At 36.0% G+C, this 72,089-nt stretch overlaps 1 non-coding gene across 1 annotated transcript; it reads left to right on the forward strand.

Moving 5' to 3' along the window:
• Positions 1–8,613: 8,613 nt before the first annotated feature.
• On the forward strand, positions 8,614–8,720 carry LOC141676002 (small nucleolar RNA R71). Its single transcript, XR_012556617.1, has one exon. It is a non-coding gene; the product is annotated as a small nucleolar RNA R71 (small nucleolar RNA).
• The last annotated feature ends 63,369 nt before the right edge of the window (positions 8,721–72,089 follow it).

A 72,089-nucleotide genomic window follows, 5' to 3' on the forward strand; every position in this document is an offset into this window, starting at 1 on the left:
TGCAGCTTCAATAAGTGATCTGTTATTCCTTTCTACTACTCCATTTTGTTGTGGAGTTCTTGCTGCTGAAAACTCATGCAAAATCTCATTTTCTTCACAAAATGCTCTCATGACAGAATTCTTGAACTCAGTTCCATTGTCACTCCTGATTCTTCTAACTTTGAAATCAGGATGATTATTGACTTGCCTTATGTGATTGATGATGATTTCACTAGCCTCATCTTTAGACTTTAGGAAATATGTCCAAGAGAACTTTGAGAAATCATCTACAATTACTAGGCAAAATATTTTCCTTGAGATGGACAACACATTGACTAGTCCAAACAAATCCATGTGTAGCAGTTGCAAAGGTTCTTCAATTATTGAATCAAGCTTCTTTCTGAATGATGCTTTGATCTGATTTTTCTTTTGGAAAGCATCACATAGTCCATCCTTAAAAAACTCCACTTGAGGAATACCTCTAACCAGTTCTTTCTTTACAAGCTCATTCATGGTTTTGAAGTTTAGATGGGATAGCTTCTTGTGCCATAGCCAACTTTCATCTTAACTTGCGTTACTGAGAAGACAAGTAACAGATTCTGTATTTGATGAGTTGAAGTCAGCTAGGTATATATTTCCTTTACTCCAGTGAGAACCACTTTGTTGCTCCTCTTGTTTGTCACAACACAGGCTTCTGTAGTGAAGGTTACTGAATTGCATTTATCACAAAGTTGGTTGATACTCAACAAATTGTGCTTGAGACCATCCACTAAGGCAACCTTCTCAATGATGACATTATCTTTTGAAATCAAGCCATATCTCACAGTATAACCCTTGCTGTCATCTCCAAAAGTAATACTTGGGCTAGCTCTTTCCTTAAACTCTGTGAGCAGGGTAGAATCTCCAGTCATGTGTCTTGAGCAACCACTATCCAAGTACCACAGATTCTTTCTGTTTCCCTGCACACATTAAAATCAAATCAAGCTTTCTTCTTTTGTTTCTTAGGTTTGATCTCATTTGACTTGGGGATATCAGATTCATCCTTAGTCATCTGAGTTATACCTTTGAAACCATTCATTAAAACAGTATTATCATGCACATTTTGATTAATAGGAAATGGCATGCTATTTGCAAACATGTTATTCCAGTAGGGCATGCTAAATGGCATTTGAAACATATTAAATGTAGCTTAATAAGGATTAGGTGCAAATGGCATATTAGCAAATTATGCATTCATATTCTGTGTAGACATAGCATTCAAAGGCATAGAAGGAATAGCACTCATGTTGGGAAAAGAAGGTGGTACAGTCATGGAAGTAGGCATGGCAAGTTTGCAATTAACAGACAGATGATTAACACTACCACACTTAACACAGATTTTTCTAGGAGCATACTTATCAGGTGTGTAGTTGTTATGTTTGTTAATCCCTACTTTCCCATTTCTATTGTTTTTCTTTTTAGCCTCTGTTTTAACCTCAATCTTTTCTAGTCTGTCATTCAATTGCTTGATGGACAGATGACCAACATTCACTTTCTTCTCCTTCTTCACTTGACTAGATTCTCCTAAAATAAAGATTTTGGAAACTGATCCATATTTTTCATTTAACTTGGCAAGTTTGGCTTTACTCACAGGTTTGCTTACAGCCGACGGATGAGGATTTATGTCACTCGACGGATAACCTTTTTGATTATCCGACGGATGACTCTCATCATCCGTCGAGTCTACATCTGTTAGCAATCCTTCAACCAAATTGGATTCTAACTTCTCTTTACTCTTTTTCCAGGCTGCATCACAGAAAGACTCAATACCTTGAAATTTGGTGATTTGAGCATGGACACCTCTAGATGATTTCCATGCCTTAATCACCTCATGTTCACGATCAAGCTTCTTCTTCAAAATTTCTTCTTTCTTCAAGGACTCGGTTAATTCCTCCTTAGCAATCTTACATTCTATTCTCAATTTTTCAAATTCAATAAACCGAGACTCTAGCACATTATTCTTCTCGCTTAAAAACAAATTGTTTTCTTTGATTTTAGCATTTTCCTTAGTGAGGGACTTAAGTGTAACACACAAATGATATAATTCTGTAGACATGTCATTTATTACATCATTACACTCAGCTTTAGATATATGTGCAAGGTTAGTGGTGATTACCTGATTACTTGAAGAACTTGTCTCTGTTTCATCAGACTTGGCCATTAGGGCTAGATTGACATAGCTGACATCTTCATCCTCATCCAGACCATCTGCTGCCCAGTCACTTTCTTGTGTAATAAAAGCCCTTTCCTTTTGTTTGAGCAACTCAAAATACTTCTATTATAATCCACAGGCTCAAACTTTTTCTTGCTGGAATTTGACTTTCTACACTCACTGGCAAAGTGCCCTGCCAAGCCACATTTGAAACATTTGAATTTTGATTTATCCACCATATTTCTATTTGGCTTAGCTGCTCCAAAGTTCTTCTTGAACTTGAGCTTGGCAAATCTTCTGGAAAGAAATGCAAGATGTTCATCAATATCATCCATATCATCTTGGCTCAAAGAATCTTCATTTTCTGCTACCATCCCCTTGTCCTTGTTTTCACAGACCTTTGAAGTAGACTCAACAGCTTCTATCTTCATCTCCTTCTCTTTCTCTAGCTCAGCAACCAGTGCAATGGACCCTCCTTTCTTTCTCCCTTTCTCCATTCTTTCATCTTGCTCTATTTCAAGCTCATAAGTCTTTAGAATGCCATACAATCTCTCAAGTGTAAACTCCTTGTATTCTTGTGAATTTCTCAAGGAGACTGTCATTGGTTTCCATTCTTTTGGAAGGGATCTCAGGAATTTGAAGTTACAGTCTTTGGTTTGGTAGACTCTTCCATGCAGCTTCAGAGCATTTAGTAGCTTTTGAAATCTACTAAAGACATCAGTGAGAGTTTCACCTTCTTCACAGTGGAAATGCTCATATTGCTGAATTAGTAACTGCATCTTGTTTTCTTTAACTTTTTCAGTGCCATCACAGATTATTTAAATGGTGTCCCAAACCTCCTTGGCTGTCTTGCAATTGATGATGTTGTCAAACATGTCACCATCAACTCCATTGAATAAAATATTCATGGCCTTCTTGTCTTTCCTGACTTGTTCAATATCAGGATCTGACCATTCATGCCTTAGCTTGGGAAATGATGGCTCATTTCCAGTTGCAGCTCTCATTGGTACGTGAGGACCTCTCTCTATGCAATCCACATAGGCCTCATCTTGAGAAATTAAATGAAGATGCATCTTTACCTTCCAGTGATGGTAATTATCTTTGTCCAGAAAAGGAATCTTGACTCCAACATCCTTCTTGTTCATCTTGCTGTTTGTTGTGATCTTTAAACTCTTTGTGCTTCAAGAGCTTGATCTGATACCAATTATTAGTCCCTAACAATACAACAAGAATTATAGAAGGGGGGGGGTTGAATGTAATTTTGGATACTTTTAAGATTAAAGTAAAATGGTTCTAACTTAATAATATATAAGTGTTTGATTTGCAAAATGCGGAATGAAGAGTTAGATAAATCAAAACACAAGTAATTAAAAACACAAGTCTTTAAAAACTTTCTGGTGGATTTGAATGTATCCACCAGATATATATATATATATATATATATATATATATATCAAGAGAACCATGTGAAGCTTGAATAGCTCACAGCTGCTTACAAATATGAATAACTAAACTTACAGAGAAATGCTACATGATACAGCTTACAATTCTTTCTCTGAGAATGTATTTGCTTAGTCTTGTTGTTGTTCTATTTTCTACTCTTGGTTTATATATCACCAAGATTACATAGTAATAAGACAAGATAATAAAACAAAACCTATCAAGTCTAATACTATGTTGCTTCACTACTCTATTCCAGCATCTTTGAATATCTTCATAATAGCATGGAATTGGTAATGCTTCTTTGTTCTTAAAAACCCAGTTGAATAGGCTGCCACATTCCTTTTACAAACACTCGACGCATGTGACTGTGTTGTCACTGTCAACAAATGTTTGAATTGATCATCCGTCGGGTACATGATTATTATCCGTCGGGTTGCCTTGTTGATCATCTGTCGGGAGCTTTGTTGATCATCCGTCGGTAGCTTTGTTGATCATCCGTCAGGTAGCTATTCGACACTTGACTTCATTTCACTTATGCAGAATTACAAGACATCTTATATTTATAATTAATCAACCTATTCTGCATATCTAATTAAAGTCAACAGGACTTATATGCTACTACAGAATCTATACAAAGGTGTTTGCAGAAATGTGCTACATGACTTATTGTTACATAAGCTACTCACTCGATGGATGTCAAATCATCATCCGTTGGGACTATATTGAGTCATCCGTCGGGACTATATTTGATTATCCATCGAGTGCTACATTTTTTACTAAGTTCAATCTACTAAGGTGTTTTATTAATGAAATCATCAAGTTCACAACATATTCCCAACATGTTCCAATGAAAGCATGGTATAAAACAAGGTCTTAATAAACTGAATAATAATCAAAGTACGAATAAAAAAAGGTCTACGTTCAACAAGAATGAAAACGAGCATCCAAAGTTACAACTATTTTCAAAGAATCACAAGTAGAAAACAAGATATTCTTTTTCGGAGTTGTTTTGTGCTTCTAGGTCTTCTCTTTGATCTCCCAATCTTCTCGGATGATGAAAACCCTTTTTTTTGAAGTATATATAAGCCCCTAGTGGACCTGTACCCTTAAAATTATCAAATTCCACTCAAAAAAGGCTTTTTCAGCGAAATCAGCGAAATCAGCCTTGCATCAGCATATGGTCACGTGTGGGTCTGACGCGGCCGCGTGTTGGCATGCGGTCACGTGCACTTCTGACGCGGCCGCGTGGGTGGCTTCTGGAAATTCTGATGAATCTTATTTTGGCCATAACTTGAGTTCTACTCGTCGGAATTAGGCGGTTCAACTGCCCACGCGAAGCTAACGAGATTCTCTACAACTTGAAAATGGCCTTGGCTTCCAAATCTGATAACTTTTCATCATATTTTCTTTAAAAGCTCCTTTCTTCATTTAACTGATACCTGAAATGCAATAACACAAAAACACATCAAAATACCAACAACTTGAGTCCAAAACACCAATTTAAGCTTGTAATAAAGCGTTCCAAGTGGATATAAAATCCACTTATCACACCCCCAAACTTGAATCGATGCTTTTCCTCAAGCATAAACAGACTCAAAACTACAAAACAAACCTAATGCATGAACGCAACTACATGAATGCAACTAAATGATAATGCAATCGATCCCCTTAGAATAACCACAACCAAATGAATAAGCCAATGCCTCTAAGAATACAATGACTTAAAACAGAGTTCGAATAAATCCCACAAACCAACTCACAAACCAGAAACGTGCGTGTGTGGAATGCTTAACAGATATCTCTCGATACTATATCAATAACCATAACTTATCTATCATCAAAACAATTAAAAGTTTATAAATAGAATACATAATAAACGCATTATGACTCACAACACCTCCTTTATACTAGAGTTATACAAGGATTCACACTATTATTGAACACATAACATAGATGCTTATTTGACCGTGCAATGAATGAGGTCCCAAAAGACTTATGCAATAATACCCATGTAGCGAGCGTTAGGTTAGCGGATCCCAGACTATAAAAGCCTTAGGTCACTAGGCACAAAGTCCCCTAGAACTTAATAACTCGAGTATTAAAGAGCTCACTCTTGATCAATTATGCATAAAAACATACTTTTTTTTCTTTTTTTTTCTCTTTTTTTTTCTTTTTTTTCAATAATTTCTGAATGAGTGTGTTTCGCTCCATCTCATTCAACCCTAGACTACTCATAAAAATATGAGCCGGCTACTAGTCATTTGACGCCTAGCCTTACAACAACTAGCAATGAAATCCAAGTTTTTCTCCAGATAAAAAAAATCAGTATTTTTACGTCATTACGAGAATATCACAAATTCTAAATATAACCAAGTGATTAAATCTCAACAACAAACAAGTATGATCATGATCTAGATCAAAAGCAACCCTATAAGACTATGTGAAAATATTTATTTCTGGCATTCAAATCAATTCATTAGGACTTAAATATCCCTCTATTCGTCATCACCAAACTCAAATCAACATCAACTTATCAAATATCATAGTTCATCTTAAGGGATCATGCTAAATATGCATGCAAATACAACTATATAAAATCACATAAAACAAACAAATATGTCCTAAATGAACAATCATGCAAAAAAATGAATGAACTACAACTAAACATGCAATATGAATCTATATGAATCTATATGGACACACACACCACTTATCCTTACATTACACCCCCAAACTTAAAATTTTCAATGTCCTCATTGAAAGTAATAATAAGGATTTCAGGCATACCTAGTCGTTGGAAAGATCACCCTCCTCGGGTGGAGGATCAGGTGGCCAATCAACCTCGACACCAGTGGCTCAGAAAATAATGCCCAAAGCCTGTGTCAAATCTGCAGCAAAATGACGGTGAATGTCGTGCATGGCCTCCATACGCCTAATTACTCGCCTGTACTGCTCATCACCAACACCAGTCCAATCAACTACCTACTGCACATGAGAAGAACCCTCTATAGGCATTGAAGGGTTCGTTCGGCTACCCTCTATATTATCAAAGATATATCCCAAGCCCTTATCATGTGGTGCACCTAAGAATGCATAACTCAAGTGATCTGGTAGTGGGTGAAGCTCAAGTATGGAAACATCTTCAATAGACGGCTCGAGACGCTCCTGAGAAATTTTCAGCTCTGCTAACCCAAAAGAATCGAATGGCATATCCAACTTCCTCTTCCACGAAAGTGCATTCAAAACCTGCAGTTGCTCTGCTCCTTCCTTGTCATCAATAACTGATTTCCCCATTAAGGATCTCTCTAAGGTCTCTGACTTTGGCAATTGCTCAAGTTCCGAATTCACAACAGAGTCTACCCACTCTACTTTAAAGCACTCCTCTTTAGCTGTGGGTAACTTTATTGCCTTGAACACATTAAAAGTGACCTTCTGATCATGAACCTTCATCATAAGCTCTCCTTTTTGTACATCAATCATAGTTCGGCCAGTAGCTAAGAATGGTCTCCCCAAGATAATGGGAATCTTCTTATCCTCCTCAAAGTCAATAATTACAAAGTTAGCAGGGAAGATGAGTTTATCCACCTTGACCAAGACATCCTCCACTATACCTCGTGGATAAGCGATGGAACGGTCATCTAGTTACAATAACATGTATGTTTGTTTCGGATCAGGCATACCAAGCTTCTTGAAGATAGATAAGGGCATCAGATTGATGCTAGCTCCTAAATCACAAAAACACTTGTCGAATGACAAGTTTTCGATGGAGCAAGGAATAGTGAAGCTTCCAGGATCTTTAAGCTTTGGAGGCAACTTCTGTTGCAGCACATCACTGCATTCCTCCGTTAGAGCACCGGTCTCTAAGTCATCGAGCTTCACTTTACGAGAGAGAATACCTTTCATAAACCTCGCATAACTTGGCATCTGTTCAAGAGCTTCAGCGAAAGGTATGTTGATATGAAGTTTCTTGAACACCTCCAAAAACTTCTCAAACTGCTTATCCAGCTTTTTCTTCTGCAGCCTCTTAGGAAAAGGAGGTGGAGGATAAATCTGTTTCTCCCCTGTATTACCCTCAAGAGGAGTGTGTTCCACAATAGTCTTCCTTGGTTCCACCTCTGCTTCCTTCTGCACTTCTTCTTCAGCCACAACTGCATTTTCTTAAACTTGAGATTTTTCAGGCTCTTCGTCTTGCTGAATTTGGGGGCTTGCGACCTTTCCAGAACTTAATGTGATGGAGTTCACCTATTCTTCAACTTCCCTCTTGCTTGGATTTGTTTCTGTATCACTAAGAAGCGTTCCTGGTGGTTGATTCAATAAGACATTAGCAATTTGCCCTATTTGTTCTCCAGAGTCTTGATAGAAATAGCCTGGCTTTGGCATATAAGAGCCTGGTTTTTGCACATAAGCCGCAACTCCTCCAATTCAGATTTTTCATTCGAAGATAGACATGCACCATGAGTTTGTTGTTTTGGTGTAATTTGTTGCTGAAAACCAGGAGGGTTTAATAGCTTATTTCCAAACTACTGGAACGACTGTTGCATCACATTCTTATTGCTACTCCAGCTGAAGTTAGGATATTCCAGTTGTCAGGATGATAAGTGTCTGGAACTGGTTGCTGTGATCTCTGAAAGTTGCTTACAAACTGAGCTGAGTCACTAGATATAATGCATTGCTCTGTCACATGCGGACCTGCACACATCTCACAAACACTGATTATCTGCTTAACACCATATTTAGCCAGAGAATCGATCTTCATAGACAACACCTTTAGTTGAGCAGTGATAGCCATAGCTGTATCCACTTCAAGAACTCCTGCTACCTTGCCCTGTGGACATCTTTGGGTTGGATACTGATATTCATTAGCGGCCATCAGTTCTATTAAATCATAAGCTTCCTCATAGCTCTTTGCCCATAATGCTCCGCCTGATGTTGCATCGAGCATGGGTCTAGACTGTGCTCCCAACCCATTGTAAAAACAATTGATGATCATCCAATCAGGCATTCCATGATGAGGACACTTCCTAAGCATCTCCTTGTAGCACTCCCAAGCTTCACATAGCGATTCTCCCGTTTGCTGCGCAAATTGAGTAATAGCATTCCTAAGTGCAACTATCCTCGCCATAGGGAAGAATTTAGTAAGAAACTATTGAGCAAGTTCTTCCCAAGTAGTAATCGAACCAGCTGTAGAGAGTGTAACCTGCTCTTAGCCTTGTCCCTCGGAGAGAATGGGAACAGTCTCAGCTTCACAGCATCTTCAAAAACACCGTTGAACTTGAAGGTGTCGCAGATCGCAAAGAAATCCCTAATGTACATATTGGGATCTTCAGTTGGAGAATCCCCAAACTGGATTGAATTCTTCACCCATTGAATTATTCCAGGCTTGATCTCAAAGGTACTAGCTGTGATAGCTGGCTGGACAATGCTAGATTGAATGTCATTGATCTTGGGTTGAGAAAAATCTATCAAGGCTTTCGTTCGTGCTGATGGATCTCCCATTGTACTGAGTACCTGAAACACAAACAAATAAACCGTGAGAGTAAAAGAGTCCGAGTCAGTGAACTTTAACAACCACTGATGACAAGCACATAAACTAAAAATTAACACCGAGTCCCCGGCAGCGGCGCCAAAAACTTGTTAGGGCAAAAATACGCGCTAAAATTCACGCAAGTATACGCGTTCGCAAGTAGTATAAGATATAAATTAGATTTGTTCGCACAGAGACCGGTTTAGGTTAAGTTCAATTTATGCACCTATGCAACAATATATGGTTATCGCTCAATGCTAAGACAAATAACAAATTGGGTTTTTATTAAACTAAGAGATTATACTAAATAACATTAAGTAAGAGAATTGAGGTTGAATTACTATATATGACAAACATGGGATTCTAACTTCATTAAATACTTCATTCAATAGCCTTATTGTTCTTAACCTTAGCATGTGACGGAGATGACACTAATCAGATAACACGAAACTAGTAAACGCCAACTTTCGTTGTACGAATACCCTACTACCAAGCATCCACAAAAGAGATAGAAGTTGAATAGACACCAATTATGCTTAGTCCTTATATGTCTATAAGAATTGAAAACATAACGGTTTAATGTGCAAGTTATCTATCGTGATTACATAGGGCAAGTAAGATGGTTAAAATTACCTATGAATCATGCATAATAAATACATGAACCTATGCTAGCATGGCAAGTTCTAAACCTCTATATTCACTGTCGCTTCAATAGAGATTAACACGATATCTTATATGTTAGCTACGCACATAAGATGAATAATCACAACCAATACTAGGATATCAATCAATCACCACACACCAAGATATCGGAACAAATTAATTATTAAAATTCATAAGTAAATCCGCTAGAATCCCCAAATAATGATTAGCCCATAATTGAATTCATCGTCATCATGGGTTCCAATGAAAGCATGGTATAAAACAAGGTCTTAATAAACTGAATAATAATCAAAGTACGAATAAAAAAAGGTCTAGGTTCAACAAGAATGAAAACGTGCATCAAAAGTTACAACTATTTTCAAAGAATCACAAGTAAAAAATAAGATCTTCTTTTTCAGAGTTGTTTTGTGCTTCTAGGTCTTCTCCTTGATCTCCCAATCGTCCCGGATGATGAAAACCCTTTTTTAAGTATATATAAGCCCCTAGTGGACCTGTACCCTTAAAATTATCAAATTCCACTCAAAAAAGGTTTTTTCAGCGAAATCAGCCGCGCATCAGCATGCGGTCGTGTGCGGGTCTGACGCGGTCTTGTGTCGGCATGTGGTCGCGTGCACTTCTGACTCGGCCGCGTGGGCGGCTTCTGGAAAATTCTGATGATCTTATTTTGGCCATAACTTGAGTTCTACTCGTCAGAATTAGGCGATTCAACTGCCCACGCGAAGCTAACAAGATTCTCTACAACTTGACAATGTCATTGGCTTCCAAATCTAATAACGTTTCATCATATTTCCTTTAAAAGCTCATTTCTTCATTTAACTGATACCTGAATTGCATTAACACAAAAACACATTAAAATACCAACAACTTGAGTCTAAAACACCAATTGAAGCTTGTAATAAAGCGTTCCAAGTGGATATAAAATCTACTTATCATTTTCTCTATTAATCTCTCAACCTCGATCTCTCTATAATCTTCTCTCACATCAATGTCTTTCTTCCTCTTTCTGCTACCCCCGCTGCCGCCCTGTTCCGCTGCCGCCCTGTTCCGCTGCCGCCCTGTTCCACCGCCGCCTGAGCTTCTTTCCAGTTTGTTCTTTTCTGGCTAATCGCCGGTCTTGTTCCTGATTATCCAATATATAAACGCATGTATCTATATGTGTGTTGTATACGTTGGTGTTTGTGGTTCTGTGGTGGGTGGCTGGACAGGGCTTCAGTAGCCGGTTTTTCTCCAGCCATTGCTTCCTGTTCTGTTACTCAATTCTGAGTTCCATTTGGGTTGTGCGTGTATTGACTGATTTTTTTATATTTTCTGCAGTTTGTTTGTGATGATATCCTATGATAATTGTCTTAAAATTTTTCGAATTAGTTTATGGAAATTCGAATAAATTTCTTGTGGTTAATTCGGATTATTTGATTATTTTATCGGTGAAATTTGTGTTTGAAACCCGAATTTAATCGGGTACCCGCGAATTTTACCGCCATTGGTTATGAGCCTCGGCGAGCCGACGGTGGACGGTGATGACCTAATTCTGAGTCCTAATACGAATAAAATTATAAAATATGAAGTAAAACATAAAAACACGAATAATAATTAATAGCTGTATTTAGTTGGTGTTTGGGAATTTGTGGATTGTTGTTGTTGATTTGAATCGGTGATTGGGAATTGGATTGTGATTGGTTATTGTTGATTGGTTTGACGTCGAGTTATTCGATGGGATAGTCCGATAAATAAAGGAGGTGCTGCCCGATTTTCGGAAAGTCAAATTATGGAAATACGGGGGCGTATCCAGTAATTATCGGGATATCGAGCGATTATATGTAAATATTTCATGCGATCCTGATTGTATGTTGCTGTGAAATGTTTTGCCAAAAACAATAACCCTAACTTCATAAAATGGCGAGTATACGTATTTTCTGAAAACGAACACCGAACCGATTTTTGAGAACGTGAACCCTAAGTGATAGGTATATTATAATATGAAATATGTTACGAGTTGGGTTTTATTAACGTACGGGTAGACTTTTACTGAGGATAAGTGAAGCATATTCGGACATCTAATTTAGGGTATTTTGACTCTGTAGGTTCTAGTCGGAAGGCCCAAGAGTTGGCATTGGTCTAAAGATAGCCTAGTGGACAGTCGACCAGATCAGTAAGGTCCAATCTAGTGGTTACGATAAAACCTGAGCGTCTGTGTCGGCTCAAGGTCAATCGACAATATTTGTAAAGCTCTGCAAGGCAAGTACCCCTGACCATACTTTTATGGTTCAATATTATATGAATAATTGATGATTTAATATACGTACTGGAATAGAACGTTTTAAGTTACATATCCCCTGGGTTCAAATTGTTTTATTAACTTGTGTTTTGGGGGAAAAGTAACTTCTGAAAGTACCCATCTCTAAATTTTAAATAAAATGAAAATGTTTTGGAAAGTGTGTTGTGATAGAATTGTTTTGAAAAGAGATAGGTAAGTGGTTTGTAAAACTGGATAAAAAATGGATCAGATAATTAGATGAGCGTGCAAGGGCCCGTAACGGCCAGAAAGATAGCGTAAGAGGCGAAGTGGTTGCGCACCCTATTATAACCACTAGCCCAGCATGACAGGGACCTAGCTAGTCTCTGAGTTCCGGTATAAGTTTCATAGGATGGCCAAGATAGAGTTATCCTATGGACATAGCCTGATCAGCTGTCTCACCAGGGATCATCCAATACTTTTATATCTGAGCGTGATTTTGAGGTTACCGTAACGGAACAAGTGATTTTGAGGTTCCCGTAGCGGAACAAATAATTTTGAGGTTCCCGTAGCGGAACAAGTGATTTGAGGTTCCCGTAATGGAACAAATGATTTTATGGTCCCCGTAATGGGATAAATGGTTTTATGGTTCCTGTAATGGAACAGAAGATTTGAAAATGAAAGTAGACTCTGATATTTACACAACACACAACTGATGTAATTGTTTTACAGAGCATGCTAGTTGTTGATATCTAGTTTATACATATTTTACTTGTTTTCTATAAACGAGTTATGATTTCTGTTCCTATAAATATTTATAATAAACTGATTTTGGTTATTATTCATATAGTGGTACTGTTGAGCAATTGATTGCTCACCCTTACAAAATATTTTATATATGTATTGCGGATACCTAGGATATTCTTCCGTGGTAGTTGGGGCAGAGTTCCAGTTCCTTCCGTGTCAGGCTCCTCTGAGGTAGTTGTGTCAGACCAAAAATGGTCTGTTGAGTCATTGTATTAATATAATATTATCAAGGTGGTTGTAATGAGTTAGTTTTGTAGTAATTATAACTTAGATCATACTGAAACTTGGAAAAGATCCTGGTAAAAGGGGTCGTGATTATGTTTTATCAGTGAAATGAGTTATATTATGTTAGTTGTTGTGTTGTTGATGACGTCAACTCTTAACCCCGGGATTGAGGCCATCACAGTTGGTATCAGAGCTATAGGTTTGAGGCCCTGATTTAGGTTAGGAATAGAGTCAAAAGTGTGCAGGAAGGTTTATATATAGATGAGAGTCAGGAACTCAATCAGAGGAGCGAGTCTATGAGTTCGGTCAAGGGTTTCGGAGGTGTAACCCTGATATCTTCCGAGGATTGGCTGGAACTTCCCTAGCTTGTAGTAAGTCTCCCTTGTATATAGGTATCACTGGCAATGTCTGGTAGAGGTTTCTAGTTTTCCTTCTCGAGGAAACAAGTCTGACCGTGAAAGTTCAGATGGAATGGTAATAGTCAGCGGATGCCATGACAGCCGAGTCTCATAGTGAATATGGATCAGTACTGTGGTTTATACCTTGAACCCTTATATTTCTTTCCTCAGAGGTTCTATCAGTTGATTGGGGTAAACAATACATATGATTTGACTATTTGTCTGTATGGCAAAGGGTCTGGTGGGACGCCACCGAATTATATGTTGTAAACTGTATCATGCTAAGACTGGCCATCTTACGTACTTGTATCGTTACTCCCAGTCATATCTACATCTTCTTCACTTTTCTTTCAGAATGAATTACCATGATTTTGAAATTTTATTTGGCATTCTATGATAATAAATTTCTTCAGTAACGTCTGTAGTTAGACCATCCTAGTTATGGAAAGTAAACAAAGAGTTGACTGTTAGGAGGAGTAAAAGTTCTATATCCGGTTGCTATTTTGATATAATGGCAGCATAAAGGACTTGCGATCCATTGGAAAAGGTTGCCGTCTTTGAAAAGTTAATTCAGTAGTGGTCAAGTCTATGGAAAATGATAAGAAGCCACCTTCAGAAGAATAATTGGTTGAAACTTGGACTAGTATGTCTAGCAGGATTCAGAGTTCCTTAAGTCTGACCTGGTTTGTGAGGTTCCTTTTTGGTAGTTGTGGCTGATATAGCCTGTAACACCCCCAAATCCGGGGTCGGGGATTTGGGTTGTCACGAGTTCCATTTCCCTTATCAATACTTAATCTTAACAGTCAACCAACTACTGAGTACTGTGACCCCACAATATACACACACACACACCACAAGTTATAGTCTCGGATATGAATACCAAAAATAACGTAAGTCATTTTGTTCCACAATTATAAATCATTACACCTTAAAAGGGTTTCTGAATAATTTACATATTCCTTGCCATTATTACAATTCATATTATACATAAGTCTGGTTCATCAATAGTTGAAAACCTAGCCTATTGGTAGCTCCTACCTCAGCTACGGCGGCATCAACGCTTCCAGAAAACTGTGGAATGTTTCCTAACCGCTTGCGAATCGGAAGCTTGGTCCTGTTCATCTTTTTTATCTGTTATTGTGTGATGAAAGAAGAAAGCAAGGGTGAGCAACAAGCCCACTGAAATAATATGTATAATAATTAACAATATATGAGCATTCTCATAGTACTCATGAAAGTCTTGGTCAAGAAGAAATGAACCAAGTTGATATCTTAACGCGACCAAGTCGTAAAATATCCACTATATAAGTATATATACTTTTCAAAATCTTTGAAATCCTCTGCCATGCATAATATACACAGAGTTCCAGTTTATAACTCTATAAAAATATCATTGTAAGGTGATCTCATATATCTAACCTTGTCTCCACGTTTTTCTGAAAATCTTTGCCATGCATAAGATAATCATTTACTAGATATAAGTTGAAAAGATGAAGTTACAAGATACCCCAATATACTTATATCTTTTCCAAATACTACTTGAACTACCACTGTTCAAGTTATAATCAGTTTCAAAATTTCATCACATAGATGAGACTACAAGATAAGATTTGAATAGATTCACTCTTTGAAATATCATTCAAAAGAAATGAAGTTACGAGATACTTCATTAAGTCCCGATATATATATACACCCATATATATATACATTTCATACACTCCTTAAAAACCTCTGTTATGAAAATTATAAACAGAGTTGTAATATCCAATGAATTTAGAAAGGAGAAAACCTTGGCATAAACCTGATATATTGCTGATCAGGCAATGATACCAATAAGTAACCTTTTCTACTAATAGATGGACAAATTCCCCACTGGTCATCACCCTGGTCGCAATAGGATCCTATGCTGGACTGCCACTCAGCCACTTACGCATTTGATGGACTCCCACTGAGCCACTTACACTTTCATGGACGCCCACTGAGCCCATGTTGCTTATGCCGACTCAATATATAGACTTACTTCCCGAACGTTGGGTAACTAATCAAATTATTTATCAAAACAGCAACCTCGTTGCGCATATAAAATACACCACAAAGCCGGATCCCTCAGGTTTTGAGCGAGTATTTAAATCTCCTTTGAAAGGAAGATCGTAAATATAAAAATGAGTTTTGGGATCCGCTCTAACTTTTAAAATCATTTTGAAGATTCGAAAACATTTTTAAGAATGTTTGGAGTAATGCTGATTTAATGAAATAAATCAGTCCCAATATATTAGAAAATATCTGAATATTATTATTTAAATAATATTCCCATAAGGATAATCCCTATATAAATAATTTGAAGTAGAAGTTTTAAAACTCATACTTGAAATGAATAATAAATAACCAAAGATATACTTATCCGAAAGTACTATCTTTAGTTGAATAATTGGAAATAAGTTTGATTATCGAAACATTATTCTTAATAAAATAAAGAATATTATTTAGTAAATAATCGGAGTCATAAGTCCTCAAGTGAATATCCAAAATAATATTCATTAATAAAAATAAAGTTATCGAATAAACCTTATTCGATTAATAATTTTGAAAACTATATCAATATATATATATATAAATACATATATATAATATACTCGGGAACATCGACTCCCGGTTTTAGAAAATGTTCACCTTTGGGTCCCCTATACTAATGGTATACGCAACTACTGCTTATCTCTAGCATAGGTATTATGCAACTATAAGCATTGAAATCAACAGATAGATAACTAGATTACGAAACAGACATGCATATATATACCATATCAGCATGCTTCAATATATCGCAAAATTTGCTAATTAACCAACATGCATCTATCACAAGATAATGCATATACATATATACATCACAATAACAGTATAACGGGTAGAAAACTTGCCTGAGCGACTGGGGGTGGTAAAAGTCTTGGGATGAGTCTGGTAACCTATAAACCACATATAGGTTGGAATTAAACCAAAGTCGCTTAAGAATCCATACTTTAACCTATTAGACCCTAATGTTCCCTTTCGCGCTTAATGATTCACTTAAGTCACTCGAGTACCGTCGGCTCCACCATTTTTAATAAATTAACCATTAAGAGTTTTAAGGCGATTATTTCGCGAGTACCTTACCAACTGCCTAATCCACTTTACATAAATGTTTCATACTCTAATTAGTCATTTAAGGTCTTTAACCAATGTTTCAAAGTAAGGCGAGGGGTAATGGTTCGGTCGCGAAGCGCCGTTACTTAAAACGGTCGTTTCTCCTAAAGCGTACATCGGATTCAAACGAACCACATATCAAAACGAAGCTCGTAACATGAACTATCTAATCATGGCAATGGTCAAAACCTAACCGTGAGTTCTCGGGTCCTGATGTTAAGAACAAAAACAGTCTAAAGTAAATCGGGCATTACGACGACTATGTTTACGCGATTACCAAATTTTTACCCTACTCCAAATCAACCACAAATCAACCACAATTCAACCATACAACAAAACTCCATCCATACAATACTACAACAGCCCTAACAACTCAATATTTCCAATTTATACTACTTCCCAATCATAAACTAAAAGCTTACTTAAGTTCTTTAACTAATCATCAAGATTTACAACTCCAAACACATAATGAAACCAACCCATCTCCAAATACACAATAATCAAGCTTCTCATGAACCATACCAAACACAAAAACTCTAAATATACAAAAGTAGGGCTAGGGTATGAGATTATACCTTCCTTGATGAGTAAAAGTAACTAAGGACTTGGAATCACCCTTGAAAGTCCTTACCAAAGCTTAATCTAAACAAAAACTCAAGAACAAAATTTCAAGTTCTTGAAAAACACTATTCACCCTCTTCTTCCATGAATTATATGAAGAGATTGTGAAGGAATTTGAAGCTTAAACTTATAGGATATCCATATCTATGTATAAGGGACCTTAGATAATTACCTCACTAATTAACAAAGCTTGGAACTAGGATTTGAGTTTTTCTTCCTTTATTTTTCCTTGAAAGCCGAGAGGTTTTCTTGAAATATGGAGTGTTTTGTGCTTTTTGAAGTTGTGATTTGTTTGTTGGTTGTTTTTGCCTTTTGTTTTAATTAATTACTTTTTAACCATGGTGATTTTTGTGTGGTTTATAATCAACCAACCTTCCTTCCTTTTTGGTCATGCTTAGGTCATCATTCTTATGTCATCTTCCCATGCTTGTCCTCTTCTTATTGGTTTGATGATATCATCATCACTAACCTCTTTGATTAGCTCCTAATTACTTGGTTAATGACCGCTGATCTGCTATACGGTTCACTTAACTTTCGTTTTCGTTTATCGTTTGAGGGATCATACCCGGGATCTTATTACATGGGTTTCCTTAACCTTTCTCAATACATTATATTCCTTTTATGATCCTCTCTTATAATCCTTGAATTTAAATCCTTTTTATCATGTTACCTTATACTCAATTCTTTCGGTATCTGGTAGATTTTTGGGAAAAATCAAAGTGTTCGAATTTGAATTTTGACGATCTTTACATACACTTATATACCACATAGAGTACTAATAATATCTCAGAAGATTAATAAAAGAACTACATAGTGTGGTATGAAAAGTTTTCTTATTCAGCATAATCAGCAAAATCACTATTCATAAGGGTTTCAAAAATTCCAAAAATTTGGGTTATTACATAGCCAATCCTGTTTTGTTATGTTGGTTAGTGATACATATGGTTATTAGTATGTTATGTGTCACATGATTGTGAATCATGGAGTTGAGTGGTGGAAGTTGGTTAATATACTTGTTGGTGGTTGGTTGATGATGATGGATTAATATGGTTGTTGGTTGATTGTTGGCGTCGGCTTGTATCCGACTGATAGTCAATAATACAGAGGAAATGCTGCCCAAATTTTTGGAAGATTCCCTACTTTTAAGGATACAACTTATACTTTTGTGTGTTATTGATGTTTCTGTTGATACTCCAGTTGATCAATTAAAAGAGAGAGTTGGTTAATTTTACCAGCTAATGGTCAATTAGATAGAAGTTGGTTCCAATTAGGTTATGTTAAATTTTGATGTGATTTTCAGATCTGAAAACAAAGAATATTCAATGTTTAAAATGTGGTCATAAGGGTCATTATGCGTCGGAATGCAATCCAGAAAATCCAGGAGTTACTTGTTACAATTGTGGGAAGGTTGGGCATATTGCAAGGAGTTGTGGAACAGTTACTCAAGGTACTACATCCCAAGGGCCAACATCCAGCACAGCTAGAGGCAGAACTTTCAGAGTGACCAAGAGATCGAACGCCTAGGACTCGGACGTAGTCATAGGTGCATTCTCTCTCAACTCCATACCTGTTAAAGTTTTATTTGATTCAGAAGCGTCTAAGCCTTTTATACCAAAGAAATGTGTGAGTAAAACAAATTTGATATTAGAAGACTTAGCCGAGCCTTTAACCATAAAAGTGGTCAATTAAGATGGACTTTCAGAGAATTACTTTTGTCTTAACTGTCAATTAGAATCCATGAGTATTCTTTTCAGCTAATCTGACACCCTTCAAGCTAAAAGAGTTCGATGTGATATTAGTAGCGGATTGGTTGTCATGTCATAAGGCAAAAGTTGATTTTCAGAAGAAGCGAATTGTAAAGTGTACAGAAGCCAATAATAAGGTAAGTTTCTAGGGGAAGAAGCAAGATAAGAGGTTCTTCTAATCATGCAAGAAAATGAGTAATAAGCTAATGATATAAGGTAGATCCACCATATGTAGAGATACGAAGAAGAAAGTATTTAAGCTGGAAAAAGTTCGAGTAATGAATGAATGCCCTGGAGTTTCTCCAACGGCCAGTGGAAATGAAGTAATTATAGAAGTTATCAGAAGGGAGGCGATCATACCAGATATATCCCCGTGGGGCGCACCAGTGATGTCATGGGAAAAGAGGAATGAAATTATGAGATTATGTACTGTTTATCGAGAGATTAACAAAATGACGGATAAGAATAAGCAGCCCCTATCTAAAACTGATTACTTTTGTGACCTAATTTAAGGAGCGTGTTATTCCTTGAGGGTTGACTTAAGATCCAGCCTGAGGACGTATCGAAGACTGCGGTTAAAATGAAATGTGGGCATTACAATTTTTTTGGTAATGTCATTTGGATTAACAAGTGTATCAGTCAGGGAACATGGTGTATAAGGAGTGCTTGGATAAGCATGATTTTATTTATTGATAACATCCCCAGCTATTCAAAGACCAAGGATGTCCATGTGGGATGCCCAAGGATTTCCCTAAGAAGATTAGAAGGGAAGCAACTATATGTTAAGTTTTCAAGTATAAATTTTGGCTGAGAGTAACAAATGATTCTGATTATTCCATTAACGACCATTTAAGCAAAGCCGGTGTAGTAACAGATGCCCTGTGCAGAAGGAAAGGATTGAATGTGATTAAAATCCCTGAGGAGTTAATAAAAGAATTGTAAAAAGTGGAATGTGAAGTTCAAATATCTGAAGGTGAGAAGAAGTGAATATATGAGATTACTTTCCAGTCTTAACTGATGGAAAGGAGTAAGAGGTGTTCGAATGTTTGGAAATAAGTTGAAAATGAGCACCGCCTATCTTCTGTGGATGAAAGGTCAAAGTGAAAAGATGATTCACACAATATAAGATATGTTGAGAGTATATATTTTGGATCTAAAAGGAAACTGAGGTAATCACCTACCATTGATTGAGTTTTTCTATGTTAATAGTTATCATGCTAGTAGGGGAATGCTACCTTGCGAAGCCTGTGTGGACATAAGTGTAATAACCCCAATTTTTGGAAAATTTTGAAACCCTTATGAATAGTGATTTTGCAGATTATGCTGAATGAGAAAACTTTTCATGCCACACTATGTAGGGGTTCTGTTATTGATCTTCTGGGATATTATTAGTACTCTATGTGGTATATAAGTGTATGTAAGGATCGTCAGAATCCAATTCCGAACACTTTGATTTTTCCCGGAAATCCACTAGATACGGAAAGAATTAAGTATAAGGTAACAGGATAAAAAGGATTTAAATTAAAGGATTATAAGAGAGGATCATAAAAGGATTATAATGTATTGAGAAAGGTTAAGGAAACCCAAGTAATAAGATCCCGGGTATGATCCCTCAAACGATAAACGAAAGCGAAATTTAAGCGAACCGTATAACAGATCAGCGGTCATTAGGCAAACAATTAGGAAGTTAATCAAGGAGGTTAGGGATGATGAGGTCATCCAACCAATAAGGAGAGGACAAGTAAGGGATGATGACACAATAAGGTGATGTAAGCATGACATAGGAGGGAAGGAGGTGTGGATGAATGATAACCACACAAAGTTCAAGGTTATTAAGGTAATTAACCAAAATCTAAACAAAAACAACCAACCAAAAAAACAAATTAAAGCAAAAAATACACAAAAATCTCTCTTTCTCCAAGCTTGCTCTCGGCTTTTCTTTTTTTTCAAAGAAGAAATTTTCAAAAATCAAGTTCCAAGCATTGTTAAATCATAAGGTAATTATCTAAGGTTCCTTGTACATAGATATGGATATCCTATAAGTTTAAGCTTCTATTTCCTTCACAATCTCTTCCAATAAATCAAGGAAGAAGATGGTGAATAGTAACCTTCAAGAAATAACTTTGGTTTTTTTGATTTTTTATGAAAGTTCAAGGTAGCTTAAGCATAGATCAAGGCTTCCATGGGCATTCCAAGGATCTTTCATTGATTAAAAGCTTCAAGGAAGGTTATCATCTCCAAACCTTAGCTTTAGTTTTGAGTATTTAGGAATGGTTATGATTGATATAGGATATGTGAAGCATGATGCTTGTTTGTTTAAAGTTTGGTTGAGTTGTAGAGGATAGTTGGTTTTGTAATGTTTTGGAGTTGTAATTCTTGGAGTATTGATTAATGAACTTAAGTATAGCTTAAATTCAAGTTTAAGAATAAGTATAAATTGTTAATGTTGAGTTGATTGGGGCTGTTATGATGTAGTATGGATGGAGTTTTGATTGGGTTGTGAATTGGGATTGATTGGTGGTTGTTTTGGAATGGTTTAAATTTGGGAAATCGCGTAAACATAGCCGTCGTAATGTCCGATTTACTTTAGACTGCTTTTGTTCATAGCATCAGAACCCTTGAACTCACTGTTAGGTTTTTACCATTGCCATATTTAGATAGTTCATGTTACGAGCTTCGTTTTGATATGTGGTTCTGTTATTCCTAGTGGACTAACAATGAGATTTACAGAAGGGGGGGTTGAATGTAAATCTCAAAACTTTTTCAAGTTTTGAGCAGTTTATGAAAGTTGTGTGTTCAAGAAAAACAAGTGTGTGAATTGCTTTAAGCTAATACAGACATATATAAATTCAAGCACAAATGTAAAGAACACAACAGAACTTAAAAACTTTTCTGGTGGATTCGTTGTTCCACCAGAGATGGTATTTTAGAAAATCTGTGATTAAACAATGTTGATCACAGCTGCATCCTAGTACAAACTAGATGAATTTTCTCTCAATATTTTTCTAAACAACTCTGGAAAATCTCACTTCTAATTACTAGCTTCTACTTGGTTTATATATTACCAAGTGTACAAGTTAAGAACAATATAAAATACAGTAATAAAATAAGTTCTTCACTTGCTTCTTTTCCTGTTCACTCCAGTACTTTGTTGACTATTGCATCTTTGTACTAAAGAAGAACGGCTGCTTTTTCTGTTGTACCTGAAATTCGGCTACCACATCTCAGTTGTCTCTATCAACCCATGTGCCTCTGTTTGTACGTACAACTACCCCTTATCAACGGCTAATCATCAGAACATCCGTTGAAGCTTTCATCCGTTGATGCACTTATCCGTTGAAGGATGTTATCCGTTGAAGCTTTCATCCGTTGATGCACTCATCCGTTGAAGGATGTTATCCGTTGATGACTTTATCCGTTGAAGCTTTAGAGACATCCGTTGAAGCTTAGCTTCTTACCCGTTGAAGGTCTTTAAGTCATCCGTTGATACCACTTCACTTATACAAAATTACAAGGCATGAAGTATTTACAATTGGCCTTCCTATCTGCATATCATCTAGTAGTCAACATGACTCATAGTTTCTCTCAACTTCCAAGAATTACATTTTAAATACAGAGACTGAAATATGCTACAACACTAGACTTATTTCTAAGTAAAGCTACACCATCAACGGATAGCCAAAGTGGTCTTATCCGTTGAGGCTACAGACACTAAATTTCTACTTAAGTATTTTGTTAAACATATCATCAAACTAATGCACATACATTCCTAACAATCTCCCCCTATTTATGTCTATAAGAATTGTAGGCATAAATTCAGGGTTAACTTGATGATAACAAAACACTTAACAGATATATGAATTGAAACTAAGTAGAAATTTAAAATGCTGCAAAAGTGTATGTACTAGGAGGTAATTGAAGATTTACAGTGTTTCCAAGGACACTCCTTTAGTCTGAGCAAATCATCTTTTTCTTCTTTGTTCCCTGGTTTTCTTTCCTAGCCTTTTGTCATTTTCCTCAATTTGGAGTTGGAGTTGTCTGAAGAATTCAGCTTCATCTTCAACACTGACATCCAGCTTAGATTGCATTTTTTTGAGAGTTTCATTGCTGGCAATCTTGAGTTGGTCTTCAAGTCTGAAAAATCTTCTGACTCCTTTATCATCTCTAAATTCCATCAACCAATGAGGTGATTTGTGAATTTTCATTTCCCTTTCTTGAATGAGTAAAGTCCTGGGTAAAGCATTGGGCTCCCTCCAAGTTTTCCTTATGTTGGCTATCTTGTTGAGAATTCCAGTCTTGGCAGTTCTGGTAAAGCCAGAATCCTTTTGTATAGCTGAAAAGACTCTAATCAAGGTAGAGTAGCCTTCATCCAGAATCCTGTGGAGAGGCCATGTTCTTTCCCCAGCTCCTTTATATCTGAACACTAATCTCTCTGGTAGCTGTCTGTAGGCAGCTATTCCCCTTACATCCTCCAGCTCATCCAGATAGAGTTCAATGTCTGAAATTTCTTTTATGTCACAGATGTGAACATAATCATCTTTAGAAATGGGTGATTTAGGCTTAGGTTTCTGTTTTTGAGTGAATTTCTTAGAGGTTATGGGAGGTGTAGATTTTGGTTTTCTTTTCTGTTTCTTTGGTAGTGGAAGAGTGGTTAGAAAGGTAGGCAATTTGATAGTGTCCCAATCAATAGGTTCCTCTTTTGGAATGATTGGTTCACCATGGATGTTTATTGTGGGATCAGCAACAAGGGGTTCAGGTATGGAAGGTAGTGGTTTAGATATAGATTTGGTTACTTCAGTGTTATCTCCACTCCTTCTATGTGCCTTGGCCTTTCTTCTGTTTCCCTTCTGCCATTCCTCTCTTTCTTCCACACTCTCACCAAATATACTCCCTAAAACCTCATCTAGGTTTGTAGTCTTGTCTTCACCCCTGACTTCAATCCCTTTTTCTTTTTCAACTAGACTTGACTTCAGTTGTTGTTCAAGCTTTGCTTGTGCTCTTTTGTCAGCCTGTAATTGCTTGGCTTCTTCCTTCTTGGCTATTGAGAATTTGGGATGTCCTTGCATCACACATATGCTCTTTCCCTCTCTAATGATAATAGCTCTATTTCTCCTTACAGCCTCATCCATGGACTTTTTGAGATAAGCAATACTCCTGCCTAAAATCTTGTTCTCATCAGCTTTTGGAGGAGGAAAGTCCACTTCTTTTAAAGGATTCTTTATTGAGTCCTTATTGGATCTTTCATTGGGCTTGAGAATTATAGCTTGTAGTTCTTTGGAAGAAGCTTCTCCATCCTTATGACTCCCTACTGGCATGAGCTCCATGTTGATTGGTTCAATTTTTGTGCTGTATTTCACAGTTGTTGATTTGTCTTGTGTAGAACCAAACAACAGTTGCAACCTTTCATCAATTCTCCTCCTTTGCTCTTTCACTTGAATTTCAGCTGCTGCTAGCTGAATCAAATCAATTCCATCAGGCTTGTCCTTGATTTGAATGATTGGAGAAGTAGTGATGGCAGGAACTAGCACTTTAGATATGTTGATTTTTGTAGATGGCTCTCCTTCCCCTTCCCTTTTACTCTCCCCCTTTTTGTTATCATCAAGGAGAGGGGTCAAGCCTTGTGCTTTTGCCAGCTGCATTAGGAGACTAGTTTGAGATTGTTGATTGTGAAGAATGGTGGCCGCAGAATCTTCAATAACTTGAACTCTGTCTTCTAACTTGGCCAACCGTTTTTCAGTAACAGATTCTTTCTTCAATCTCAAAACCAAGTCCTGCAATGTACCATAGGGCATGACTGAATCCAATTTTTCTGAAGTATAGGTTTTCAAGTCAGCAATATCCTTTATGAGATCATCCATACTCAGATTCTGCTTCACTTGCTGCAGCTTCATGAGATGCAGTGAGTCCAGGTGAGCTTGAAGGATAGCCTTGATACTTGCATGTGAAGTATTCTGAATGGCCTGTTGAATAGTGTTGATTTGTTTGACTAAAGAGACATTGAATTCCCCTGATCTATACTCCTTAGTCAAGGCCCATTCAGGTAGATTTGGAATTGAACTAGGGCCTTCATCTCCCCCTAAGTTCATGCTTCCATCAAAAGAAATAGAGTCATCATCATCAGAATTTGCTCCAAATTCCTCAGATGGCTCACCAGCTGTAGAAGGCATTTTGTTAATGGCAGCTTTATCCCTTGGAAGAGATTCTGTTGTGTGCACTAGATGTAGTGACCTTTCTGCCTCCTCATTGCCCTGAGCAGCCAACATTTGATAGGTTGTTACAGGATGAGTAAAAGTGTCAGCATCCAAGGAAATGTTATCAATTACAGCTTTGTAATGTTGCTGAAATTGTCTTTCCTTGTCAGCATCATCCACAATCATTGACTCATTAGCAATGGCTGGTTCCACCCTTGTATCTACTGTACCTGCTTTTCTCTCTTTTTCTCTATGTTCTTGCATCAGGGGCTCCCCCTGGCTCACACATCTCACTCCCTCACCTTCACCTACTAAGGTGGTACTCCACTCACTTACTTTTGCCATGCTGGAAGAAATAGCATGCATTTTTGAGCTCTCAATCTCTCCTTTTGCCTGGGAGCAACCCAGCCTCTCACTCAAATTGTCACTCCCTTCCCTCAATCCTAAGAGTGATTGCACAGTATTCATGTCTTCTACACTTGGAATTAATTCAGTTATTTGTGTAGAGACTGTCAACGGATGTTGAATATCCGTTGAAGGTGAAACTGATGTTATCAACGGATAACTGCTGTTAAGCTTATCCGTTGAAGAACAACCACTTGTCAACGGATGAGTGATATCCGTTGAAGAAGGAAAAGAAGTGGAAATTGAAAGTGATATAACTGTTGAATCTGTGTAGATTGATTTGAGATGTGGTGACACAGATCCTTCAATTATATCTGAAAGAATTTGCGGGTGATCCAACAAATCATCTAAGAGATGATGATCACCTGTATTTGAGTGGGGCTTCTCCCTGAGTTGTAAAGAGGGAGAATCAGGAATTGATGGGAATAACATATCCACATCCAGAGATGGTGATGAAGTGTTTGGTGATTGATGTGTGATTATTGTGAGAGAATGGGGCTGTGACTCCACATTTATTGGAGTCACATCAAACTGAGTTTGAGAAGGCATAGATACAGATGGATGTATCTGTGCAGTGTGTGCACCCTGTGTAGAAGATTGGGTTCTGGCCTTCTTTCTTCTAATAAAGGCTTTTGTTGGTGAGTGTTTGGCTTTAGTGTCCCTCCCTCTTTTGTTCTGTGTTCCTGGTTTGGAACTATTTTCAATAGTAACATCCTTTTGGGAGGATGCTACTAGGGATGTGCTAGATACCTTTTCAACCACCACAGCTTTTTGAGAAACTGTGGCTTGGCTAGCTTGGGAAGCACTCAACTTTCCTTCCTTATCCTGGGGGTTTCTTTGATGTTCACCCCTCCCCTCACCACTCACACCCTGTTCACTCACCTCAGGGTTAATAGTTGGTGTTACAACTGTTGTCTTTTGAGAAACAACAGAGGTGGATTTCTTTGTCTTGGATTTTGAAAGTTTAGTTTTGGTGACCTTGGTAGAAATCTGTTGGGGCATCTCAGATTTCATGGCCACACTAGAAGATAAAGAAATAGAGGGGTTGGAAGAAGTAGGAGTTGTAGAAGCAATTACCTCACCTACCTGAGGTGCATTCATGATTGGTAAATATACCAATGGCACACTGCTGTTAAGATCCATTCTCTTCAAGTCTGCAAGAACTCTTTTCTCTTGTGCCCAGCACTTGAGTTTATTATTCTCATTGATTATGACTAAACCTTCAGCAACATGGTTAGCCAATAACATAAAGAATCTAGCATAATAGATGTTATTAGGTCTATTAGCTTTGTTACCTAATCTAGTACCTAATTCTAGCATCACATAGTTGCTAAAGTTAAAATACCTATCAGAAACAAGCATATAGAGCATATTAACCAGAGATGAAGTTATGGCATCAAAATTACTAATTTTCCCAGAGAAAACCTTTATAAAGGCATCCCCAAGGAAACTCCATTCTTTCCTAAGGCCTTTTCTTCTAATACTCCCTAAATTAGCAGAGTTAAGAGAATAACCTATGGAATCTAACATGCTGGATACATCACTATCAGTGTGTGGTGTCATGGCATTGTTCTCAGGCAATTTAAAACATGCTTGTAAATCATCACAGTTAATACAGTGAGTTTTACCTTTGAGAGTGAAGGAGATAGTCATATCCATGGAGTTGAACTCAGCAGTTGTCCAAATCTCCTCAACTACTTCACAGAAAATTGTTGGGGCTTCCAACATTGCATAGCTAAGTTTGCAGTTTTTGATGAAGTCCATCATTTTGTGATGGTCTGAGTGGGCTTCATTCTTTTCTACCAAAGCTATGAAATTGTTCTTTTCATAGATGAACCCAGATTGAGACATAATCTTCACGACTGGTGCCATTGTTGTGAGTAGAAATAGCAGAGAATAACTTGAAGTTTTTGCAGAGAGAAAATGGTAAATGCTTGAAATTTCAAGAAAGCGTAAAGTAAAAATGAACAATCAGAAGGACTTATATGCTTTCTCAAATTAATAAACAAAAATATAAAAGAAAGATTTATCAATAAATATGCGTTAGTGAATTTCAGCCGTTTAAGAATAAACTGTAAGTATTCTAAAAACTACCTTTAAAACCAATACATACTGATGTATGTACGAGTATCAACGGTTAAGAGAATAGAATCAACGGCTGTTAAACACCTGAATCGATTGATGTGACATTTCAACGGATAAGGCAAATTGTCATCCGTTGAAAGGTACTTCAGTTTTATCCGTTGACGGATAAAAATTCCAGAAATGTATTTGTCTTTCAACGGATAATGACTATCCGTTGATAGAGCAATTTTGACTTTCAACGGATAGGGAACATCCGTTGATGGAATAAACTATGTTAAAAGTCAAATTTGTTCTAGCAACTAATATATTTCAGGCTTCAATTCAAATTGCAATAAAGACATGAATTTTAAGAGTAATTAAGCATACCTAGCTCACTTACCAATCTTGTGAATGTTGATTCATCAAGTGGCTTGGTAAATATGTCAGCAATTTGTTGTTCACTTGGAACAAAATGTAGTTCCACTGTACCATTCATGACATGCTCCCTAATGAAGTGGTACTTGATATCAATGTGCTTGGTCCTTGAGTGCTGCACAGGATTCTCTGTTATGGCTATGGCACTTGTGTTGTCACAAAAGATAGGAATTCTATCAACATGAAGTCCATAGTCAAGGAGTTGGTTCCTCATCCATAACACTTGAGAACAGCAACTTCCAGCAGCAATGTATTCAGCCTCAGCTGTAGAAGTAGAGACTGAATTTTGCTTTTTGCTAAACCATGATACAAGCTTGTTTCCCAGGAATTGACAGGAGCCTGTTGTACTTTTCCTATCTATTTTGCAACCTGCATAGTCTGCATCTGAATAACCAATTAGATCAAAGCCAGATTCTCTAGGATACCAAATACCTAAATTTGGTGTACCCTTGAGATATCTGAAAATCCTTTTGATAGCAATTAAGTGAGACTCCCTAGGATCAGCTTGGAATCTAGCACATAGACATGTAGCAAACATTATATCTGGTCTGCTAGCAGTTAAATATAAAAGTGAACCAACCATGCCTCTATAACTTGTAATATCCACAGACCTTTCAGTCTTATTTAATTCAAGTTTGGTGGCAGTGGCCATGGGAGTTTTTGCAGATGAACATTCCATTAAGTCAAACTTCTTTAAAAGATCATAAATATATTTAGTTTGACTAATGAAAATTCCATCACTAACTTGTTTAACTTGTAAATCAAGAAAATAGGTTAGTTCTCCCATTAGGCTCATTTCATAATTACTTTGCATTAGCTTAGCAAACTTTTTGCAAAGTTTATCATCTTTAGAACCAAATATTATGTCATCTACATAAATTTGAACAAGTATACTAGAGCCATTAACATCCCTAAAGAAGAGAGTTTTATCAACAGTACCTCTAGTGAAGTGATTCTCCAAAAGAAATTTTGATAAGGTTTCATACCAGGCTCTAGGTGCTTGCTTCAGTCCATAGAGTGCTTTCAACAGATAATACACATAGTCTGGAAAATTTGGATCTTCAAATCCTGGAGGTTGAATTACATAGACTTCTTCCTCTAATTTCCCATTTAGAAATGCACTCTTGACATCCATTTGATAGACTTTGAAATTGGCATGGGCTGCATGGGCTAGAAATATTCTGATGGCTTCAAGTCTTGCAACAGGAGCATATGTTTCATCAAAATCTATTCCCTCTTGCTGAGAATAGCCTTTAACAACCAGTCTGGCTTTATTCCTTATGATAATGCCATTTTCATCCATCTTGTTTCTGAATACCCACTTTGTGTCAATAGGACTCTTGTTCTTTGGTTTGGGTACCAGCTTCCATACTTGGTTTCTCTCAAATTGGTTCAGCTCTTCCTGCATAGCTAATATCCAATCTGGATCCAATAGAGCTTCTTCCACTTTCTTAGGTTCCTCCTGAGACAGAAAACTGCTATACAGACATTCATCTTGAGTGGCTTTTCTTGTTTGCACTTTAGATGATGCATCACCAATGATCAGTTCAAAGGGATGATTCTTGGTCCATTTCCTTTGTGGTGGAAGATGTGCTCTAGATGAGGTGGCCTCAGTATTGTCATGATGTGAGACAGAGTGTTGACTAGTTGAAACTCCCCCTGAGTTGTTGGTCCTTTGCAGGGAACTTGGAGTTCTATCAACTGATGATGTAAATCGATTATCCGTTGATGAACTATGATCAACGGATGCTTCATTTTGTACTTCAACGGATGATGCACTGTGTCTGTCAACAGATACTGCATTATTTTGTGCATTATCCAAGGGCATGTTTTGAATCCCTTTTGAAGTGTCATCTCCATCAGTCTCCTCTTCACTATCATCACAATATATCTCAATGTTGTCAAATTTGAGTCTCTCATTATGTCCCTCATCTGTTAGTCCATCAATCTTTTTATCATCAAACACAACATGCACAGATTCCATAACAATGTTGGTTCTTAGATTGTAGACCCTATAAGATTTTCCAGCTGAGTAACCAACAAATATCCCTTGATCAGCCTTTGCATCAAACTTCCCTTTATGGTCAGATTGATTCCTCAGTATAAAGCATTTACATCCAAAGACATGAAGAAAGTTTAGAGTTGGTTTTCTTCTCTTGAACAACTGATAAGGAGTCATGCCTTTAGCTTGATTGATCAAAGAAATATTCTGAGTGAAGCAGGCACAATTAACAGCTTCAGCCCAGAAATATGTTGGTAACTTTGATTCTTCAAGCATTGTTCTGGCAGCTTCAATTAAAGATCTGTTCTTTCTTTCAACAACCCCATTTTGCTGAGGTGTTCTTGGAGCTGAGAACTCATGTATGATTCCATTTTCTTCACAGAACAGCCTTAATGTTAAATTCTTGAACTCAGTTCCATTGTCACTCCTGATATTTCTAACCTTCAAGTCAGGATGATTGTTGACTTGCCTGATGTGATTGATAATGATTTCACTTGCTTCATCCTTTGATCCAAGAAAATAGACCCATGAGAACTTTGAGAAATCATCTACAATCACTAAGCAATATCTTTTTCTTGCAATGGACAATACATTGACTGGTCCAAACAAATCCATATGTAGCAGCTGTAATGGTTCATCAATTGTTGTTTCAAGCTTCTTTTTGAATGATGCTTTCCTTTGTTTGCCTTTCTGACAAGCATCACACAAACCATCCCTTGAGAATTCAACTAGAGGGATTCCTCTGACTAAGTCCTTTTTGACTAGATCATTCATTGTCTTGAAATTCAAGTGGGATAGCTTCTTGTGCCATAGCCAACTTTCAAATGCGCTTGCTTTGCTGAAGAGACAAGTAATGGATTCTGCATCTGTAGAGTTGAAGTCAGCTATGTACACATTTCCTTTTCTAACTCCAGTTAGAACCACTTTGTTGTCTTTCTTACTAGTGACAACACAGGCTTCAGAATTGAAGGAAACTGTATTCCCTCTATCACATAGTTGACTGATGCTCAGTAAATTGTGCTTGAGACCATCAACTAATGCAACTTCATTAATGATGACATTCCTTGTTGAAATCAATCCATATCCCATAGTAAACCCTTTGCTGTCATCTCCAAAGGTTATGCTAGGGCCAGCTCTCTCCTTGAACTCTGTGAGCAGGGAGAAATCTCCTGTCATGTGTCTTGAACAACCACTGTCCAAGTACCATCGATTTCTTCCATTTCCCTGCACACCATAAAATCAATCAATTTGATTTTGGTACCCAAGTTTCCTTGGGTCCATTCTTGTTAGCCTTTCTCCTAGACTTCATTCCTCCTGCATCTTTAGACTTAGGTGAGTTTGAGTCAACCTTGGTCTTAGATGTAGTTGGTTGAGGTGTAGGGTTAGTCACAGAATCATTTAGCACATTTGTAAAATTATTAGGCATTGATTGTGCAAACATGTTATTCCACATGGGCATATTGTATGGCATTTGAGGCATACTACATGCAGCAAGATAAGGATTGTTAAAATATGGCATGTTTACAAAATGTGCATAAGGATTTTGTTGAGACATAACAGGCATAGCATGCAGAGGTGATGCAGACATATTAGGCATAGAAGAGGGTACAGTTATGGGAGTCTTCTTAATGGATTTACAATTAGCAGATAGATGATTAACACTACTACAATGCACACAGCTTTTTCTAGGAGCATACCTATCAGGTGTGTAATTGTTGTGTTTATTAACTCCTACCTTCCCATTTCTGTTGGATTTTCTTTTAGATTCCTTTTTATCCTCAACCATTTTGAGCCTATTATTTAACTGTTCTAAGGTCATGTGCCCTACATTCACCTTACTGACATCTTTGGATGTGCTTGCTTCTTCTTTGACAAAGTTCTTTGAAGTTGAACCAAACTTTTTGTTGAGTTTCTTTAGATTCTCTCTTTTAGAAACATCTGCCTGATTTGATTGAGGAACCTTCAACGGATGCTCCTTTTCTTCCTTCAACGGATAACTTTCATCATCCGTTGATTCCACATCCGTTGACAACCCATCAATTAATTCTAGTTTCTTTTTATTTTTATCCCAGGCAGTTTCACAGAATGATTCAATTCCTTGGACCTTATGTTAGGTCACACTTTCACTGTAGAGGGGGTGAATACAGTGTTTATTACAATCAAATCAAACTTCAAGAACTTATGTAACAGAAAACAAACTTTATTTAAACAATAAACTCTGTTACAATCTGGAACTGTTATCTCTCAGTGATGAACAAAATATCACGAGAGCTACTAGGGTTATAATAAATAATATTCTCGATAACGATAACACTTTTAGTGTAAACCCTATGTCTGTGTTTATATACTACACAGTTACAAGATAATCGCTAATTGATATGGAATATAATTCTGCTTCCTAAAATATATCAATCAGATATCTTCTATTCCAAGTATTCCATTCTTCACGGAATTCCTTCTTCATGCATATCTCTTCTTATGTTTATCTTGATCTTCTTAACTTTAATCAGCTACTGTCCTTATCTGATCGTCCTTCAGCACTTAAGTTCTGATATCTATCTCCTGATAACATAAGTACTGATATCCCTTAAGTTCTGACTTCCAGTATAAGTACTGATCAGTTAAGTACTGATTTGTTCTATTCAAATAAGATCTGAAATCTAAACATAAAACATATTAGCCATGACATTATCAAATATATCTAACAATCTCCCCCAACTTGTAAATTAACAAAATATACAAGTTTAACAGATATTTGATGATGTCAAAAACATTAAGTACAAATGCATGAGAAATAGACAAGATAACTACAACTTACAGTCCTTAAAGTTTTTACCAATTCAACTTCTGGTAACAACTTCAATCTGTATAAATATCAGAATTCAAGCAGTTGTAGATCTTCGACTTGGCTTCATCATTTTCTGATCTCTCTGATGTCAGGAGTTGTTCTGAGATAATTCTTCAACAAACATTTCTCAGCATATCTGAGTTCATCAATCATTCTCCGTTTGACATCCTTAAGCTCTGCAGTATCTTCACCAGTTTGAAATATTGCAGCTCTGAGATCATTAATCTTTGCTTTTCTCAACTCCCGATCTAGTCTTATGACATAAGCTTTATTAGACTCTAGATTGAATTCAAGCCCCTTAATACCAAGATATGTTCTGATCTGTGCAGTATTAGGCTTCATATCAACAATATCACCATTGTGACTTCTGTACTTTGGAACATATCTGCTGTCAGACTTAACAGAATAAAGTCTTTTCTGTCTCTGAATCTGTTCCTTTAAGTAGTTTGCAGCAGTCTCTGTTATTCTGTCATCCACTTGAAGTAAGAATAATACATGCTCCAATTCTTCAAAATACTTCAATGGAATGGCATTTTGTCTTATATGATAAACCCTACCATCTGTCATGAAATACAACATGATGTATTCTTTCAAGAACGTATGGTAAACCATCTGTACAGATTCTAGTTGATTCAATCTCTCAGGAGTTGCTCCAATACCTGGTTCACTCAAGGAAGTTGGATCATCGGTAGTGTTGTGTACTCTTCTTTCATCAGCACTTCCCAATCCAGTTTTATCTCTAGCTTCCTTTCCAGTAACTACTCTTGCTTCAAAACCACTCGAAGTAGTCTTCAAAGATTGAGTCTGTTTTGCTTTAGTGAATCCTGGTAGGAGTGTTTTAGATTTATTTTCTGATATCAAGTTAACTTGAGCACTGTCAGAGGTTACTTGCTTCTTCTGAATATCAGAACTTACAATTTCTTGACTCTGAACAACTTGAGCCATGTCAGAGGTTGTTTTAAGAACTTTTCTTGAAGTCAGAGCAAGATTATCTTTTCCATCAGTAATTTCTTCTTCCTCAGGAGGTACATAAGGCTTGATAGGTTCACCAACCTTTTCTTTACCCTTGGATCTTGGATCTATCTGTGGTTGTGATCTAGCCAAAATTTCTTCAGTATGTATCCTTTCTTTGATCACAATGCCTTTAGGTTTTGGAAGTAACTTTTTACCAGAAGCTTCAGATTTAGATGTGACTTTCTCTGATTTAAGTCTTGCTTCTTCTTCCTTTAAACTTTCCAAGTCCTTCCCTGGATTTTCTTGAAGAAATAACTGTCTTGACATTTCCTCATCAAGATCTAGAAGTTCATCAGAACTTATCCTTTTACCAGCAGCTGAACTTATTCTTTTCCCAGTATCAGAACTTGTTCTGTGACTAGCTTGTCTTGATGTAAACCTTCTACCTTGACTATGACCACCACCCATTCCAGAGTTTCCTTGGTCATCTTTTCCATCATCCTTTCCTTGCAGTGACTTATTGGTTTTGCATTTGGACTTAATTACCTTCTCCCCCTTTTTGGCATCAGCAGGTAATAAAAGAGAGATAAGTAGTTCCACTGAGGTCTGGATTTCAGTAAGTTGCGATTGCTGAGAAGCTTGATTTGTCAGAATTTGATCAATCTGAGCTTGTTGCTTCTCTTGAGTTTTCTCAATATAAGCAACCCTGTCAATGGTAGGTTGGAAGAACTTTTTCTTATCAAGTTTCCAAACTTGTTCCTGTTTAATAAGGTTCTCCTGAATCTTGTGTAGCTCTGCATGAGTGTTGGAATGAAGACCTTGTAGATGTTTAGTACTCAATGCAGTGACTCTAAGCTGGATTTTAAAATCATCAGAATGTAACATTTCATCAGCTTTAGTCAAGTGCTCAGCAAGATGTAAAGCATTTGGAACACATGAAACTGAGTTCCATGCCTTAGTCCACTCCTGACCTGCAGGAGTTTCACTCCAAGGTACTGGTTCATCCCTGATAACAAACTCCTTTAGCAGTTCAGACTTAGGAGGAGTATGTCCTGAAGGGCCTGCTTCAGCATCTACAGTTGTAGCAGCTTCACCAGTATCTCCAACATTTGCAGCATCAGAACTTAAAGAATCAGTATCTTCTGATAAGACAACTGTATGAGTAGCAATGGAGGCTTCAACATCCTCTAATTGCTGATCTGATACTAAGTTCTGATCAACAGCCATATCCTGATGCTCACCTAAAATCTGATCATCATCTTGATGCAGAGAAGGTGTTAGTGATAACTCAGGAGTTTGAACAGCATCAGTAACAGGTGTTGTGGAAGGATTAGTTGCTGTTGGAGCTTCTAAGAAAAGGATTTCAGGCACAACCAAGTTCTGAATATCGATTTCAGCACTTGTGCCTGAAGCAACAAGAGATATAGAAGGTGAATTAACCTTGTCAGATACACGTTCCGGAGATGGAGTTGATGGAGAAGAAGTGACTGGAGCAAATTCCTTGTCTTGTGAGATCAGAGATTCCTGATCCCCTTCCGTAGCTGCTTCCTCCTCATCATCTGAAACTGGCCTCTGTGCCCTCTGTTTCTTGTACTTCCTTGTTGATTTGGATTCCTTGGGAGTTTCAGGAACCGTCATACGTCTAAGCCTCTTGAGAAGCCTAGAACCCCCAATTTCAGAATCCTTCTGAGAAGTTGCCTTCTCAGCTTCATTTATCATAGGTTCTGAAGAGGGAATCTGATCCTCAGAATCTGATTCATCTCTCAAAGTAATCCTCCTCTTCTTCTGAGATGTTTGAGGAACAGTCTTTGTTCTCTTTGGCTTAGAGGATGTAGGCTTCACAGTAGGTGCTGAAGAAGAAGGTTGAGCAGTCGGTGAAGTGGAGAGATAGGATTTGAGATAAGTTCTGAGGGTAGGTTGAGTAGAATGAGAGGTAGGGACTGAGGTTGATGGTTTCTGGTTATGGTGAGTTGGTTGAACATTTGAGTAAACAGACTTGTAAGTAGCAGGATCAGCATTTACCAGAATCTGTTTCATAGACTGAGGAATCTGTAATTGTCTCACCATTGATTTCTTTGTGTCAGCATTTATCAGGTCGTTAAAGTACCTTTTTGCAACCTTAAAAGGTGAGGTTTGAGTGCTGACTAACTGGGGTTCAGCAGTACAATACGTATAAATAAGTTGACAGAATCTAGCAAAATAAACAACATCTCGATCCTCTGTCATCCTATCCCCAATAAAACCAATTATTCCAGTTGCAAAATCAAAATGAGTTTGATGGATAATAGCATACCCGATGTGCTGACTCAGAATTGGGATGGCATCAAAATTTGAACACTTGTTGCCAAAAGCCTTGGTGATGCAATCGAAGAAGAAACTCCATTCTCTTCTGATATTAGCCCGTTTCAACTGTCCAAGTTTCGTCAGACTCTTTTCATATCCCAAATCAGTCATTAACCCCCGAAGGTCTGATTCCTCTGGTATAGAGAAGGTACAATCTTCTGGAAGATGTAATGCTCTTCGTACTGTACCAGGAGTGACTACATAGGAAGAATCACCCACTTGGAAGATAATACTGGGAGTTCCTCGTTTACCACCATCATCAAAAACTCCAGTCCTCCAGAACCGCAGAACTTGTTGACTTGAAAATAATTCAGGCTGAGTTAAGGCGTACCCAACCTCACTATGTGCAAGAAGATCTTGCACAAAATGCAATTCAGATGGAGCTTCAGCATGATCAAGAATTGCAGCATAGTTGTTTGGAACAAACTTTGCTCCATCAATGATTAAATCCTTTGGTGCCATGTGAAAAAATATTGAAATTCAAGTATGCCGGTTAGGTGTGTGAGATAATGTCCAGTTGCCTTGTTTCAAGAAAAACCGTTCCATTTATCAAGAGACACAGGTTTAATTCAAAATTGAAACCGTTAGCACTGATTAAATTGTTTTTCACCGCAACATTAATATTCTGAAAATGAATCATGTTAAAAGTGACCGAGATAATTTCGATGAATAAGTGCTGACAATGAATCAGAACTTAAATAAAGACAAAATTTAAATGATCATCAGAATATCAAGCAGGATTTAACAACACAGATAAAATAACTCAGAGACAAAATCTTGAAGTAAAAACAGTTTTCATTAATATATCAAGTCAATACATATATGAAATAGAAATTACATCAATACAAGATTTTCCCTAAGCTTCTAATCCTAACGTCAACAGCTTTAGTCCTGGCTAAGAAGCCTGACAAAGCTGAGGATGAGGAAGAATAGGAAGAAGACGAGATTAAGTCATCCTCCTCTTCCTATCTTCGACAAACAAGATAGCGAGTCGAATGATTCGCTCTTGCTGACGGATAGCTTCCCGCCTTTCCTCCTCCAGGCGCTCCAGATGGCGATGGTAATCCATCTCGAAGAATAGAAGGTGAGCCAGCACCTCCTGTGGGACAAAGTCCCAGATCTCCTCAGGAATGGCTGTTATATGCCACTCCTGCTGCCACTCGGCACAACTGAGCTCCATTGTGAAGGTTTGTGTGTTCAAAAACATATTGTATCGAACCATTGTGTTTTTGACAGAAGAAGGAGGATAAGTGTGTGAGAAGAATGTGATGGAAAGACTGATGTGAAGTGGTTGCATATATAGGCAAGAGAATGCCAAGAGACAGAAAGATATTGAATGCAGACAGGTAGAATTAATTCTACCTCGTCTCTCTAGACCTTGAAAAAGAATAACAGTCATTGGAAAAGGAATGTGCACATGTAACAAGAGTGATCTGTTCAAGGACGAGTGCCATTATGTTTTAACCATAGACTATTAATCTTCCACTTCAACATTTCGAAATTAATCTGAGACTGTTACCAAATTTTACTTACAGATAAGTCAAGTAAAGGGTTAGACTGAAAAATCAGAACTTAAACCTATAACAGAACTTAACAGTCATCAGAACATAATGTCTTAACTCGAACAAGGAATATCTATCTTAGGAAATACTCATACAAGTTCGTAGTTATGAACATCAGAACTTAATCATCAGAACGTGTAACTAGAACTTGTCCTCAGAATTTGTGCAAAAGTGACACAATGACTATTGATCTAAAATAACATAGACCACCACAGAAATTTCATCATTCATATGGAGTGATGTGTGTGTGCATTAAGCTAAATAACAGACAAAGAGTAAAGTCTGATCTACTTCAGTATATCTTAGAAATAAGTCATAATTAAAATTTTGCTAAAGAGCTGTCATTATCCTGAAACCTACTGATAAATGAGTTCATGCATGAGTTCACCTCCACTGTTTTTGTGATAATTTTATGCATCTTTTGAAATTCTATTTTACAGAGGCTTCTCAGTGTAAGTGAGTCACGACTGTTTATCAGAATTTATGCTATTTTCAGAGTATTTCTCCAGTAATCATAGAGTGTGAAAAGTCACCAAGAAAATATTATGCTTTTCTAATGCATATTTACTTAATACCAGCAATGCACTTGGGTCGTCCCTTTCATATTTTTACTCTAGATCTCAAAGGAGTACCTGATATTATTCTTTGATTATTGTTCTTCTTCTTTTGATAAGTGAGGTTTATCAGCACTTAGTACATTCAGCAGTTTTACTAGAATCAGAACTTAAACAGATGAGTAGCATTATTCTAATTTGTGACTTAGTAATAAGATATACAAAGTAAACTTAACTAAGCTCAGTTATCAGAATTTGCTTGTGTCATAAGATTTCCACAGAAATAATTACTTCCTTCATGGGATCATTAGTTTATTGAAGACTAGTAGGTCAGTATCTAGCACAGTTATCCTCATAGGATTGAATAGTTACTGAAACAGACATATCACTTACCAGAGTTTAGAAACATATATCAGACAACAGTCAGTACTTAAAGACATTTATCAATTAATGCACAGAATATACAAAGAGATTAATTCTGTAAATACTGATCATAAGGTCTGATAACTTAGAACAAGTTTAAGCAGATTTAGAGAAAGAACCTGAAATCATTCCAAGTTCATTTACCAATTTTGAAAAGGTAGCTTCACACAGTGGTTTTGTGAAGATATCTGCTACTTGTTGATCTGTGGGAACAAAATGCAATTCCACTGTACCTTCATCCACATGTTCCCTGATGAAATGGTACCTGATGCTGATGTGCTTTGTCATAGAGTGTTGAACTGGATTACCTGTCATAGCAATAGCACTTTGATTATCACAGTAAATAGGGATTTTGAAATACGTTAACCCATAATCTAGTAACTGATTCTTCATCCAGAGAATCTGTGCACAGCAGCTTCCTGCAGCAATATTCTCTGCTTCTGCAGTTGATGTGGAAATTGACTTTTGTTTCTTGCTATACCAAGAAATCAACTTGCCTCCAAGAAATTGGCAGCTACCACTTGTGCTTTTCCTGTCAATTTTGCAACCTGCAAAATCTGCATCTGAGTAACCTATTAATTTAAAATCTGATTCTCTAGGATACCATAATCCTAGATCAGCTGTTCCTTTAAGATACTTAAAGATTCTTTTTACAGCTGTTAAGTGAGGTTCTCTTGGATCTGCTTGAAATCTTGTACAAAGACAGGTAGCAAACATGATATCTGGTCTACTAGCAGTTAGATAGAGAAGTGAGCCAATCATACCTCTGTAATCAGTAATATCTACTGAATTACCAGTATCCTTATCCAGTTTTGTTGCAGTGGCCATGGGAGTGGATGCACTTGAACAGTCTTGCATTCCAAATTTTTTCAGCAAGTTTCTGGTGTACTTAGATTGACAAATAAAAGTTCCTTCTTCACTCTGCTTGACTTGAAGGCCCAGAAAATAACTAAGTTCTCCCATCATACTCATCTGATATCTTGACTGCATTAGGTTGGCAAACTTTTTGCAAAGTTTGTCATTTGGAGACCCAAAAATAATATCATCGACATAAATCTGGATCAAAAGTAAGTCCTTGCCATGGTTGAGATAGAACAATGTTTTGTCAATAGTTCCTCTGTTGAATCCACTTTCCAGAAGAAACTGAGCTAAAGTCTCATACCATGCTCTAGGAGCTTGCTTAAGTCCATAAAGTGCTTTATCAAGCCTGTAGACATAATCAGGGTGTTTGAAATCTACAAAGCCTGGAGGTTGTTCAACATATACTTCCTCTTCCAATTCTCCATTGAGAAAAGCACTTTTCACATCCATTTGAAAGACAGTAAACTTTTTGTGAGCAGCATAAGCCATGAATATCCTTATGGCTTCTAACCTAGCAACTGGAGCAAATGTTTCATCATAGTCAATTCCCTCCTGTTGAGAATATCCTTTTGCAACCAGCCTTGCCTTGTTCCTTACAATTATGCCATCACTGTCAGTTTTGTTTCTGAATACCCACTTTGTACCAACAACCGATCTATTCTTGGGTCTTGGCACTAAGGTCCAGACTTTGTTTCTTTCAAATTCATTCAACTCTTCCTGCATTGCTTGCACCCAATCAGCATCTTGAAGAGCTTCTTCCACTTTCTTTGGCTCAAACTGAGAGAGAAAAGAATTGTAAAGACATTCATTTGAAGTACCTGTTCTAGTTCTGACACCTGCCTCAGGATTTCCAATTATTAAATCAGGTGTATGTGATTTTGTCCACTTCCTTGCAGATGGAAGATTTTCTCTAGAACTGGATGCTCCCCCATGATTCATGCTGTCTTCGGTTTCATTTTCTGATACTCCCCCTGAAACTATGCTCTCTGAGTTGGATCCTTCAGTATTTAGATTTTCAGCACTGTCAGTACTTGGCTTATCAGAACTTGACGAATCAGAATTTGAAGAGCCAGATGTATGTTCTGATGCTTCTTGAGATGTGATAATATCTTGAGTATGCTCCCCCTGCATTGGTGCATCTTCCTTTGACGTAGTCACCACAGTTTCAATAACATCAGAGTTTAATCCATCAGAATTTACAATATCAGGACTTAGACTGTCAGGACTTGAGGTATCAGAATATGAATCTTCATTTTCAAATCTCAGCTTATCATGATCAATGCAATCTTCAAGTCCAGTGATCTTCTTGTCATCAAAAGTGACATTGATAGATTCCATGACCACTTTTGTTCTCAAATTATAGACTCTGAAAGCTTTTGTAGAAAGTGGATATCCTACAAAGATTCCCTCATTAGCTTTTAGATCAAACTTAGATAGCTGTTCAGGATGAGTCTTGAGAACAAAACACTTACATCCAAATACATGAAAGTATTTGAGATTTGGCTTTTTGTTCTTCACCATCTCATATGGTGTTTTTCCATGCTTGTTAATGAGTGTTGCATTTTGAGTAAAACAAGCAGTCTGCACTGCTTCAGCCCAGAAATAGGTTGGAAGCTTTGCTTCTTCAAGCATTGTTCGTGCAGCTTCAATCAGAGTTCTATTCTTCCTTTCAACAACTCCATTTTGCTGTGGAGTTCCAGGAGCAGAAAATTCCTGCTTTATTCCATGATTTTTGCAGAACTCTTCCATTATCAAATTCTTGAATTCAGTGCCATTATCACTCCTCAAAATTTTCACAGAATCTTTGATCAATTTATCCAGATGTTTGACATGATCAATCAGGATAGATGCAGTTTCACTTTTTGTGTGCAAGAAATACACCCATGTGTATCTGGTGAACTCATCTACTATGACCAACGCATATTTCTTCTTTGCAATAGACATGACATTCACTGGACCAAATAGATCAACATGAAGTAGATAATAAGGCTCAAGAATTGATGATTCAGTCTTGCTCTTGAACGAAGATTTTCTTTGTTTAGCCTTCTGACATGAGTCACAAAGACCATCAGGAACAAACACTGATTTTGGCAGTCCTCTCACAAGATCTTTCTTGATCAGTTCATTTATCTTGTTGAAGTTTAAATGAGAGAGTTTCTTGTGCCAATTCCAGCTTTCTTCAGTTGAGGCTCTACTCACTAGACAGATTGCAGAACCATCAGAACTTGTTGAAAGCTTAGCTTCATAAATGTTACCACGCCTGAATCCCTTCAGAACAATTTTTCCTTTAGATTTACTAACTATTTCACAATGTTCTGCAAAGAAATCAACATGATAACCTCTGTCACAGATTTGACTTATACTCAGTAAGTTGTGTTTAAGTCCTGAGACCAGAGCTACATCTTTAATAATGACATTTCCAAGATTGATATTGCCATATCCCAAAGTTTTTCCAATGTTGCCATCTCCATAAGAAACACTTGGGCCAGCTTTCTCCACAAAGTCTGATAGCAGGGCCTTATTTCCAGTCATATGTCCTGAACATCCACTGTCCAGAACTAAAATATTTTTCCTGTTGCCCTGCAATCAAAAAGACCACTAATTATTAGTTTTAAGGACCCAGACTTGCTTGGATCCTTTGGCCTTTTTAGGTTTGTTAACATTTGCAGCGGATTTAACATCAGATTTTATGTTAACAGTTTTCTTATCAGAACTTATACTAGAAGGAACAACAGAAACTTTCTTTAAAGAAGGTTTTATTTGATAATAATCATAGTACAAACTATGATATTCCTTACAAGTATAAATGGAATGCCATAAACTACCACAATGAAAACAAGGATTTTGTGGTTTGTATCTAACAGACTGACTCTTAACTCCTGACTTTGTAGATAAGGAGTTAATATTCTTATTCTTCCTGCAAAAAGAAGCCAGATGGTTAGAACTTCCACAGTTATGACATGCTTTCCTAGGAGCATCAGGAACAGATTTATAGTTATTGCTTTTATTCACACCTTCCTTTCCATTCCTGTTTTTCCTAGGTGATTTTACCTTGTTTGCATTCTTAACATCTTTCAGCTTATGCTTAAGCTGCTTCTTTGTCATCAAGCCTATGTTAACTTCAGCTGTCTTTTCCTGTTTTAGTTTGTCAGAAGCTAATTCCTTTTTAACTTCTGATTTCTCATTTTCGGATTTTTCAGTTACAAACTTAACAGGTTTTAACTTCGGCTTTTGCTTATCAACAGGCTTAATTTCTACAGTTCCTTTTTTATTTTCTCCATAGCCTAAGCCCTCTTTCCAGTTTTCACTGCTTAGCAAATTTTGAGTTGTTTTGCCAGAGTTAGTCCAAGTTCTGATAATCTCTCTCTCCTTTTCTAACTCAGTTTTTAGAGATTCATTCATTTTTAGCACTTCATCCCTAACATAAAAAGCATTATCTCTATCCTGCTGAGTTTGATGAAACATGACTAACTCTTTTTCTAAGAAATCATTTCTTTTCCTAAAAGCAAGATTTTCAGAAGTTAATCTTTCACATGTTAAAGTTTGGTCTCTATAACTAACAAACATGGTTTTAAGATATCTTCTCAACTCATTAATATCATCAGTATGAAAAGCATAAGTAGTCTGAGGTACCTTTGTTTCAGCAGCTTCAGAACTGCTCTCAGAACTTGATTTATCAGCATTTGCCATCAATGCATAGTTCTCCTCACTTTCAGAGTCTGAGGTGTCTGTCCAGCTTTTCTGCTTTGTGACAAGAGCTTTGCCTTTGTCATTCTTGGTCTTCTTGCAATCAGGAGATATGTGGCCTTTCTCACCACAATTATAACATTTAACATTAGCGTAATCTCCTCTGTCAGACTTTCCTCCTTTTCCTTCAGATCTTCTGAAATTCTTCTTATCAGAACTTATGCCTTTCCTGGAAAACTTCTTTCCCTTCCTGAACTTCCTGTATGCAATCTTTGTGATTCCTTTCACCATAAGAGCACACAGCTTCTTCATCTCCTCATCAGCATCAGTTTCAGGCAAGCTTTCAGAATCTGAGTCATCATCACTCTCAGAACTTGATGACTCAGTATCAGATTTTATGATAAGAGCTTTACCCTTATCTTTCTTTGAGGAAGGTGGTTTGGGGGATTCCTCTTCAACCTTGAGAGCAACTGTCCTTGACTTTCCTCCTTTCCTCTTGCTTCTTTGTTCCATCTCAAGTTCATGAGTCTTGAGCATTCCATAGATTTCATCAAGAGTTGTTTCATCAAGATTGTAGTTGTCTCTTATTGTTGTTGCCTTCAAATCCCAACATTCAGGAAGAGCTAACAGGAATTTGAGGTTTGTATCTTCAAGATCATACTCCTTATTTACTAATGACAAGTCATTCAAGAGTTTGACAAATCTATCATATACATCAGTCAATGACTCATTAGTCCTAGAGTCAAAGTGTTCATACTCTTGAGTGAGTATTGTCTTCCTGTTCTTCTTAACTGTTTCAGTTCCTTGACACCTTATCTCCAGTGCATCCCATATCTCCTTAGCAGTCTTGCAGTTGATCACCCTGTTTGACATTACATTATCAATGGCACTATGCAATAAGTGACGTACCTTTGCATCCTTAGCAATAGATGCTATATCTTCAGCAGTGTAATCATTCTTTTCCTTTGGTACGGTCATTGCTGCTTCACCTGCAACTACAACAGCGAGCTTGGTAGGTTTGTGAGGCCCTTCCTTGATTCTATCAAGGTATTCTGGATCTGTTGCTTCCAGAAACATGGTCATCCTTACCTTCCATATGGGATATTCAGATGGTCTCAATATGGGAACTCTGATAGTCTCATATCGACTCTGAGTTGATGTCTTTGATGATTCCTCAGTTTTGGTAGGCTTAGTTAGAGTTTCTGTGTCAGACATGATTGTGTTTGGATCTTTAACTGTATGTGTGTTAACAGTGAGCTCTGATACCACTTGTTAGGTCACACTTTCACTGTAGAGGGGGTGAATACAGTGTTTATTACAATCAAATCAAACTTCAAGAACTTATGTAACAGAAAACAAACTTTATTTAAACAATAAACTCTGTTACAATCTGGAACTGTTATCTCTCAGTGATGAACAAAATATCACGAGAGCTACTAGGGTTATAATAAATAATATTCTCGATAACGATAACACTTTTAGTGTAAACCCTATGTCTGTGTTTATATACTACACAGTTACAAGATAATCGCTAATTGATATGGAATATAATTCTGCTTCCTAAAATATATCAATCAGATATCTTCTATTCCAAGTATTCCATTCTTCACGGAATTCCTTCTTCATGCATATCTCTTCTTATGTTTATCTTGATCTTCTTAACTTTAATCAGCTACTGTCCTTATCTGATCGTCCTTCAGCACTTAAGTTCTGATATCTATCTCCTGATAACATAAGTACTGATATCCCTTAAGTTCTGACTTCCAGTATAAGTACTGATCAGTTAAGTACTGATTTGTTCTGTTCAAATAAGATCTGAAATCTAAACATAAAACATATTAGCCATGACATTATCAAATATATCTAACACCTTAGCAATTTGAGCACTTACATCCCTAGATGTCTTCCAGGCTTTAATCACCTCTTGCTCTTTCTCTAATTGATTGGAAAGTATTTCTACTTTCTTAACAGATTCAGCTAGTTCATTTTCAACAGATATACAATGCAACTTAGTTTTCTCTAGGTCAATCATCTTATCTTCTAACAAAGCATTTCTATTACTTAAAAACAGATTGTTCTCTTTAATCCTACTATTTTCTTTAGCAAGAGATTTAAGAGACACACGCAAATGATACAATTCAGTAGACATGTCATTAAAAGCATCATTGCACTCTTCTTTAGTAAGCTGTGTTAAGTCAGTAGTGATTACCTGATTGCTTGATGAACTAACTTCATTTTCTTCAGAATCAGCCATGAGAGCAAGGTTGACATACTCCACATCTTCATCCTCTTCATCTCCATTAGCTGCCCAGTCCTTTTCTTGAGTAATGAAAGCCCTCTCCTTTTGCTTGAGCAGATCAAAATATTTCTTTTTGTAATCTACTTGTTCAAATTTCTTCTTTTCAGAAGTTGGCTTTCTGCACTCACCTGCAAAGTGTCCACTTATACCACAATTGAAACACTTGAACTTGGATTTGTCCACAGTGTTTTTGTGAGGTTTAGTGGCTCTAGTGTTTTTCTTGAATTTCATCTTTGCAAATCTTCTGGACAGAAATGCAAGATGCTCATCAATACCATCTGAGTCATCTTGGCTGGAGTTGTCTTCATTTTCAGCAACTTGCTCCTTCCCCTTGCTTGATTCCTGATTTCTTATACCATCTTTGGAGTTTGATGTAGATCTTGCAGTTTCTTGTCTGCATTTCCTCTCATCTTCAGCTACCAATGCAACTGAACTTCCTTTCTTTCTCCCCTTCTCCAATACCTCATCCTGTTCCAGCTCTAGTTCATAAGTCTTCAAGATTCCATACAATCTTTCAAGAGTGAAGTCCTTATAATCTTGAGAGTTTCTTAAGGAGACAGTCATGGGTTTCCATTCCTTTGGCAAGGATCTTAAAAATTTAAGATTTGAATCCTTCACCTGGTACACTCTTCCATACAGCTTCAGTCCATTCAACAGCTTTTGGAACCTATTGAATGTTTCATTTAAAGATTCATTTTCTTCAAAATGAAAGTATTCATACTGTTGAATGAGAAGCTGCATTTTGTTTTCTTTCACTTGTTCTGTACCTTCACACAGTAGTTGAACTGTGTCCCAAACCTCTTTGGCAGTTGTGCAATTTATCACATTATCAAACATATCCATGTTAAGACCATTAAACAAAATGTTCATAGCCTTCTTATCCTTGTGGACTTCTTCTGTGTCTTCCATTGTCCATTCTGCTCTAGGTTTTGGAATGGATTGACCAACAGCAACTGTGGCTGTAGCAACTGTTGCTACTTTGTGGGGAATGTGAGGACCATTCTCAATGCAGTTTACATAACCTTCATCTTGGGAGAGTAGATGAAGGTGCATTTTCACCTTCCAATGGTGATAACTGTCTTTGTCAAGAACTGGGATCTTTACTCCAATATCCTTCTTACTCATCTTTATTAGATTCCAAGATCTTTAAACTCTTTGTATGTCAAGAGCCTGCTCTGATACCAATTGTTATTCCTAGTGGACTAACAATGAGATTTACAGAAGGGGGGTTGAATGTAAATCTCAAAACTTTTTCAAGTTTTGAGCAGTTTATGAAAGTTGTGTGTTCAAGAAGAACAAATGTGTGAATTGCTTTAAGCTAATACAGACAGATATAAATTCAAGCACAAATGTAAAGAACACAACAGAACTTAAAAACTTTTCTGGTGGATTCGTTGTTCCACCAGAGATGGTATTTTAGAAAATCTGTGATTAAACAATGTTGATCACAGCTGCATCCTAGTACAAACTAGATGAATTTTCTCTCAATATTTTTCTAAACAGCTCTGGAAAATCTCACTTCTAATTACTAGCTTCTACTTGGTTTATATATTACCAAGTGTACAAGTTAAGAACAATATAAAATACAGTAATAAAATAAGTTCTTCACTTGCTTCTTTTCCTGTTCACTCCAGTACTTTGTTGACTATTGCATCTTTGTACTAAAGAAGAACGGCTGCTTTTTCTGTTGTTCCTGAAATTCGGCTACCACATCTCAGTTGTCTCTATCAACCCATGTGCCTCTGTTTGTACGTACAACTACCCCTTATCAACGGCTAATCATCAGAACATCCGTTGAAGCTTTCATCCGTTGATGCACTTATCCGTTGAAGGATGTTATCCGTTGAAGCTTTCATCCGTTGATGCACTCATCCGTTGAAGGATGTTATCCGTTGATGACTTTATCCGTTGAAGCTTCAGAGACATCCGTTGAAGCTTAGCTTCTTATCCGTTGAAGGTCTTTAAGTCATCCGTTGATACCACTTCACTTATACAAAATTACAAGGCATGAAGTATTTACAATTGGCCTTCCTATCTGCATATCATCTAGTAGTCAACATGACTCATAGTTTCTCTCAACTTCCAAGAATTACATTTTAAATACAGAGACTGAAATATGCTACAACACTAGACTTATTTCTAAGTAAAGCTACACCATCAACGGATAGCCAAAGTGGTCTTATCCGTTGAGGCTACAGACACTAAATTTCTACTTAAGTATTTTGTTAAACATATCATCAAACTAATGCACATACATTCCTAACAGGTTCGTTTGATTCCGATGTACGGTTTAGGAGAAACGGCCGTTTTAAGTAACGACGTTTCGCGAACGAATCATTACCCCTCACCTTACTTTGAAACATAGGTTAAAGACCTTAAAGAACTAATTGAAGTATGAAACATTTATGTAACGTGTAATAGGAAGTTGGTAAGACACTTGCGAAAGAATCGCCTTAAAACTCGTAATGGTTAATTTATTAAAAATGGTGGAGCCGAGGGTACTCGAGCGACTTAAGTAAGTCGTTAAGCGCGAAAGCGAACGTTAGGACTCTAAATGGTTAAAGTCTAGTTTCTTAAGCGACCGGGGTTTAATTCCGACTTATGTTGTTATTCATAGGTTATCGGACCCACTCTAAACTTAAGTCTATCCGGGAGCACTCAGGCAAGTTTTCTATCCGTTATACTGTTGTTGTGATGTATACACTTGTATATGGATTATCTTGTGATAGATGCATGATGGTTAAATTAGAAAATTCTTGCGATATATTGTAGCATGTGATATGGTACATATGCATGCCTGTTTCGTATTCTTGCCATATATATCTGTTGGTTCAGTTGATAATACCTATGCTAGAGAACAACGGTAATTTGCATATACCCTTAGTATAGGGACCCAAAGGTGAAAACATTTTCTAAAACCGGGAGTCGAGGATCCCGAGTAGATTTTATATATATATATTTATATATATATGGTTATAGTTTTCAAAACTATTAATCGAATAAGGTTTATTCGATAACTTTATATTATTTAATGAATATTATTTCGAATATTCATTCGAGGGCTTATGACTCAGCTTATTTTATTTATTGAATATTATTTGAATATTCATTTGAGGATCTATGACTCCGATTATTTGCTGAGATATATTCTTTATTTTATTAAAGAATAAGGTGTCGATAATCAAACTCACTTTTGATTATTCAAATAAAGATAGTACTTTCGTATAGGTATATCTTTGGTTATTTAATATTCATTTCAAGTATAAGTTTTAAAACTTCTACTTCAATTATTTTTATAAAGATTATTCTTTATGGGAATATTATTTAAATAATAATATTCAGATATTTTCTAATATATTGGGACTGATTTATTTTGCTAAATCAGCATTACTCCAAACATTCTTAAAAATGTTTTCGAGTCTTCAAAATGATTTTTAAAGGTTAGGGCGGATCCCAAAACTCATTTTTTTATATTTAAGATCCTTCTTTCGAAGGGGATTTAAATACTCGCTCAAAACCTGAGGGATCCGGCTCTGTGGTGTGTTTTATATTCGCAACAAGGTTGCTGTCTTGATAAAAGAATTTTGATTACTTACCCAACACTCGGGAAGTAAAATTCTTGGAACAAGTTAATCCATTAACAGGCACCGCCTGGGAAATATCGGTGAGTTTTCCTTTCCAACTAGATACGACTTCTTGGTGGAGCTGTATCAACAAGTTTCTACTTGGGGAAAGGGGGGACGAGCTTTATATTTCAGAGTCATGGATTTCATCTGAACTAGGAGTGGCGTAAGTGGTCGAGTGGCGCCGGCCCAGCCTTATTATATTGGCCCAAATGGCCTGGAAGTTCCGCTAAGACGGTCCATTCCTTAGGAGTCCAGTGTTCGGTTGACAAGTAAATCCGACAGGTTCTCCTCTACATGTAGAAAATGGTGGGGTTGTACTACTGCGACTGATCATCGTGAGTGGTCTTCCTGGCGCGGCAAACTCCCGTAATGAGTTCATCATCCAATTGGATATTTCTGCAACACTACCCAGAGCACTTCGATAGAAATGCTACGGATGGGCGATTGTTGAGTGTTGGCAGGGTCAAGTTTTCAAAATGATGTGTGCATCAAATGAAGTATCTTATAACTTCATTTTATTTTGATGATATTTTAAAGATTGATTCTATACAAGTTTTGTCTTGTAGCTTAATCTATAGGATGAACTATTTATACATTGAACGGTGGTAGTTCAAGTAGTATTCGGAAAAGATATAAGTATATTGGAGTATCTTGTAACTTCATCTTTTAAACTTATATCTAGTTAATGATTGTCTTATGAATGATAAAGGTTTCAGAAAAATGTTGAGACAAGGGTAGATATATGAGATCACCTTGCAACGATATTTTTATACTGTTATAAACTGGAACTCTGTGGATGTTATACATGTCAGAGGATTTCAAATATTGTGAAAAGTATATATATGTATATATATATACTGAATATTTTGCGACTTGGTCGCGTTAAGATATCAACTTGGTTCATTTCTTCTTGACCAAGACTTTCATGAGTACTATGAGAATGCTCATATATTGTAAACCATTATACATATTATTTTGGTGGGTTTGTTGCTCACCCTTGCTTTCTTCTTTCATCACACAACAACAGATAGAAAAGATGAACAGGACCAAGCTCCCGATTCGCAAGCGATCAGGAAACGTTCCGCAGTTTCCTATAGGTGTTGATGTCGTTGTAGCTGAGGTAGGAACTACCAATAGGCTAGGCTTTCAACTTTTGATGTACCAGACTTATGTATCTTTATCAATTGTAATAATGGCAAAGAAATGTAAATTTATTCAGAAACCCTTTTAAGGTGTATCGGCTTATAATTGTGGAATAAAACGACTTGTGATTATTTTTGGATATTCATCTCTGAGACTATAACGTGTGGTGTGTGTGTTTATTGTAGGGTCACAGTGCGGAGTAGTTGATTGTTTACTAAGATTGGGTGTTATTAAGGGAAATGGAACTCGTGACAACCCGAATCCCCGACCCCGGATTTGGGGGTGTTACAGAAATGGTATCAGAGCTAAGCGTTATAAACCTCAGAGATGATGTGACGTAAAGATAATAAGTTCACTAAGATAATAAGAACTTTTGCTAAGTTCATAGTCGGGCTACCTACCGTAGTACTGACAGTTAAAACCCTTACGGGAACCCTAATAAATATCGTGATAGTAACATAGTTCATTCTCGTATAGGGCAGCGGGGCACCGAACCCTGAGGTTCAGGAGCATCAGCATGAGGATGTTTAATTACAAGTTGGAGATAAAATTATGAATCCGATAGAGTACCCTAATGAGGGACGGATGAGATTCATATTGAGAATGTTGCGGTTGAGGATGTTATTCCGGAAAGGATTGTGGCTGAGGAGGATCTCATGGAGGATCCTGATGAGAATGAAGAGAGGACCGCGGAGGAATTGATGACCGTAGTCAGGGCGACTACCAGAGCAAGAATGGCCGCGAGGGTGGCACTAGAGGATGCAGAGTTACCAAGGGCACAAAGGTTAATGAGGGCAGAAGGAGTGGGGCCTTCCACGACCCCAATTATACCAGTATCAGACCCTCTTCCAGAGGATCCTGTAGACATCCATGAGGTTCCACCAATTCCTGTTCCCTCCCCTGTACAGAGCCCAGCACCTACTGAGGAAATGCCACCTTTATCTCCTACACCATTGTCACCCGATACCGTGCTTGGTTATCCGTTTGGATCTCCTGGGTCTGCGCCACCTGCACCCCATGGACTGCTAGATGCTACCACTCAGGCTTCTCTTATCGCCATTTATCACATGACTTTGGGTGGCCTGTCCGAGGCCCGTAATGTTAGGAGTGATCTGTTGGATTGACTTACTGCACCAAGGATTAGGGGCGGGGTACTTTCGGCAGGATTAGCTCATAGCATGGAAAGGATTGAGGCTACCACCCGTGTTACAGCTAGAGGCCATCTTGAGGGTCAGATTGATCCCACTCTACTTGTAATTATCTTAGACCTCATCACCTCTGTGATGGAGCAGGTTAGGGATGTCGTGCGTGCCCGCATTTCTTGATCCATGGTAGTGTGCAGAGCCAGAGCAATCAGACAAGGGTTTCATGTAGCACCTCTTTTGGAGGATTAGCCTAAGTTATGAATGATTAGTTTTAATGACTAGATGATTATCTATGGTAGTACTTTTGGGATAGAAGCAATCAGATCACATGATGTAATTCTCTTTAATGTGTTCAGTTGTTGTACCCTCGAATAAATGGTTATGTATATATTCGTTAATCTCAGTTCAGATCAGTTTGTTTGTGATAAGATCACTTTGTTAATTGCTCTATTAACACTTAAGAGAGTGTCATGAAGTTTATCGAACTTGAGAATTCATAATTTGCAATCGTGCAAGGACTGAACGAGGGAAAGACTTAAGCAAAGTAAGTAAGACAAATATCCGGAGATTCTCAAAAAAAAAATTCCAAGTAATATGCCCCCACAAGGAATAAGATTAGGGGCAAACCTTGAATGTGATAATCAGGGAGGTCGCAATTAAGATATAAGGAACCCAGAATATAATAAAGTGGAAAATGAGGATTTTAAATTTAAAGATGACCCCAATTATGGGGAGTAGGAAGAAATATTTAGACTGAGAAATAGAAGTCGAGCGAGATAGGGAGACCCAAGACGGTACTCCTATACAGAAATTCATGGACCTATCTAAACAGAACTTATACTTTATTCCCAACCACCACCTTGAGGGAAGCAATGTAGTGGGAAATTCTTTCAGGACCTTTAAGTCGCTAAGCTCTCAGAGTTCCAAGGAACGAGCTGACCCAGCCGAGGCAAGAGCCTGGATAAAGGAAATAGAGGAATCATTTGAGATTCTGAATGATTGACGAATCACAAAAGACTGTTTTTGTCACTTACCCTCCTAAGAGAGAGACCACCCGCTGGTGAAAGGCCAAGGAAGGCACGAAGCAAGAGATTATAATAAACTGATTTAAGTTCAGTCAATTGTTTTCGGGAAAGTAATTCCCAAGGTTATGGAGATAGTGTAAAAGCTTTAGAGTCAGAACAAAGGCAGACGAGTATGATGAATTATGAATCTAAGTTGTAAAAGTTATCAAGATTCATTCTGAGGACACGAATCCAGAATGACGGGATGTTTGAAATCAATGCTTTGTTGTGTTGGTTCATGAAATAATGATAAGAGAAAGGAAAATAAAAAGAAACTGAAGTGGAAAGGAATATAAAGGCAATAGAGTTTGAGGTATGATAAGGGAGTTGGGTATGAGGAAACCCTAAAGACTCGTAGCAATAGAAATAGAAAAGTATGCATTCGTCAGGATGAGGGTGATTCACCATGAGTTAAAATTGATGGTTGAGGGCATAAGAGAAACATATATTTTATCCCCTGTAAGTTGGGAGGATTCGAGGAAACCTTGAGATAGTTCGAAGGATAAATAATGAGACGAGGATAGACTGAGGAGACAAGAAAGTAAGAAATTAGGAAAAATTGGATGAAGGAAGTGACCTTCAAGAATGTGAAGTGTAAGACCGGTGGCTTGATACCCAGAAAGGGAGACGCCATGTATGAAAGATATCCCAACATTGAGGTGATTGTTGAGATAAACAACAAAAGTAAATAAGGAATTATTAAGAAGAGGTTCACGTTGAACACGACCAATATCTTCCAGAACATCCTTGTTATCGTTACCAAATTAGGAAAGAAAAGCGGATAACCGTTGTTATCTTTTGGAGGCCATATTGATTGACCTCATTTTGAATACAAATGTTATTTTGAAACTAGGAATATACTATCGAGGTGGGAATGATTGAATAAGACACCCTTATCAGGGTTATATGACTTGATTTATCCATGGAAGGATGCATGTACCTTTTTAAAGGCGGAATTAAGGATAGAACATCGGTAACTTAAAACGAATGCTAGGGGAATGTATAAAGGCTGGCATTTCACCCTTAATAGGGATATTATGAGTCTTGACAGTATGAATTGGAGAGGATTAAGGTAATAACAACCTTTAAGAATCAGTGGAGAATTTTTTTTTCCCTTCTTTCAGAAGTATATAGACAATAATTCTGGTATTAATAAATGGTATCTTGATATGCCATGTGCCTAGGGTGTACCTGATGAAGGATTTAAGGATAACCTTAGAGGTTTTACAAGGAGAAAGGTAATATTCAAAGTTCTCAAGAATAGAAATTTTGAGGAAGGAAATATGGCGTAATTATAATAATGCCAGGTGGGCACGTGTTAAACCACGAGAAAGTATGGATTGAACCAGTAAAGGTCGAAATTGTTCAGGGCAATTAGGGCCTAAGATAAAAGATGTTCTAAGTATGATTGAGAGTCAGTCGTGACAGTGATTAACCTCTAAAGAATGAGGTAATAACTTATGGAAAAATGTTGATATTTTTTTACTCATCAGATTTTAAGAAAAACATCTTCACATAAGCAGTGATTGAAATGAGGTAGAAAATTTATTTGGAGGTGATTAAAATGACATTGACTGTAAGGAAATTTTACTATCAGGAAAGGCCAAAGAGGTGGCCGACACTTTAAAGGTAAGAGGATAATTATAGGCGCTTGTGCCAAAGAAATACAGTGATGATGGTTAAAGCTGTGAAGGTTGTATTATGGTTTGGAAGATTGACATTCCTTCTGATGACTGTGCAATACCCGACTGTAATAGTAGTTGGTAAAGGTTTAATTCGTGTAATCGCCATGAGCGGGCTATCAATCTCAGAAGGTGCTATCTTGAGATAAGCCAGGACCATGTTTCAAAAAGGACTAGACGAACCTTCGAGTTAAGTCTTCTATTGAAGGTATATGATTAAGAATGGTATTAACCTGCTATCGGTGCTTTGATTGAAACTCTTCTGCAATTTTATATGCTTCATGTCATGTATGTATGTCAGGATCAGGAGTGTTCTTCATGAATTACGAATGGTGATTATGTTAACTCCTTAGAAGCATTTGATACGACATGTATGGACTCCGTATGGTTAGATATTAAGACTTCATAGAAAATGAATGATGACAGTAGGTCAGTAGTGGACCATAGTAATGCAACAATGATTCTGCGAGTAATGAGCTGATTACAACCGTGAGAGTTGTATTGGAATGGAGGTTGAGATTAAGTACCACTAACCGGGTCATGTTGACGTATAAGTTATCTTTGATAAAAAAAAACTAGGTCGATTATTTACCTATTGAATACTTATTCCTTCTTATCAATAGAGAGTCGTATTACTATACGAGGAAGGTTGCGGTGCAAGCATAGAATTCTATTAACGATGATGTATAAAATGAGATTCCAGATTCGATTTTCGATGTCGAGGGAGTTTCAAAGGTGATTGTTTATAAGCTCGAGCAAGAGCATGGGTCCATAGAATGATGGACGAAATAGTAAATATTTAGCATGCGAAATGCGATGCGATAATACTTGATGTTGATATATAAACACATATGTTTTGTTCTCCTATATCAAACCTCTATAGTTCAGAGGTAGGTTCCAAGCCAGATATTTTGTGGCAGTATATTTTTTTTTCACATATACAATTCTCTTCAGTTCGTTCTTTTCTCTCCTTTTCATTTCATATAAGTTGAGAAGAACAACCCTTCCAGAAGGGGAGGTATTTCCGAATGACTATCTATCTGTGTGATAGAAGCCTAGTAGGATACCATCTATTGTTTAATTGCTTGTCAAGTTCTAAAGGCTGGCCACCTTCTATACTAACTATGCGATATAACAAGTTTCATGATCATAGTAATCTCTCAATAAATTCTTTTACTTCTATATGAAGGACTAAGCTTTCGAAGATAGAAGCAGCTGAAAAAGGAGTAGTAAAGTTGTGGTGGTATTCGGAATGGAAACACATTCGTGATACTAAGGTTGACGTGGTTATTAAAAGGTTATAGAATGCTAACGAGCAAAAGTATAACCAGTATAATATTAGGAACGGAAGGTAGTAGCGATTACGAACTGGAAAAGAATGGGTATTGAGAAGCAAAAGCTCTAATGCTAAAAGCTATAAAGAGAGTCTGTGCAATAGACTTGAAAGAAATTGGAATGATCACTTAACATGGATTGAGTTTTCTTACGATAATAGATCATATGTCATTATCGAGATGTCGCCTTATGAGATCCTTGAGGGAAGAAAATGTCGATCTCCCTTATGTTAGGATGAAGTTGTAGAGCGCAAGATGTTCGGACCCGCAGTAGTCCAAAGGACCAAGGATATGATAGATCTAATCAAAGGACGGCTGGTGGTAGCCCAAGATGGACATGATAAATATGTTGATTTGACACGAAAGGACAAGGAATAGGAAGTAGGGGACCTAGTGTTGTTATAGGTATTCCCTTGGAAAAGATGGATGAGGTTCGGAAAGAAAGGAAAGCTAGGCCCACGGATTGTTGGACCCTTGGATATAGTAAGACGTATTGGGAAGCTAGCATATGAGCTAGCCCTACCCCCGAACATGTAGCAAGTTCATAACGTGTTCCACGTATCAATGTTAAGGAAGTGCACTTTGGATGCCAGATAAATAAGGGCATATGAGCGCATAGACATGCAACCCGGCGTAACCTATATGGAGCAACCAGGAAGGGTTATAGAGTGAAAAGGAATAAGTGCTTAGGAGAAGGGTGCTCAAACTATTCAGAGTTTGATGGAAGAACCACAATGTGGGAAAATTTACTCTAGAGTTAGAAAGTGCAATGCTAAGAGAGTATCCCTATTCATTTTCTATTTGATTCCGGGACGGAATCCTTTTAAGGAGGGGAGACTGTAATAACACCAATTTTTGGAAAATTTTGAAACCCTTATGAATAGTGATTTTGCAGATTATGCTGAATGAGAAAACTTTTCATGCCACACTATGTAGGGGTTCTGTTATTGATCTTCTGGGAAAACTTTTCATACCACACTATGTAGGGGTTCTGTTATTGATCTTCTGGGATATTATTAGTACTCCAATTCCGAACACTTTGATTTTTCCTGGAAATCCACTAGATACGGAAAGAATTAAGTATAAGGTAACAGGATAAAAAGGATTTAAATTAAAGGATTATAAGAGAGGATCATAAAAGGATTATAATGTATTGAGAAGGGTTAAGGAAACTCAAGTAATAAGATCCCGGGTATGATCCCTCAAACGATAAACGAAAGCGAAAGTTAAGCGAACCGTATTACAGATCAGCGGTCATTAGGCAAACAATTAGGAAGTTAATCAAGGAGGTTAGGGATGATGAGGTCATCCAACCAATAAGGAGAGGACAAGTAAGGGATGATGACACAATAAGGTGATGTAAGCATGAGATAGGAGGGAAGGAGGTGTGGATGAATGATAACCACACAAAGTTCAAGGTTATTAAGGTAATTAACCAAAATCTAAACAAAAACAACCAACCAAAAAACAAATCAAAGCAAAAAAAAACAAAAAAATCTCTCTTTCTCCAAGCTTGCTCTCGGCTTTTCTTTTTTTTTTTTAAAGAAGAAATTTTCAAAAATCAAGTTCCAAGCATTGTTAAATCACAAGGTAATTATCTAAGGTTCCTTGTACATAGATATGGATATCCTATAAGTTTAAGCTTCTATTTCCTTCACAATCTCTTCCAATAAATCAAGGAAGAAGATTGTGAATAGTAACCTTCAAGAAATAACTTTGGTTTTCTTGATTTTTTATGAAAGTTCAAGGTAGCTTAAGCATAGATCAAGGCTTCCATGGGCATTCCAAGGATCTTTCATTGATTAAAAGCTTCAAGGAAGGTATATCATCTCCAAACCCTAGCTTTAGTTTTGAGTATTTAGGAATGGTTATGATTGATATAGGATATGTGAAGCATGATGCTTGTTTGTTTAAAGTTTGGTTGAGTTGTAGAGGATAGATGGTTTTGTAATGTTTTGGAGTTGTAATTCTTGGAGTATTGATTAATGAACTTAAGTATAGCTTAAATTAAAGTTTAAGAATAAGTATAAATTGTTAATGTTGAGTTGATTGGGGCTGTTATGATGTAGTATGGATGGAGTTTTGATTGGGTTGTGAATTGGGATTGATTGGTGGTTGTTTTGGAATGGTTTAAATTTGGGAAATCGCGTAAACATAGCCGTCGTAATGTCCGATTTACTTTAGACTGCTTTTGTTCATAACATCAGAACCCTTGAACTCACTGTTAGGTTTTTACCATTGCCATGTTTAGATAGTTCATGTTACGAGCTTCGTTTTGATATGTGGTTCGTTTGATTCCGATGTACGGTTTAGGAGAAACGGCCGTTTTAAGTAACGACGTTTCGCAAACGAATCATTACCCCTCACCTTACTTTGAAACATAGGTTAAAGACCTTAAAGGACTAATTGAAGCATGAAACATTTATGTAAGGTGTAATAGGCAGTTGGTAAGACAGTTGAGAAAGAATCTCCTTAAAACTCGTAATGGTTAATTTATTAAAAATGGTGGAGCCGAGGGTACTCGAGCGACTTAAGTAAGTCGTTAAGCGCGAAAGCGAACGTTAGGACTCTAAATGGTTAAAGTCTAGTTTCTTAAGCGACCGGGGTTTAATTCTGACTTATGTTGTTATTCATAGGTTATCGGACCCACTCTAAGCTTAAGTCTATCCGGGAGCACTCAGGCAAGTTTTCTATCCGTTATACTGTTGTTGTGATGTATACACTTGTATATGCATTATCTTGTGATAGATGCATGATGGTTAAATTAGCAAATTCTTGCGATATATTGTAGCATGTGATATGGTACATATGCATGCCTGTTTCGTATTCTTGCCATATATATCTGTTGGTTCAGTTGATAATACCTATGCTAGAGAATAGCGGTAATTTGCATATACCCTTAGTATAGGGACCCAAAGGTGAAAACATTTTCTAAAACCGGGAGTCGAGGATCCCGAGTAGATTTTATATATATATATTTATATATATATGGTTATAGTTTTCAAAACTATTAATCGAATAAGGTTTATTCGATAACTTTATATTATTTAATGAATATTATTTCGAATATTCATTCGAGGGCTTATGACTCAGCTTATTTTATTTATTGAATATTATTTGAATATTCATTTGAGGATCTATGACTCCGATTATTTGCTGAGATATATTCTTTATTTTATTAAAGAATAAGGTGTCGATAATCAAACTCACTTTTGATTATTCAAATAAAGATAGTACTTTCGTATAGGTATATCTTTGGTTATTTAATATTCATTTCAAGTATAAGTTTTAAAACTTCTACTTCAATTATTTTTATAAATATTATTCTTTATGAGAATATTATTTAAATAATAATATTCAGATATTTTCTAATATACTGGGACTGATTTATTTTGCTAAATCAGCATTACTCCAAATATTCTTAAAAATGTTTTCGAGTCTTCAAAATGATTTTTAAAGGTTAGGGCGGATCCCAAAACTCATTTTTTATATTTAAGATCCTCCTTTCGAAGGGGATTTAAATACTCGCTCAAAACCTGAGGGATCCGGCTCTGTGGTGTGTTTTATATTCGCAACAAGGTTGCTGTCTTGATAAAAGAATTTTGATTACTTACCCAACACTCGGGAAGTAAAATTCTTGGAACAAGTTAATCCATTAACAGGCACCGCCTGGGAAATATCGGTGAGTTTTCCTTTCCAACTAGATACGACTTCTTGGTGGAGCCGTATCAACAAGTTTCTACTTGGGGAAAGGGGGGACGAGCTTTATGTTTCAGAGTCATGGATTTCATCTGAACTAGGAGTGGCGTAAGTGGTCGAGTGGCACCGACCCAGCCTTATTATATTGGCCCAAATGGCCTGGAAGTTCCGCTAAGACGGTCCATTCCTTAGGAGTCCAGTGTTCGGTTGATAAGTAAATCCGACAGGTTCTCCTCTACATGTAGAAAATGGTGGGGTTGTACTACTGCGACTGATCATCGTGAGTGGTCTTCCTGGCGCGGTAAACTCCCGTAATGAGTTCATCATCCAATTGGATATTTCTGCAACACTACCCAGAGCACTTCGATAGAAATGCTACGGATGGGCGATTGTTGAGTGTTGGCAGGGTCAAGTTTTCAAAATGATGTGTGCATCAAATGAAGTATCTTATAACTTCATTTTATTTTGATGATATTTTAAAGATTGATTCTATACAAGTTTTGTCTTGTAGCTTAATCTATAGGATGAACTATTTATACATTGAACGGTGGTAGTTCAAGTAGTATTCGGAAAAGATATAAGTATATTGGAGTATCTTGTAACTTCATCTTTTAAACTTATATCTAGTTAATGATTGTCTTATGAATGACAAAGGTTTCAGAAAAATGTTGAGACAAGGGTAGATATATGAGATCACCTTGCAACGATATTTTTATACTGTTATAAATTGGAACTCTGTGGATGTTATACATGTCAGAGGATTTCAAATATTGTGAAAAGTATATATATGTATATATATATACTGAATATTTTGCGACTTGGTCGCGTTAAGATATCAACTTGGTTCATTTCTTCTTGACCAAGACTTTCATGAGTACTATGAGAATGCTCATATATTGTAAACCATTATACATATTATTTTGGTGGGCTTGTTGCTCACCCTTGCTTTCTTCTTTTATCACACAACAACAGATAGAAAAGATGAACAGGACCAAGCTCCCGATTCGCAAGCGATCAGGAAACGTTCCGCAGTTTCCTATAGGTGTTGATGTCGCTGTAGCTGAGGTAGGAACTAGCAATAGGCTAGGCTCTCAACTTTTGATGTACCAGACTTATGTATCTTTATCAATTGTAATAATGGCAAAGAAATGTAAATTTATTCAGAAACCCTTTTAAGGTGTATCGGCTTATAATTGTGGAATAAAACGACTTGTGATTATTTTTGGATATTCATCTCTGAGATTATAACTTGTGGTGTGTGTGTTTATTATGGGGTCACAGTGCGGATTAGTTGATTATTTACTAAGATTGGGTGTTATTAAGGGAAATGGAACTCGTGACAACCCGAATCCCCGACCCCGGATTTGGGGGTGTTACAATAAGTGCGGGTTCCCCTCTAATGAGAGAAAGTGGGAGTAGAAATGTTGTTAGGTCCTGAGTTAATTTAGCGCACCAAGGACGTAGTGGTGTTAATTCGGAAAAGAGCTGAAGCAGCTCAGAATGGAAAAAGAAAGAAGACAGATTTGCATTGAAAGAGTATGGATATAGAAATAGGATCGTTGGTATTGATAAAAGTTTCACCTGGGAAGAGATTGGTTGGGTTTGATTAGAAGGGGCGAGTTGAGTCCTAAATATATGGGACCACTTGAGGTATCGAGGAAAATATATAAAGTTGCTTATGAGTTAGTATTGTCGCCGCAGTTGCAGTAAATTTATAATGTGTTCCACGTGTCAATCTTAAAGCAATTTGTTTCTGATTTGAAACAAATCATTGATTAGGAGCCAATAAGCTCTCATCCAAATTTGTTATGCGTGGAATGATCGACCCAAATCCTACATCGTTATGAGCGACTCCTTAGGAATGAGTTCATTTCTATAATGAGTATGTTTTGAATGAATCCTCGAGTAAAAAAGTCTACTTGGGAGTTAAAGTCAGATATGCTTGACAAATATCCTCACTTGTTTAGTTAAATCAGATTCTGAGGACATAATCTTTTTAAGGGGGAAATATATAACGACTCGTACATTTCTATATTAATTAAATGTGTAATTATTAAATACTTAAATAATTCAATAAATAAAATATGTATATGTGTGCCGTCAAGCGGGTTATTGCTTTATTATTATATATATGTGATTATTAGTGTATGAGATTGAATTGCGTGGTTAATTAATGGGTTGTGTGATTTTGTTTCGCTGTTAAAGGTGATTTCATTTCAGTTTAATTTTTATAAATATGTGAATTGTCTCTAAAATTGTTTTAATATTTTTATAATTACAATAATTATTTTTGGAATTTTATAAAATTTTGAAATTAATATTTCATCAATTATTTAGCCTTGTATGATTTTCTGATTGCATTTATTTGTAAACTCCGTATTTAATTCCAGAATTTTTCAAAAATTATGAAACTCATATTTATTTAAGTTTGGAATATTCCGAGAATTTTAAAATTATTTTGGAAATTTTTGGGATTAATTTCACTTGCGCGTCGTTTGGTTTAATTGATAAAAGCGGGTATAAATTACGTTTCAAGAATTATTTTAAAATTACGAAGTTTACATTTTTATTAATTTCGGGATATTTAGATAATTATAAGATTATTTTGGGATATTTCTAGTTTAATTTCACGCGCAAATTGGTATCGATAATTACAAAATGGGGAGCCGAAATTAGGCTTCCAGTCACTAGCAGGGACACGTGTTGGATTTTAGGTTAATTCATTCATACGTGTAAGTTGTTGGTTGGTGGGAAGTAAATGAAACAACATAAAACTCTCCTCGTATTTCTGTTCCTTTCTCAATCTCCCATCTTGATCCTTCTTGTTTTCTCTATTAATCTGGGCTTCCTGTTCGGTTACTCGATTCTGAGTTCCATTTGGGTCGTGCATGTATTGACTGAAATTTTTATATTTTCTGCAGTTTGTTTGTGATGATATCTGGTGATAATTGTTTTAAAATTTTTTGAATTAATTTATGGAAATTCGAATAAATTTCTTGCGGTTAATTCAAATTATTTGATTATTTTATCAGTGAAATTTGCGTTGGAAACCCGAATTTAGTCGGGTACCCGTGAATTTTACCGCCATCGGCGATGAGACTCGGCGAGCTGACGGTGGACGGTGATGATCTAATTCTGATTCCTAATACGAATAAAATTATAAAATACAAATTAAAACATAAAAACACGAATAATATTTAATAACTATATTTAGTTGGTGTTTGGGAATTTGTGGATTGTTGTTGTTGATTTGAATCGGTGATTGGGAATTGGATTGTGATTGGTTGTTGTTGATTGGTTTGACGTCGAGTTATTCGACGGGATAGTCCAATAAATAAAGGAGGTGCTACCCGATTTCCGGAAAGTCAAATTACGGAAATACGGGTGCGTATCCAGTAATTATCGGGATGTCGAGCGTTTATATGTAAATATTTCATGCGAACCTGATTGTATTTTGAGGTGAAACGTTTTGCCAAAAACAATAACCCTAACTTCATAAAATGGCGAGTATACGTATTTTCTGAAAATGAACGCCAAACCGATTTTCGAGAATGTGAACCCTAATTGCTACGTCCTTATAATATGAAGTATGTTACGAGTCGGGTTTTGTTAACATACGGGTAGACTGTTAGTGATGATAAGTCAAGCATATTCAGACATCTAATTTAGGGTATTTCGACTCTGTAGGTTCTAGTCCGAAGGCCCAAGAGTTGGCGCTGGTCTAAAGATAGCCTAGTGGACAGTCGACGAGATCAGTAAGGTTCCAATCGAAGGACCTAAGTGTTGAAGTCGAATCCAGGGTGATCTAGTGGTTAATCGATAAAACCTGAGCTTCCGTGTCGACTCAAGGTCAATCGACAATATTTGTAAAGCTCTGCAAGGAAAGTACCCCTGACCATACTTTTATGATTCAGTAATATATGAATAATTGTTGATTTAATTTACGTACTTGAACAGAACGTTTTAAGTTACGTATCCCCTGGGTTCAAATTGTTTTGTTAACTTGTGTTTTGGGGGAAAAGTAACTTCAGAAAGTACCGATCTCTAAACTTTAAATAAAATGAAAATGTTTTGGAAAGTGTGTTGTGATAGAATTGTTTTGAAAAGAGATAGATAAGTGGTTTGGAAAACTGGATAAAAAAATGGATCTGATAATTGGATGAGCGTGCGCAAGGGCCCGTAATGGCTAGGAAGATAGCGTAAGAGGCGAAGTGATTGCGCACCCTATTATAACCAGCCCAGCGTGACAGGGATCTAGCTAGTCTCTAAGTTCCGGAACAAGTTTCATTGGATGGCCAAGATAGAGTTATCCTATGGAGATAACCTGATCAGCTGTCTTACCAGGGATCATCCAATACTTTTATATCTGAGCGTGATTTTGAGGTTACCGTAACCGAACAAGTGATTGTGAGGTTCCCGTAGCGGAACAAGTGATTTTGAGGTTCCCGTAGCGGAACAAGTGATTTGAGGTTCCCGTAACGGAACAAATGATTTTATGGTCCCCGTAATGGGATAAATGGTTTTATGGTTCCTGTAATGGAACGGGAAAGAGAAAGTAGCATGCTAAAATTGAACTCTGATATTTACACAGCACACAACTGATATTATTGTTTTACAGAGCATGCTAGTTGTTGATATCCAGTTTATATATGTTTTACTTCTTTTTTATAAACGAGTTATGATTTATGTTCCTATAAATTTTTATCATAAACTGATTTTGATTATTATTCATATAGTGGTACTGTTGAGCAATTGATTTCTCACCCTTGCAAAATATTATATATATATATATTGCAGATACCTAGGAGATTCTTCCGTGGTGGTCGGGGCAGAGTTCCAGTTCCTTGTGTGTCAGGCTCCTCTGAGGTAGTTGTGTCAGACCAGAAATGGTCTGTTGAGTCGTTGTATTAAGATAATATTATCAAGGTGGTTGTAATGAGTTAATTTTGTAGTAATTATAATCTAAGTCATACTTAAACCTGGAAAAGATCTTGGTAAAAGGGGTCGTGATTATGTTTTATCAGTGAAATGAGTTATATTATGTTAGTTTTTGTGTTGTGGCTGACGTCAACTCCTGACCCCGGGATTGAGGCCGTCACAAACATCATTTGTACACAACTATCCAAGTACGCACATATTGTCTAGATAGACAAAAATAACAAGAAATAGACATCAAAATCACTTTTAGTAAGTAACATGCTATGGATAAGAAAAGCTCACACAACTCTCAAATCACACAAGTGCATAGGCTAAGTGTATTCGCTCAAGTTTAATCAATAAAGATATGTGCTGCCATAAGCTTGGTTGTCTACCAAATCTCTACTACTTTGAATACATGCATGTAAAAATAAAAAGGTCTTCATTAAAGGTTGTAACATGGCTAAGGTGAAGGGCTGGATATCAAGAAAAAAGCTAACAATTGGCTAATTTGATAAACTAATAGAGCATAATGTTCATTTTTAATTCAGCACTTAACATGAAATTTTGATCATGTAAAAGTTGATCAGTCTCTCACAAGCATTAAACTCCAAGTACATAGTACCATGTACTTTCCCACTTCATATTGTACATATCAATGAATACAAACCCCATTTGATCTTCTCTTTTTTCATTTTTTTTGAAGTTCAAGTATTTCTCCAGTAACCAAGGATAGTGAAAAGTCAACTAGAAAAATAAGAGGTATTAAGGTGATCCCTTTTAATTTCTAGTACAATGCACTTAGTACCAGCACATGCACATGGATCGTCCATTTCATATGATATTACACTTGCCACCCGTTGGTCTCAAATGAGTACTTAACAATTTCTTTTATTTTTTTAAGTTGATACCCACCAAATTATTCATATTTCAACAAAAAAATCCCCACACTATGTATCACCAACCCTCAAATGAATCAAAATGCTCTACTAGTAAATCGAGACACGAAAGAACAAGTAGGTTCAAGCATTTAGATAGGTGATATATCAAAAGAACGGATATTAGGCTCAAAGCGGTTCACTAGATATATAATCTATGGGTACTGTTTATGTAAATAAAGTTCATTTTAGTGCCTTTATCATTTTCATGCATATACATACCACGTAGTCTCAACAATGTTTAAAACAAGTCCCAGCGCAACATACTTCATGATGAACAACACACAACAATAAGATTCAATTGATATAGAATATACCATTCACAAATTAGGCTCAAGATCTCACGAGGTGATGGCATGCTCCAGTACTTACTAAAATTGACAAAGATGCATCTCAAGTTTAGAATTTTTGCAAGCACATACAAGGAATCATCATGCAACAAATAATTTTCTATAAATATATGACATATCAACTATTCATGCAAAATAAGCTCACAAGAGGTGTACTTATCCTTGTTAACACACTACGAGACAAGACAATATACAAGATTTTTTTTTCTAATTTTTTTATATTTTAAAATTTACATTTTTTTAGATTTTAACATTGAGAACTCATCCCGACACTTAAGTGGTTCATTGTCCTCAAGGAACTAAATAACAAACATAGAACTAACTAACAAAATATAAAAAGAACAAAATAAAATTCTACACTAAAAAGAAAGAAAACTCCCTTGGAATCAAGGTGTATGAAGCGAACGCGACAAATCAGAACAAAAATTCCCGTGGTTGTTGTGATGGAGCTGGAAAGATGCAAAGAATAGTCTGGAATGGCGGGTCACTAGAAATCACACAGCCACACCCCCATATGACACCCCTAATTAATCTATACTATATTATAATAGACGAAACATTAAAAAATTGGTAGTTGTTCGGTCAGTATTTGCTGAAATTATTTATCTACCCTTATCGATTTATTTTAATTCTAATTGGTGTTGGTCAATCAATTCTAATTATAATTGATATTAAAGTTAGCTTCCTCCATCAATTTAAATTTTATTTTATATTGAACTCTATATCACTATAATTGATATTAAAGTCAGCTTCTTCTACCAATTTAAATTAATTTCTTCTACCAATTTAAATTCTATTATATGGAGTTCTATATTATTCTAATTGTTATTTATGGCTAAAATAAATTTAAGAAAACTAAATATAATGAACTGGCTTTGGTTGACATAATATATCTTGGGCTAAGACGAAATAATAAATACTACCAATCCGGTTATAAAATTATACTATTGAATTAGGATAAACAAAATAATATATATTATTCTTCAAGGAAAAATATATTATACAATTGATCAAAACACACATAAAATTAAAATTAAAATATAATTCAACCAGCTTAAAAATAAAATAAAATATAATAATTATGCAGACTAAAACAAAATTATCTTATAGATCTGGATTTAAAAAATTAAAATTAAATTAAAAATAATAAGTTGGATTTTGTCGGTATAATTGGCTTCGGTGTAATAATAATAATAATAATAATAATAATAATAATAATTGTTTCAAAAAAAAATAATAATAATAATAATAATTTGGTTGAAGAGAGAATTAGATATTTGATTATATTACTAATTAGAAGAGAAATAGGTGACTTGTATCTATATAATAAATTAACCCTAATATTAAAAGTTATAAATCAAGCCGCGTAACTTTTACGGAGAGAAGAGCTAGGAGACTAATAGCGCATAGAGTTTGAGTTATTACATTTCATACATTAAAATCCAAGTTATACATCTGATCCCTATCATTACTTTATTCATAACATGTTTTGGTAAACCATTATAGTATGAATCTTTAATATCAATATGATATTGATACCTATGCATCTTTATGTCACTTTAATTATATTAATTTTTTTTGTGTTTCATGGTGTTCAAGTTCGGCCATACGACATGTGGGAGTTGTTATTTTAATAATTATTATTTTACAAATTTATATATATATATATATATAATATAAATCTACGTTTTCAATTATCGAGTTTGTTGTTATTAATTTGTTGTAGAGATTAAACGAAAATTCATTCTATGTTTTACTTTGTCTGACATGTAATTACAGGATATGCGAAATTTAGATAGTTTTATAAATTGTTCTTTATTAATATTAATATTATTTATAAATAACGTGTAGTAGTAATCAGGTAGACTTAGTACTTACCAAATCGAATAAGCTTTGTAAATTAATATGATTGTCTGGTCATTATCTTGGTGTATTTGATCTTAAATTAATTGCTTTAAAAGTCTAGTGATTCAAACCTATATTTTCACGTGCTTGGTTTTATATTATTTATTATTTAGATCGTCATCTTTATATATTATTTTAAATTAGTACATATATGAGTTAATTTGATGGTAAATGTCCATGACTATGATATCTGCAAGCAATCAAGTTCTCCACTGATGTTTAGTAAGTCTATTTGATTAGGTGCAAATACAGGTCATGTGCTTGTGTTCATGCTTAATTGTCAAAACAATGATTTTATTGATGTTAAAAGTTAATACTTTAGCTAATTACTTATTAAGTCTTGTCGGGTAAAGTTATTTTAGTAATAAAAGGAAGTATAAAATGAATGTGTATTAATTATTAATTATAAATTATAAATTTGTTATTAAACCAGAAGCAGGGAATTAGTGGATCAGTTGTCGATATTATTAGTGATTTTAGTTGCGATTTTTAAGGTACAGATTCTATCACCTTTTTATTCAGCGCTACTCATCTTAGAATTGAATATCTCTGATTCACTCAATTTCATATTTTATTTGCTCCGTTAATATTATCTGATCATTTTGACTTCCGAAAATTATTTTAAAATTTGATTTGGAAAATTTTAGATATCTGTTTATGAAATTTTCAAAAACTATTTATGACACCCTTTGTTTTGGAAATCTGAATTACTTGTATCAGGTGATTTTAAATTTTGCGAGAATATTTTATTTTGAACCCTTAGTGATTTAGGGTATACCGAGTTAACCAGCTGTAGGGGTACTACAGCCATGTCATTGCGGCACCAGTGACATGACACTTCCGTGACAGTGTGATTGGTCACGGCGTATCCTTTTGTTAGCTCTTGGGAGGAGTTTTTGCGCATTTGATATTTGTTCAGGATACGTGGGTGCACCCAAAGTTTGATTTGTGATTTAATTTATGGTGACGTTGTATATGCCGTACACGTTATCCATTCTGTTGCACACATTAGGTACCCTATGATATGTGTATTTGTATCTGTTCTGATCTCGGTATGAAATATCCTAATCTCTCGTTGTTTCAGCCTTACTTATTTTTAAAATTGTTGTTTTATTATAAATTGCTGATTATTTATATCTGATCTCTTGTTTTATTAATTTTAATTTCAAATCCGTACTGGGCATTAGGCTCATGCCGTATTCTTTTTCTGGCAGGTGCTTAGGGGGATCTGGGATTGTGTAATGGAGAGCTTCCCTTTATTTCGTTCTTAGGATTTCAGACTTCTATCATTATTTAGACTTAATTTCTTATTAGCGATTTCAGCATTTATATTATTGGTTTAGACATTTCGGAGATTTAATATTATTTTGGAGATTTTAGACTGTTAAATTATTATTAGAAATATATTAGTGCTCTTTTTGCAGGTTTTTGGATTTTAAGTAATATCTCCTTTCTAAATTTAAGAAGGGGGTGTTACACTCGGGCTATAATAAAATAATATAATCACTAATTCAGGATAAATCAAATTAATGTTAGACTAAGTATAATTCGTATCATATAGATCTGAATTAAAGATTAATTTTTAATTAAAATATAATTACTATTTTTTTAAAACACAAAGTCACATAGAATTATTAATAAAACTGTATCGTTCAATTACTAATATTGTCTTTTTAAAATAGCTCTTATAGTCAATAGATTAAGTAATAACTCGCTAAAATAATATGTTTAAGGTCCTAGGAGACATTGTATTTTTACTTTGAATAAAATAATAAAAATAACATTTTTTCTGGGTAACAAGACTATTATTTTCAATAGGTTTAAATGTTTCAAAAAACTATGAACATATAAATATATTAATATAATTATCATGAATTCGTATAATTTAAAATTCTAAATGAACAAATTTAAAATTTTAATTCAATTTTTTTAAAAATATATATATAATATTAAAAAAATGTTTAATTCGTGCATCGCACGAGTTTTCAGCTAATTTATATTAACATGCATAATACAAATAATATAATATAAATATTACAATTATTTTTTTTATTTTTTTTTACGACAAGAAAATACAAACTTATATATATATATTAGAAATTACATATCTCACATATATATTGATATAGGCTATATTTAAAATATAGATAGAGTATTAAATATATTACATAAATAAATAAGTTTAAAAAAATAAAAAAATATATTATTCTAGGTAACCAAATAAAAAAATATCAATTATAATAATATATTAAGTTACACAATAATAATAATAATAATAATAATAATAATAATAATATGTACATAAGTAAGAATAATAATACAAATAAATTGAGAATATAAATAATATGTACAAATAATAATCATAATATAATACTAATTTTATTGATAATAAGAATATTAATAATAGTAATAATAATATGTACATAAGTAGTAGTAATAATAAATGTAATAATAATGTGTACAAATAATAAGAATATTATTACTATATTATTAGGTAATTATAAAAATTTATAAATAATAAATAAATGAAAAAAAATATTTTTATTGAAAAATAATAAGAATAATAAAATATTATATAAATATGGTTACAAAATAAATAAGGAAAAAAAATATGATATAGAGTGGAGGGGTCCTCAGGTGAGGGAAGTTTACGCGCGGGGGAGGGAACGGGGGAGGGTTAAACATGTAGGTACATGTTTGTTTTGCAGAGAGACAGCCGCGGGTGCCTGTCCGCACCGCGGGTATTATTTCCAAATTATTCAGGAGTTTTTTTTTTCTTCTTTTTTTTGAATATCTTTCTTCTTTTTTTTCCTTGCCACATAGTCATAGCACCGGGTTATTTCATAGAGTTCACACACTGCAGGTAATAAAATACACATCGGGGTTACAAAAAATTTCTTTTTCCAGGCGTCAGTTGCACTACAGAGAGAATAAATTCCATCACAAATTTTCTTCTTTTTTTTTTTTTACTTATTTACAATCCTCAAACACATCACACAAAAATTATTAAGGCACCTTGAGGGAGTAAAAAAAATATAAAAAATGGCTACCTAAAAAAATCTATAAAAAAATCTACATATACAATAATATATTACTAATAATAATAGTAATAGCTATAATACAAAAAAGTTACATTACCAACAAGTTGGATTGCCTCCCAAAAAGAGCTTATTTAGAATCATTACTTTGACTTCTAACCTCGATTGAAACACTATAGTGCGGAATATCCACATTATCAATCATAAATTGACCGCCACAAAAACTATCAAGAATATCATTAGGCGTTGTTTTAATCCTACAAAAAGTCTCCAAACAAACATCAGAAAAATAAAATATGACATTAATAAGTAATAGTTGAGTGAATGCTTGTGCATCTTTGGAAAAATTTGTGATAAAACAACGATTGAACTCAGCACTGCGAAAGAACAAACCCCATTAACATTCACATGAGGCGGAGGCTTAGGCGGTGGCTTATCTGCACTCCTCACTTTTTCCGGATCCAGGCGAACATCTTGGCCTATTAAATCAACAAATAAAGAGATACATCCATATTTTCTCTCTTCTTCGGCTTGAAACTTAAGAGCCGTTTCAAATGGATCACCAATCAAAGTTTGAGAACTATCTTGGACAATCAGTGTAATCACGTCAACATTATAGAAAGTATCCTGAAGTATATGAGTTTTGTAAATAGAGGCTAAAATGAAAACAAATTGACCAATACCCAATCTTTGGTCAACATAAGCTATGTCTCGATTTAGGAATGGCAGCTTAGGCACAAGTTGTGGAAGAGAAACAACCACCATCTCAGTATTGCTTTCTTTGATTTTTTCATCCTCACTCACAATGTCTTCAGTAACAACATTATTGATCTTATAATCAATGGCATGCTCTTCTTTTGAATTAATATTCACATCAGCACCGAACATTGACAAATCATCATCAAGATCATTATTAAGAGTTGTGACACTCTCGTCTTCTTCTAGTTGGATAGGTCGTGATGGTAAAAAGTCGAGTTATCTTGTAGTAGAAGAGTTAACCAGCTCTGCAATTTGAGCCTCTATCATCAAACTTTCAGTTTTTAGTTCTTTAATCGGATTAGTACTCTCCTCAAAACTTTTTTGCAATTTCTTCAACAATTCATATACTTCACTTGTCTGATCAGGTTGCACATCTACTTAAGTTTAAAAAACTTGTAGATCTTCTTGTAGCGGAGGATATTGATATTGCTGTAGTGATGGTTGCTCATCATAATATTGTTGCTGGTATTGATATGAACCACGATAAGTAAAATTATGAACACTATTATCCATGTATGAGAAATCAGGTTGATCCACCCATTCTTGATCAAATTTATTAGATTACCGGTTGTACCCGTATCCATCATCAAAAGAATTTTATTTGTCCCATTTGAGCTCTTTGAGAATTACAGATGTTGTACGATCATTCATAACCATAGTGACCCTGTACACCACAAATTAGACAAAAGTTTTAGGTTTTAGAGGCCCCTTATGACATCTCATTGATACTTATTGGACGCATAGTGGGCTCTGTAGTATTCAGTGAGGCAATTTCTTGAGTATGTGCCTCTACCAGGGAATAGAGGTATGAAAACCTATCATCTTCATTTATTGCAAAACTGAAAACACTCAACA

This window comes from Apium graveolens, chromosome 7 (genome assembly GCF_009905375.1).
Source record: "Apium graveolens cultivar Ventura chromosome 7, ASM990537v1, whole genome shotgun sequence".
NCBI lineage: Eukaryota > Viridiplantae > Streptophyta > Magnoliopsida > Apiales > Apiaceae > Apium > Apium graveolens.